Source organism: Epinephelus lanceolatus, chromosome 21 (genome assembly GCF_041903045.1).
Source record: "Epinephelus lanceolatus isolate andai-2023 chromosome 21, ASM4190304v1, whole genome shotgun sequence".
NCBI lineage: Eukaryota > Metazoa > Chordata > Actinopteri > Perciformes > Serranidae > Epinephelus > Epinephelus lanceolatus.
Window position 1 is genome coordinate 34683035 of NC_135754.1, and position 60948 is coordinate 34743982.

General features: G+C 42.5%; 4 protein-coding genes across 10 annotated transcripts; 3 read left to right on the plus strand and 1 right to left on the minus strand.

The window, feature by feature from the left end:
- The first annotated feature begins 6470 nt into the window (after window positions 1–6470).
- slc16a12b (solute carrier family 16 member 12b) lies at window positions 6471–26307 on the plus strand. Of its 2 annotated transcripts, XM_033610897.2 has the most exons (8): window positions 6471–6667; window positions 8917–9279; window positions 17213–17316; window positions 17504–17647; window positions 19130–19429; window positions 19527–19902; window positions 21978–22237; window positions 22966–26307. In XM_033610897.2, the coding sequence occupies exons 2-8, from the start codon at window positions 9167–9169 to the stop codon at window positions 23196–23198; spliced, it is 1530 nt and encodes a 509-aa protein (XP_033466788.2). In that variant the 5' UTR covers window positions 6471–6667; window positions 8917–9166; the 3' UTR covers window positions 23199–26307. The 2 variants fall into 2 exon arrangements, with proteins under 2 accessions (XP_033466788.2, XP_033466787.2); XM_033610896.2 differs by lacking the exon at window positions 6471–6667 and having other exon boundaries at window positions 8450–9279.
- Window positions 26308–32655: 6348 nt separating this feature from the next.
- On the plus strand, window positions 32656–37195 carry LOC117246694 (leukocyte cell-derived chemotaxin-2-like). The gene is made up of 4 exons (XM_033610619.2): window positions 32656–32814; window positions 33639–33756; window positions 35302–35453; window positions 36965–37195. Exons 1-4 carry the CDS (start codon window positions 32790–32792, stop codon window positions 37135–37137), a joined length of 468 nt encoding a protein of 155 aa, XP_033466510.1. The 5' UTR covers window positions 32656–32789; the 3' UTR covers window positions 37138–37195.
- LOC117246845 (monocarboxylate transporter 9-like) lies at window positions 37021–56709 on the minus strand. Of its 6 annotated transcripts, none has more exons than XM_078163588.1 (14): window positions 56253–56709; window positions 54622–54720; window positions 54207–54485; window positions 53853–54085; window positions 51144–51364; window positions 48277–48638; window positions 44986–45129; window positions 44586–44681; window positions 43393–43738; window positions 41801–41880; window positions 41114–41336; window positions 40641–40813; window positions 40027–40274; window positions 37021–39583 (listed from the first exon to the last, which is right to left on the minus strand). In XM_078163588.1, the coding sequence occupies exons 6-13, from the start codon at window positions 48575–48577 to the stop codon at window positions 40078–40080; spliced, it is 1560 nt and encodes a 519-aa protein (XP_078019714.1). In that variant the 5' UTR covers window positions 48578–48638; window positions 51144–51364; window positions 53853–54085; window positions 54207–54485; window positions 54622–54720; window positions 56253–56709; the 3' UTR covers window positions 37021–39583; window positions 40027–40077. The 6 variants fall into 6 exon arrangements, with proteins under 6 accessions (XP_078019714.1, XP_078019716.1, XP_078019713.1 ...); XM_078163590.1 differs by lacking the exon at window positions 56253–56709 and having other exon boundaries at window positions 53853–53983; window positions 54207–54252; window positions 54353–54485; window positions 54622–54759; XM_078163587.1 differs by lacking the exon at window positions 56253–56709 and having other exon boundaries at window positions 54207–54252; window positions 54353–54485; window positions 54622–54759.
- LOC117246846 (microfibril-associated glycoprotein 4-like) lies at window positions 54881–60343 on the plus strand. Its single transcript, XM_033610836.2, has 6 exons — window positions 54881–55012; window positions 55748–55903; window positions 57459–57497; window positions 58492–58588; window positions 58667–58834; window positions 59859–60343. Exons 1-6 carry the CDS (start codon window positions 55007–55009, stop codon window positions 60113–60115), a joined length of 723 nt encoding a protein of 240 aa, XP_033466727.1. The 5' UTR covers window positions 54881–55006; the 3' UTR covers window positions 60116–60343.
- Window positions 60344–60948: the final 605 nt, after the last annotated feature.

Genomic DNA, 60948 nt, shown 5'->3' on the forward strand with positions numbered 1-60948 from the left:
CGTCCGAAATCTTGAAATAATGCCATAGTATAGCATATTGTGTGAAATTATGAAAAAAGTCATAGTATAGCATGTCGTCTGAAATCATGAAAAAACCCTATAGAATAGCATGTCATGCTAAATCATGAAATAACGTCATAGTATAGTATGTCGTGCGAAATCATGAAACAACGTCATAGCATAGCATGTTGTCCGAAATCATGGACAAAAGCTATAGTATAGTATGTTGTCCGAAATCATTGAAATACGCCATAGTATAGCATGATGTCCAAAAACATTGAAATACGCCATAGTATAGCATGTCGTCCGACATCAGGAAAAAACGTTATAGTATAGCATGTCATCCGAAATCATGAAAAAAGCGTTATAGTATATCATGTCGTCCTTAATCATGAAAAAACATTATAGAATTGCATGTTGTGCTAAATCATGAAAAAACGTCATAGTATGGTATGTCGTCTGAAATCATGAAAAAATGCCATAGTATAGCATGCCGTGTGAAATCATTAAAAAAAGTCATAGTATAGCATGTCGTCCGAAATCATTGAAAAACGGTATAGTTCAGTATGTCATCCGAAATCATTGAAAAAAAATGCCATAGTACAGCATGTCATGCGAAATCATGAATAAATGTCCTATTATAGCATGTACTCCAAAATCATGGAAAAACGTCATAGTATACCATCTTGTCCAAAATCGGGAAAAAACACCCTAATATAGCATGTTGTTCCAAATCATCATAAAATATCAAAGTATAGCATGTCGTCCGAAATTATGAAAAAAACGTCATAGTAAAGTATGTCGTCTAAAAATCATTGAAAAATGCCACCGTACAGCATGTCATTCGAAATCATGAAAAAATGCCATTGTATAGCATGCAACCAAAATTACTGAAAAACACCATTGTATCGAATGTCGTCTGAAATATTGGAAAAAAAGTCATAGTATAGCATGTTGTACGAAATCATGAAAAAACGTTATAGTATAGCATGTCGTGCGAAATCATGATAAAGGTCATGGTACATATAGCATGTCGTCCAAAATCATGAAACAACGTCATAGTATAGCATGTCGTCCTTAATCATGAAAAAACATTATAGAATAGCATGTCGTGCTAAATCATGAAAAAACGTCATAGTATAGTATGTCGTCCGAAATCATGAAATGTCATAGTACAGCATGTCGTGCGAAATCATGAAAAAGATGTCATAGTATAGCATGTCGTGTGAAGTCATGAAAAAACGAAAATAGTATAACATGTTGTCCAAAATCATGAAAAAAGTAATACTATAGGATGTTGTGCGAAATCATGCAAAAATGTCATCGTGTAGGATTCCGCCCAAAATCATGAAAAAAGTTGCAAAATACAAAAAATATCGTAGTATAGAATGTTGTCAAAAATCATGAAAAAACATCATAGTATAACATGTCGTCCGAAATAATGAAAAAAATAACTACAGACTGCAAACTTTATCTCAAAACTTTTTTTTATTGCAGTTGTGTGAATAATTAGTTCAACAGAATTATCATACTGGTATGGTCATACAACAATCATATGTGTATAATAACAGTAGAAGTGTGACTAATAACAGCAGCAGCAGGAGGCATCTGGCAGGATCATGGCAGTAGCACAACCACACACGTCACACTATCCAGGCACCACTGTGATATGAGTTAACCTGCGAAATAGTGGAGCACAAAGGCTCCAGAGAAGAAGCCGAGTTAGTGACATGCAGTAGAGCCCAGATAGTGACATGCAGTAGAGCCCAGATAGAAACATGCAGTAGAGCCCAGATAGTGACATGCAGTAGAGCAGAGTTAGAAACATGCAGTAGAGCCCAGTTAGAAACATACAGTAGAGCCCAGATAGTGACATGCAGTAGAGCCCAGTTAGAAACATGCAGTAGAGCCCAGATAGAAACATGCAGTAGAGTCCAGATAGTGACATGCAGTAGAGCCCAGATAGTGACATGCAGTAGAGCCCAGATAGAAACATGCAGTAGAGCCCAGATAGTGACATGCAGTAGAGCAGAGTTAGAAACATGCAGTAGAGCCCAGTTAGAAACATGCAGTAGAGCCCAGATAGTGACATGCAGTAGAGCAGAATTAGAAACATGCAGTAGAGCCCAGTTAGAAACATGCAGTAGAGCCCAGAGAGTGACATGCAGTAGAGCCCAGATAGAAACATGCAGTAGAGCAGAGTTAGAAACATGCAGTAGAGCCCAGATAGTGACATGCAGTAGAGCAGAGTTAGAAACATGCAGTAGAGCCCAGTTAGAAACATGCAGTAGAGTCCAGATAGTGACATGCAGTAGAGCCCAGATAGTGACATGCAGTAGAGCAGAGTTAGAAACATGCAGTAGAGCCCAGATAGTGACATGCAGTAGAGCCCAGTTAGAAACATGCAGTAGAGCCCAGAGAGTGACATGCAGTAAAGCAGAGTTAGAAACATGCAGTAGAGCCCAGGTAGTGACATGCAGTAGAGCAGAGTTAGAAACATGCAGTAGAGCAGAGTTAGAAACATGCAGTAGAGCCCAGGTAGTGACATGCAGTAGAGCAGAGTTAGAAACATGCAGTAGAGCCCAGGTAGTGACATGCAGTAGAGCAGAGTTAGAAACATGCAGTAGAGCCCAGATAGTGGCATGCAGTAGAGCCCAGATAGTGACCTGCAGTAGAGCCCAGATAGTGACATGCAGTAGAGCAGAGTTAGAAACATGCAGTAGAGCAGAGTTAGAAACATGCAGTAGAGCCCAGGTAGTGACATGCAGTAGAGCAGAGTTAGAAACATGCAGTAGAGCCCAGATAGTGACATGCAGTAGAGCCCAGTTAGAAACATGCAGTAGAGCCCAGAGAGTGACATGCAGTAGAGCCCAGATAGTGACATGCAGTAGAGCAGAGTTAGAAACATGCAGTAGAGCCCAGTTAGAAACATGCAGTAGAGCCCAGTTAGAAACATGCAGTAGAGCCCAGAGAGTGACATGCAGTAGAGCCCAGATAGTGACATGCAGTAGAGCAGAGTTAGAAACATGAAGTAGAGCCCAGTTAGAAACATGCAGTAGAGCCCAGAGAGTGACATGCAGTAGAGCAGAGTTAGAAACATGCAGTAGAGCCCAGATAGTGACATGCAGTAGAGCCCAGTTAGAAACATGCAGTAGAGCCCAGATAGTGACATGCAGTAGAGCAGAATTAGAAACATGCAGTAGAGCCCAGATAGAAACATGCAGTAGAGCCCAGAGAGTGACATGCAGTAGAGCCCAGATAGTGACATGCAGTAGAGCAGAGTTAGAAACATGCAGTAGAGCCCAGATAGTGACATGCAGTAGAGCAGAGTTAGAAACATGCAGTAGAGCCCAGTTAGAAACATGCAGTAGAGTCCAGATAGTGACATGCAGTAGAGCCCAGATAGTGACATGCAGTAGAGCAGAGTTAGAAACATGCAGTAGAGCCCAGATAGTGACATGCAGTAGAGCCCAGTTAGAAACATGCAGTAGAGCCCAGTTAGAAACATGCAGTAGAGCCCAGTTAGAAACATGCAGTAGAGTCCAGATAGTGACATGCAGTAGAGCCCAGATAGTGACATGCAGTAGAGCAGAGTTAGAAACATGCAGTAGAGCCCAGATAGAAACATGCAGTAGAGCCCAGTTAGAAACATGCAGTAGAGCCCAGGTAGTGACATGCAGTAGAGCAGAGTTAGAAACATGCAGTAGAGCCCAGATAGAAACATGCAGTAGAGCCCAGTTAGAAACATGCAGTAGAGCCCAGTTAGAAACATGCAGTAGAGCCCAGAGAGTGACATGCAGTAGAGCCCAGATAGTGACATGCAGTAGAGCCCAGATAGTGACATGCAGTAGAGCAGAGTTAGAAACATGCAGTAGAGCCCAGTTAGAAACATGCAGTAGAGCCCAGTTAGAAACATGCAGTAGAGCCCAGAGAGTGACATGCAGTAGAGCCCAGATAGTGACATGCAGTAGAGCAGAGTTAGAAACATGCAGTAGAGCCCAGATAGAAACATGCAGTAGAGCCCAGAGAGTGACATGCAGTAGAGCAGAGTTAGAAACATGCAGTAGAGCCCAGATAGTGACATGCAGTAGAGCAGAGTTAGAAACATGCAGTAGAGCCCAGATAGTGACATGCAGTAGAGCCCAGTTAGAAACATGCAGTAGAGCCCAGATAGTGACATGCAGTAGAGCAGAGTTAGAAACATGCAGTAGAGCCCAGATAGTGACATGCAGTAGAGCCCAGTTAGAAACATGCAGTAGAGCCCAGATAGTGACATGCAGTAGAGCAGAGTTAGAAACATTCAGTAGAGCCCAGGTAGTGACATGCAGTAGAGCAGAGTTAGAAACATGCAGTAGAGCAGAGTTAGAAACATGCAGTAGAGCCCAGGTAGTGACATGCAGTAGAGCAGAGTTAGAAACATGCAGTAGAGCCCAGATAGTGGCATGCAGTAGAGCCCAGTTAGAAACATGCAGTAGAGCCCAGAGAGTGACATGCAGTAGAGCCCAGTTAGAAACATGCAGTAGAGCCCAGATAGTGACATGCAGTAGAGCAGAGTTAGAAACATGCAGTAGAGCCCAGTTAGAAACATGCAGTAGAGCCCAGTTAGAAACATGCAGTAGAGCCCAGAGAGTGACATGCAGTAGAGCCCAGATAGTGACATGCAGTAGAGCAGAGTTAGAAACATGCAGTAGAGCCCAGATAGAAACATACAGTAGAGCCCAGATAGAAACATACAGTAGAGCCCAGATAGTGACATGCAGTAGAGCCCAGGTAGTGACATGCAGTAGAGCCCAGATAGAAACATACAGTAGAGCCCAGATAGTGACATGCAGTAGAGCCCAGGTAGTGACATGCAGTAGAGCCCAGGTAGTGACATGCAGTAGAGCCCAGGTAGTGACATGCAGTAGAGCCCAGGTAGTGACATGCAGTAGAGCAGAGTTAGAAACATGCAGTAGAGCCCAGATAGTGACATGCATGAAGTGTGCGCTGCACATGTGAGCATTTGTGATGATGGCCTCCGTCCAGTCCTTTGGTCTTATCACATTTAACCATAGCTGTCTTTGTTTTTGTTGACGGGCAGTGGCGGCTGATTTTGAGACATGACGCTTTCTATTCTGGCTCCCAATAACACAACAAGACAAACACATTTTAAGACTCCTACATAGCCTACAGCCCTGTGGGGGAGAGGCAGCTTTACTTCCAGATGATAAAATGACGTAATTGTGACGTCGGCCCTAAAAGGGCCTATTGTTTTTCCTCTAGCTAAGCCCCACCCACCAAAAATATCATACTGTTTACTGACAGTAAAACTCTTCTTGGATGGCCCTTCTGGAATTCTCCCACTGTCTTCCCATAGTCCTGCCTCCATTACTGCTCCTACTACATTCATTCAATAATTTATTCGGATCTCCATTAGCTGTGACCAAAGCCACAGCTATTCTTCCTGGAGTCCACCCCAAACACTGTACTTTATACATTACAATCACATTAACAACAACCACAACAACAGTAACAATAACAACACAACACAACACTCAATGTAATGCACATTGTGCGCTGCTGCTTTGTAATTGTTTCCAGACTGCAGTGCTAAGTTGTAAGGCACAGCGTCTTTGTTAATGGCCTCTCAGATGGTTCTGGTAATCCACGGTTTCTGATTGTGGAGTGATTTAACTGTGGTTTGGGGCAGAATGTATTGTACATACATACATATATATATGTATATATATATATGTGGTAAACATCCCAAAATACCAAACAAACCACAAGAATGTATTACAGCAGCATTTGGCACAGCACCGCAGGAGCATGAGGCACTGGTACCACAGAAGTTAGATTGTATTTTACGACGGGAAATAGTTGTACCAGAATGCCCCTAGGAAACAGTCTGACACAGTTAATATCCTCCAAGATGTCCTGACCATCGTCTGTCACTGTGACCAGTCAGGGTGTGTCCTGCAGATAAACAGGATGTGGATAATCACAACAGCATGATTTACAGAAGTGTTGTTTTTCCTCTTTTCTTGAACATTTTCATATGCACACAGTTTCACTCATGGAGAAATGGTGTGAGTTAACGGGAACACTGGAACTACTTCACTAAAAGTAATGGATTACAGTTAAAATAGATAGCTGATGGATGAATGGCTGAAACACATCAGGGGCCAACTCTCAGCCAAAACACTGTCACAGCTTTATCGTTCTGTTATCATGTGTTGTAAACCTTTTATTCATTATTATTTTTGTTTGTTTTGAAAATTGGTGTATAAATAAAGCTTTTATTAGCACAGTTATTACTTCTTATTAAATGTTTATAATCAAAAACTAATTAGGGAGGCTCAAAATATGTCATTTTGCTTTATTCGATTCACGTGGGCATGCATCAACACCACTCAGTGTTTAAAGAGGAAGAGGAGGAGGAGGAGGAGGAGGAGGCTGGGTGAGTCACGTGTCTCTCAGAGGATGAAAAACTTCTCCGCGGCACGTGAAGCTGCAACAAACTGATCACATGGATCGATCGGGGATCGGTAGGACAGACAGATGAAGAGAGAAAGGAGCCGCGAGGAGCCTCAAAGTTACCGCGACACTTCGGCTGTCTCGATCATGAAAACATCTGCAGACTGAAGTTGTGTTTGTTTCCATCAGAGTGAAGAGTGACTGCGGCACGGTGAGAAAAGCGCACACACACACACACACACACACACACACACATTGTGTGGTGATGGGTAAAAGTACATCATAAAACAGATTTTGTGACAATAAACTGGAAAACAGAGAAAACAGAAAAGTAAATAGAAAGTAGAAAAGTCAAAGTGTGTAAACTAGAATACAACGTCAGTTCTGAGTAAAATGATCCTTCATACTTCAAAGAGAAAGGACGTCTGATGTTATATTTTGTCATATATATAAACACATAAATATATAGACTGATTTTTAATATAAATAGAATAAAATGACTGATTCACTTCAGCTGGACTAAATGCAGAGTTAGTAGTTTTATTGAGTGAGAAATCAATAATTCAAAGGCTATAATGTGAAGTTTGATTAAATGGAATGGAATTTAAATATATGGAGTGAATAATAATATAGAAGAAAAGTTTGAAAACATGGAATAAAACTTAAATACGTAAAATGAAAGTTTGAAAATACAGAACATATATGGATACATATGTTATATGACCCAATATATAGAGAGAAACTTGAATATATAGAATAAAAGTTAGGACATATGGATTGGATTGACTTTTGGATATTATCTTGGAGCTGGCACCGTCTTGTGTTAAACAGCGCCCACAAGGGGGCGCCACAGTTTCTTTTTATCTTTGTGACTGAACTTCCTGTCTGGTTCTGTCTGATGGTTACCTGGGTACGTGTTTTTCAAGTATTAAGATATTTTCAGTCTCAGAAATCAGAAATAAAAAAATCTCTGGTCCTGACCCTGCTTGGACCTGGTCCTGGTGTATCTGACCCCGTTTGACTCTGGCCCTGGTCCTGGTGTATCTGACCCCGTTTGACTCTGGCCCTGGTCCTGGTGTATCTGACCCTGCTTGATCCTGGCCCTGGCCCTGACCCTGTTTGGACCTAGTCCTGGTGTATCTGACCCTGCTTGACCACGGCCCTGGCCCTGTTTGGACCTAGTCCTGGTGTATCTGATCCTGCTTGACCCTGGCCCTGGCCATGGCCCTGACCCTGTTTGGACCTAGTCCTGGTGTATCTGACCCTGCTTGACCATGGCCCTGACCCTGTTCGGACCTAGTCCTGGTGTATCTGACCCTGCTTGGCCCTGGCCCTGACCCTGTTTGGACCCGGTCCTGGTGTATCTGACCTAGTTTGACTCTGGCACTGGTCCTGATGTTTCTGACCCTGCTTGGCCCTGGCCCTGGCCCTGTTGTATCTGACCCAGTTTGGCCCTGTGCTGACCCTGTTTGGACCTGGTCCTGGTGTATCTGACGCTGTTTGACTCTGGTCCTGGTCCTGGTGTATCTGACCCTGTTTGGCCCTGGCCCTGGTCCTGGTGTATCTGACCCTGTTTGGCCCTGGTCCTGGTGTATCTGACCCTGTTTGGACCTAGTCCTGGTGTATCTGACCTAGTTTGGATCTGGTCCTGGTGTATCTGACCCTGCGTGGTCCTGGTCCTGGTGTATCTGACCCTGTTTGACCCTGGCCCTGACCCTGTTTGGACCTAGTCCTGGTGTATCTGACCTAGTTTGGATCTGGTCCTGGTGTATCTGACCCTGCTTGGTCCTGGTCCTGGTGTATCTGACCCTGCTTGGTCCTGGTCCTGGTGTATCTGACCCTGGAGCTTTCAGGACAGAAATAAACCCTGAGGACTGTTTGACATAGATCCTGTCCTGTCAGACCTGCTCGTCTGGGTATGCGTCCTGTTGACACCTGATGCAGGCCTCTCAGACCCACCCCCACTCCTCCCTGTCCCGGGGGGAGGGTCGAGGGTTTCAGGTTCAGGGACTGAAGCGTCCTCCGTCACAGCTGCACATGTTGTTGATGCTCTGAAGGAGGGAGCGCTTGGTTGGAGGATGTCTGAGGATAAAGGGGTTTAAAAACCAAACGCTGCTGTGTCCTGTGGGGGGGTTGTCTGGGTGCGCTTGGTTAAAATATCATCACCTCTAGAGTTCACACAGAGAGGTCAGTTAATGATTGAGGGTCTGCTGGTCACTTATTGACTGAGGACACTTTTTAACTGGAGTGTCAGAGACAGACAGTCTCTACTGTCACTCTACTGTGTCTCTACTGGGTTTGATCTCACAGCCAGAGGACAGAGAGGACAGAGAGGACAGAGAGGACAGAGGGGACACAGGATGTTCTTCTACCAGTCTTTACTCTTTCTTCACTGCGACTGACTCCATCTTTTCTTTCTCATCCTAAACTTAAATAGTTTTTTACTTCTTCTTACCTCAGCTTCTCAGCTCTCCTGACTCCGCCTGGACACCTGACATGGAGGAGTCATACTGCAGAGACACAGAGCTTTAAGTCTGGTCCACACACAACAGACGCTTGACATACCATCAGCTTTTTCCTCTGCAGAGAATCAGAGCTGAGGCAGCAGACGAGGACAGAGGAGGACTGTTTTTTGGGACCTGAACTTTAAGATTAATATCAGAACCAGAGACCGGCTCAGGGGCATCTGCTTCAGCTGGAAGCTGCAGCAATGGTTGATGGGAAGCGGCGGAGCGGCACGGTGCCACCTCTGGATGGAGGATGGGGCTGGGTGATCGTCGGCTGCTGCTTCATGGTGACGGTCTGCACACGGGCTGTAACCAGGTAAAAAACACGGGTGCACACACACACACACACACACACACACACACACACACACACAGTCAGGATTGGTGATGTAATGAGACGTTCATGTTCCCCTCAGAATAAACTGTAAAAACCTTCTTGATCACAGTAAACTGATTATTTTGTGTTGGTGTGACAGAGCAGGGTGTTTACAGACTTGGACTCAGAGAGACTCAGATAAAGTTTCAGCTTTGTGTTTGGAGTGTAAAGAGTAAAGAGGTCAGACAGGTTTAAACACATCCCTGCGAGCTGAAACACAATCCTCCACTGAAGTGTAGGATAAAAAGTACAGCACATTCCTCTTCGATTACTGATCTGTCACCATCAACTACAACCACATCAAAAACAACAACCATGTTGTTTTGTTCCCCATGTTATTGTTTTTGTTCCCCATGTTGTTTTGTTCCCTATGTTGTTTTGTTCCCCATGTTGTTCTGTTCCCCATGTTATTGTTTTTGTTCCCCATGTTGTTTTGTTCCCTATGTTGTTTTTGTTCCCCATGTTATTGTTTTTGCTCCCCATGTCATTGTTTTTGTTCCCCATGTTGTTTTGTTCCCCATGTTTTTCTTTTTGCTCCCCATGTTACTGTTTCTGTTCCCCATGTTGTTTTGTTCCCCATGGTTTTCTTTTTGTTCCCCATGTTGTTTTGTTCCCCATGTTATTGTTTTTGTTCCCTATGTTATACTTTTTGTTCCCTATGTCATTGTTTTTGTTCCCTATGTTGTTTTGTTCCCCATGTTATTCTTTTTGTTCCCCATGTTGTTTTGTTCCCCATGTTATTCTTTTTGTTCCCCATGTTATTGTTTTGTTCCCCATGTTATTCTTTTTGTTCCCCAATGGTATTGTTTTTGTTCCCCATGTTATTGTTTTTGTTCCCCATGTTGTTTTGTTCCCCATGTTATTGTTTTTGTTCCCCATGTTGTTTTGTTCCCTATGTTGTTTTGTTCCCCATGTTGTTTTGTTCCCCATGTTATTGTTTCTGTTCCCCATGGTTTTCTTTTTGTTCCCCATGTTGTTTTGTTCCCCATGTTATTGTTTTTGTTCCCCATGCTATACTTTTTGTTCCCCATGTCATTGTTTTTGTTCCCTATGTTGTTTTGTTCCCCATGTTATTGTTTCTGTTTCCCATGTTGTTTCGTTCCCCATGGTTTTCTTTTTGTTCCCCATGTTGTTTCGTTCCCCATGGTTTTCTTTTTGTTCCCCATGTTGTTTTGTTCCCCATGTTATTGTTTTTGTTCCCCATGCTATACTTTTTGTTCCCCATGTCATTGTTTTTGTTCCCTATGTTTTGTTTTGTTCCCCATGTTATTCTTTTTGTTCCCCATGTTGTTTTGTTCCCCATGTTATTGTTTTTGTTCCCCAAATGGTATTGTTTTTGTTCCCCATGTTGTTTTGTTCCCCATGTTATTGTTCCCCATGTTGTTTTGTTCCCCATTTTATTGTTTTTGTTCCCCAATGGTATTGTTTTTGTTCCCCATGTCATTGTTTTTGTTCCCCATGGTTTTCTTTTTGTTCCCCATGTTGTTTTGTTCCCCATGTTATACTTTTTGTTCCCCAATGGTATTGTTTTTGTTCCCTATGTTGTTTTGTTCCCCATGTCATTGTTTTTGTTCCCCATGTTGTTTTGTTCCCCAATGGTATTGTTTTTGTTCCCCATGTTGTTGTTTTTGTTGTCTATGTTATTGTTTTTGTTTCCCATGTTGTTTTGTTCCCCATGTTATTGTTTTTGTTCCCCATGTTGTTTTGTTCCCCATGTTATTGTTTTTGTTCCCCATGTTGTTGTTTTTGTTGCCTATGTTATTGTTTTTGTTCCCCATGTTGTTTTGTTCCCCATGTTACTGTTTTTGTTTCCCATGTTATTGTTTTTGTTCCCCATGTTGTTTTGTTCCCCATGTTATTCTTTTTGTTGACCATGTTATTGTTTTGTTACCCATGTTGTTTTGTTTGTTCCCCATGTTTTTTTTTATTGATCTGAGATAACTGGTACGTGCAGAACAAAGAGTCAAAATATCACTAGTCTGCAGGGTAAAATTCTTTCTAAAAATATAACTGGGAACTATAACAACCTCTAAAAGTGACACTCGAGGAGGTTTATAGAGTTTCAGGTGGTTTTCTTGGTAACTTACCAAATAGTATCACACATTACCTGACATCACAGACCTGTGTACATATTAGCAGATTTGTTTACAGATTTAGACATTTACACATTTACAGATTTGGAACGTTTTCTGAACACACAGCAGATTCCTGAACACAGTCACTCATCCACACTCATTAACAGAAAGCATGAACCTCACACTGGTTCCTGAATTAACAGGAAACCTGTTGCTTTAGCAAAGCTCTTCTTCAAACTTCAAATGCCTTGTGGAATGGACTCATAATTTCAGGTAGCCAACAACCTGGTTTTATACATCCTAAGAACTTCTATATATATATGTAAAAAAAAGAACTGTTTGGCAACCAGACCAGGCCCCTAATTGAGACAAAATTGTAGCCACACCGGGCTGGTAAAAGGGACTGGGCGTTTAATTGAAGCTTTATGGTATATATATTTTAAGTTTTTTACACCCCTTAAAATCAAGAAGGCTTCATGACCCCCCTGTGAAGCTTTGGCGATGTCCCCACAGTGTTGTATGACGGGGCAGAATAATGTGTGAACTTGGATCATGAATTTGTTTTTCTATCTCTGTTAATATAGTTATGATTGTAGGACAGAAGAAGAACATCAGTATAACATCAGCTGGTGTCAAACCTCCAACAGGTCCAGTAACAGCTCAGTGGGTCAGTCTATGAATAGTTAAACTCAAAGTGTTGTTTGTGCCCCACCAATGTGAAGACGAGAGGGAGCTTCTGTTCCTGTCAACACACACACACACACACACACACACACACACACTCAGCTTGTCTTACAGCTGATGGTCAACAACAACAACATGTTCAACAAGGTCTACGTTCATTCAAAACTAGATCTCAGTAAAAGTACACGTGTTACTTCAATGATCTAAAGTAAAAGTACTTCCCAACACAGAGTAACCCATTATTGTATTTAGTTTTAAACTGAAACAATTAGTCGTTTAGTCAATCAACAATAAAAGTTGGAAACTATTTTAACAGTGAATAAACTGTTTTTTTAACTTCACTTTTAGCCTCTTAAAACTTGACCGCACTTTGATAATACTTAAATAGGACACTGAATATTTCTGGGTTTTAACTGTTGGCTGACTAAAAGCATTTAAAGACGTCACATCATGTTGGATTTCAGACATTTTATTTTAGACCAAATTATAAAATAAAATTAAGAAAATAATTGGCAGATTAATCAATAATAAAAAGAGATGAAGCTAATTTAACAGCTGCTGAATGTTTTTTTGTTGTTTACATTTTGTTCATCATTTCAAGTGTTCAGTTTGTTCTGAAGGAGGAGACACTGCCATGTTACCTGATATAGATTGATCTACCTACCTACCTACCTACCTACCTACCTATCTATCTATAACCCTAACCCTAACCCTCTGTATCTATATGTACATATACACTCACTACCCACTTTATTAGTTCAACTGCTCTTTAACGCTTACATTAAATCAGCCAATCAGGTGTCAGCAGCTCATTAACATTTAGTCATGTAGACATGGTGAAGACGAGCTGCTGAAGTTCAAACTGAGCATCTGAATGATGAAGAAAGGTGATTTAAGTGACTTTGAACGTGGCATGGTTGTTGGTGCCAGACGGGCTGGTCTGAGTATTTCCTGGGATTTTCAGCACAACCATCTCTAGGGTTTACAGAGGATGGTCCCAAAAAGAGAAAATATCCAGTGAGCCAAAATGCCTTGTTGATGCCAGAGGTCAGAGGAGAATGGCCAGACTGGTTCAAGATGATAGAAAGGCAACAGGAAGTCAAATAAGCACTGGTTCCAACCAAGGTCTGCAGAAGACCATCTCTGAAGCAACAACACCTTGTCCAACCTTGAAGCAGATGGGCTACAGCAGCAGAAGACCACACCAGGTGCCACTCCTGTCAGCTAACAACAGGAAACTGAGGCTACAATTCACACGGGTTTTCTCACCAAAACTGGACAATAGAAGATTGGAAAAACCACATTCAGATGGAAGCATGGATCCATCCTGCCTTGTATCAACGCTTCAGGCTGCTGCTGGTGGTGTAATGGTGTGGGGGAGATTTTCTTAGTACCAACTGAGCATGGTTTAAACACCACAGCCTACCTGAGTATTGTTGCTGAGCGTGTCCATCCCTTTATGACCACAGTGTACCCATCTTCTGATGGCTACTTCCAGCAGGATAACGCACCATGTCACAAAGCTCACATCATCTCAAACATGACAATGAGTTCACTGTACTCCAATGGCCTCCACAGTCACCAGATCTCAGTCCAATAGAGCACCTTTGGGATGTGGTGGAACGGGAGATTCTCATCATGGATGTGCAGCCGACAAATCTGCAGCAACTGTGTGATGTCATCATGTCAATATGGACCGAAGTCTCTGAGGAATGTTTCCAGCTCCTTGTTGTGACACCAAGAATTAAAAAGGGGTTCCAACCTGGTACTAGTAAGGTGTACCTAATAAAGTGGCCATGAGTGTCTATCTATATGTACGCATGAATCTATCTGTCTGTCTAATATTATGCAACTAACATTATCAGCTCTACTAAAATATAACTCTGTTGTAAAGGGAGAGTTCACACAAATAGAAATCATCCTTCTGCAAAAACACAACGAACTGACTGACCTCTGTGTGTGTGTGTGTGTGTGTGTGTGTGTGTGTTGACTAACCAGCTGTGATACATTAAGTGAAGCTCTGAAGGTTTCAGTGTGAGACTCTGACACCTGAATAAACAGCACTTTCTCAGTGAGATGTCACCTCGGGCAGACATTCTGCCGACATGTTCTTATCAGGCTCCCAGGAACGCCGCTCAGCCTTGCTTTCAATGTTTCCCAGTGGCAACTCACGAGACCACCAATATAAAAGAGACGTCTGTAGAACTGTGGACAGGACACAAGCTCAATGATGACTCTATTGTGAATTTTTCATTCATGGAGGATGTTAGAAAAAGATTTCCACACACTGACATCTGTACAGTGCTTAACTTTATTGTTGAGCGTTCAGTCTCTTTGATTTATAAGTGTACGTTTTATTTCTACCTGTTTGGACTTATTGATGTGTCCAGCACCTTGCTAAGACCAAGCCAGGTGGAGCGGTGCTTGCTCTGCAACATCTACATCATTCACGGAGGTTAAAATGTACAAATCCATGACATCATCACAACCCCGAAGCTACAAACTGCACCAGGCGAGCGACATCATTACAGAGTGGACTCCATCTTGGTTCCTGAGTCTAGTTGTTATCACACATCTGTGGTTCCTAAAGAAACAGTGTGTTCAGAAGCTCCTTCTTAAATCAGAAACATGCCGTACAAGTGTCTGCACACCTTTAATCTCATGTCACAGGTGTTTCTTAGGTAAACTCCACACTCACGTGCAGAGACGTCATTTATCACAAGGAAAACAGAAAACATGATGAGACGTTCATGTAGAAATGAAATTAAAGAAGAACCTCCAGTCAGCACATCATACCAGAAACAATGCAAGAATGAGAGTGGAAGTATCTCAACATCTGAACCTTCACAGATTCATATCATTAATACTAACCACAGTTAACTGAATTAAAATGAGTTCCACTTTAATCAGCTAATCCATCAATAATTATAGTTAAATAATATAATGTACATTATTCTGAAGTGGGACGTTCAGCATGATGAGTATTTTTACTGTTGGTACTTTAAATTTATAGGAATTACAAAAAATGTCGGAAGTGCTCGTCCAAACAATTTGTCTTCAGAAGTTATTAATTTAAAAACAGCGCTGTGTTACTTTTGTTCCCTCCCCCCCATGTTTTATGTTCCCTGTGTTTTGTGTTCCGCATCTTTTATGCTCACCATGTTTTATGTCCCCCATGTTTTATGTTCCCTGTGTTTTGTGTTCCACATCTTTTATGTTCTGCATGTTTTATGTTCCACATCTTTTATGTTCTCCATGTTTTATGTTCCCCATATTTTATGTTCTGCATGTTTTATGTTCCCTGTGTTTTGTGCTCCACATCTTGTATGTTCTGCATGTTTTATGTTCCCCATATTTTATGTTCTCCGTGTTTTATATTACCCATGTTTTATATTCCCTGTGTTTTGTGTTCCACATCTTGTATGTTCTGCATGTTTTATGTTCTCCATGTTTTATGTTCCCTGTGTTTTATGTTCCGCATGTTTTATGTTCTGCATGTTTTATGTTCCGCGTGTTTTATGTTCTGCATGTTTTATGTTCCGCATGTTTTATGTTCCCTGTGTTTTATGTTCCCCGTGTTTTATGTTCTGCATGTTTTATATTCCCTGTGTTTTGTGTTCCGCATCTTTTATGCTCACCATGTTTTATGTCCCCCATGTTTTATGTTCCCTGTGTTTTGTGTTCCACATCTTTTATGCTCCCCTTTATGTTCCCCATGTTTTATGTTCCCTGTGTTTTGTGTTCCGCATCTTTTATATTCTCTATGATTTATGTTCCTACGTTTTATGTTCCCCATATTTTATGTTCTCCATGTTTTATGTTGCCTGTGTTTTATGTTCCCTGTGTTTTGTGTTCCACATCTTGTATGTTCTGCCTGTTTTATGTTCCCCATATTTTATGTTCTCCGTGTCTTATGTTCCCCCAGTGTTTTATATTACCCATGTTTTATGTTCCCTGTGTTTTGTGTTCCACATCTTGTATGTTCTGCATGTTTTATGTTCCCCATGTTTTATGTTCCCTGTGTTTTATGTTCCGCATGTTTTATGTTCCCCATGTTTTATATTCCGCATGTTTTATGTTCCCCGTGTTTTATGTTCCCTGTGTTTTATGTTCCGCATGTTTTATGTTCCCCGTGTTTTATGTTCCCTGTGTTTTATGTTCCCTGTGTTTTATGTTTCCCGTGTTTTATGTTCCCTGTGTTTTATCTTCCCCATGTTTTATGTTCCCCGTGTTTTATGTTCTGCATGTTTTATGTTTCCCGTGTTTTATGTTCCCCGTGTTTTATGTTCCCTGTGTTTTATGTTCCCCATCTTTTATGTTCCGCATGTTTTATGTTTCCCGTGTTTTATGTTCCCTGTGTTTCATGTTCCCCATGTTTTATGTTCCGCATGTTTTATGTTCCCCATGTTTTATGTTCCCTGTGTTTTATGTTCTGCATGTTTTATGTTCCGCGTGTTTTATGTCCCCCATGTTTTATGTTCCGCATGTTTTATGTTCCCTGTGTTTTATGTTCCCCATGTTTTATGTTCCGCATGTTTTATGTTTCCCGTGTTTTATGTTCCCTGTGTTTTATGTTCCCCATGTTTTATGTTCCCTGTGTTTTGTGTTCCACATCGTTTATGTTCCGCATGTTTTACGTACCCATTTCTTATGTTCCACATCTTTTATGTTGTCCATGTTTTTGTTGTTTTTTTTTTTGTTCCCTGTGTTTTTTTTTTGTCACCCATATTTTTTTGTTACAGTTTGTTTGTTGTCTTTTTATAAATGTTTCCTTGGGGGAAACAATACAGGTTCATTAAGTTGAACTGAATGTCAGAAGTGTGGCTGAAGCTCCGCCTCAGTCACCATCAACACAACGAGTCTTTAAGACCTTTAAGACGACTGTCAATGTTTCTCCACACGTTCCCAGTTTATTCCCAGTCTAACCAGTGTGGACTGTGCCCAGAGTTTCCCCCTCAAACCAGTTACACAACACAGATAACATGTCACTGTCAGACTTTACATAACACACACCTGACACCTGGAACCTGCTGACTCAGTGCTGACAAGAGATTATTCTGTTTACATTCATAATCAATCACTGAGTGATCTGTGATGTCACTTCCTGTCTGCAGGTGTATCTCCGTCTTCTTTGTGGAGTTTCAGTCTCATTTTGAAGCCGACTATGCAGCGACAGCATGGATCCACAGCCTGGTGGACTGCACCACCATGCTCTGTGGTCAGTATTGCAGACCCACTGGTCAGGGTCGGGGTCAGGTTAGGGTCAGGGCGAGGCAGGTGGCAGTTATGGTTATGGTTATGGTTATGGTAAGTCTCCAGGACATTAATGTACATCCATTTAGTGTCCCAAAACATAAGTAAACATGTTTGTGTGTGTGTGTGTGTGTGTGTGTGTGTGTGTGTAGCTCCTGTGGGAAGCCTGGTTGGTAACCGTTGGTCCTGCCGGGTGGCTGTGATGCTCGGCGGGCTCCTCTCCTCCTGTGGGCTCCTCCTCAGCTCCTTCACCACAAGCCTGGAGCTCCTTTACTTCACCATGGGAATCCTGACAGGTCGTGACACGCAAACAATTTCCACGCTCTGCAAAAAAATGCCCGCACTTATCAGAGTGTTCTCAGTTTCCTAAAAATGTCCTTACTTTGTCAAAAATGTCCTCCACCTTTTCCACATGTCCGCCCTTCTCAATAATGTCCTCACTTTTGAACATTTGTCAGCCCTTTCTTTAAATGTCCTCACTTTCAAAAAAAAAAATCCCTTACTTAATATAGTAAATAGAGTATGTCCTCAGTTTAAATTGTTTTCCTTTAAAAATGTCCTGACTTTCTAAAATACAAACTCACTTTTTAAGTGTCTTTACTCTTTTGTTTTCATTAAAATGTCTCAGAAATGTCCTCGCTTTTGAACATTTGTCTGACCTTCCTGCAAGCATTCTCACTTTCTTACTTTCTAAAATATGTCCCCACTTTTGAAAGTGTCTTCACTATTGTTTTCATTGAAATGTCCTTACTTTGCCAAAAATGTCCTTAATTACCAGAATGTCCTCATTTTACAAAAAAAATCCTTACTGTCTAAAAATGTCTTCTGTTTGTAAAACATGTCCCAACTATATAAAAAACCATCCGCACTTTTTAAGTGTCCTCACTTTTCTAATTGTTTTCATTTAAATGTCCTAACTTTGCCAAAAATGTCATAACTTATCAAAGTGTCCTCATTTGAAAAAAAATGTCCTCGCTTTTGAAAAATGTTTTACTTTCCAAGTATGTCCCCAACCTCCTCCAAATGTCCAACCTTCTCAGCAATGTCTTCACTTTTGAAAATCTGTCCTTCCTTTCTACAAATATCCTTATTTGTAAAAATGTCCTCTCTTAAAAAAAAAATAAAATAAAAAATAAATCACTTTTTAATTGGTTTAACTTTAACTTCTTCAAAAAATATGCCCTTTCCCAAAAACAGCATCATTTTGAGAAATAAAAAATGTCCTTACTAAAAAAACATTTTCACCTGGCCTTGGCGCTGGGCATCGTCTACTTCCTCCATGCCATCCCCCACCTCCTCCAAATGTCCACACCTCTAAGAAATGTCCTTACTTTGGAAAATTGTCCTCCCTTTCTACAATTATCACTTTTTTAAAAAAAAAAATCCTTACTTTGTAATACATGTCTAATTCTTCACTAATTCTTCTAATTTTTTACTTTGAAAGATGTCCATACTTTGCCAAAAATGTCCTCACTAATGAAAATGTCCTCACTTTCTAATTGTTTTTATTTTTTTTAAAAAGTCCTTACTTAACATCAAAATGTTTTAACTTTGCAAAAAATATCCTTACTTTATAGAAATGTTGTTAATTTCCAACATTAGTCTCCACTTTGTACAAATGTCCTCACAATTCAAAGTGTCCTTATACTGTCCAGAAATGTCCTGCCTTCCTACAAAAGTCCATTCTCATAAAACATTTCTAGAAATGTTCTTACTTTCAAAAATTGTCTTCATGTTTGTAAAACGTCCTCACTTATCAAAATGTCCTCACTCACCAGGTCTGGGCTTCGCTCTCTGTTACACTCCCGCCATCTACATGGTGGGCTGTTATTTCCACCAACGGAAGGCACTGGCGTACGGCATTGCAATGTCGGGCAGTGGGATTGGCACCTTCGTTCTGGCGCCAGCGGTGCAGCTGCTCATCGAGCTGTACTCATGGAGGGGGGCGCTGCTCGTCCTCAGCGCCTTCGTAGCCAATCTCTGTGTCTGTGGGGCGCTGCTCCGACCAATCACATTGCAGGAGGGCGGGGAGGAGGTGGATGGAGAGGAGGGGGAGTCAGTGGGGGAGGAGAAACCTGGTGAGGAGCAGTGCTGTACCTGCGTCTCTGGCACACAAACATCTCACAGATTTTACAGGATATTTTATTTTTACTTGCAAACCTCTGTTGTCTGCAGGTAACATCTTGTCGCAGGACGCCGAGCTCGCTGTAAAACTTAAAGAATCAGACGACAGCCTCAACTCATCGTCGCCTTCATCTCTGCCCGTGCCCCTGCTGTCGGGAAACCCCGCCCCTAAGCTGCAGAGGAGGTGGTGCTTTAGCTTCTGCTTCTTGTCCAGTCAGGAGTACCGCTTTCTGCTGCTGCCGGACTTCCTGGGCCTGGCTGTGTCGTTCCTGTTCCTGGCCAGCGGCTGCAGCCTCCCCTTTGTCTACCTGGTGCCGTGCGCTCTGAACAGTGGCGTCAGCCACCATCAGGCCGCCTTCCTCATGTCCATCCTGGGAGTGATCGACATCATGGGGAACATAACCTTCGGCTGGTTGACGGACAGGAGGTATGAACGAGTCTGAGGGTCTGAGCTGAAACTTAAAGGGAGAGTTGTTGGAGGTTTTTATCCATAAACAGAATATTACACACAGTACATGTCAGATGGTGTGCCCCCAGTTTGGAGAAGCAGGCAGGAGTCTGACATGGAAGCTACTGCTGTGGAGGGGTCAGCATCAAAACGACATATTTTAGCCACCTAAAAAAAATCAGTATCAGTTTAAGTGTATGCTGTATTTAGAATATTTTCACTGCTTTACCCTAATGTCAGACTGTGATTTCTAGCAGGTAAATGAAGCCGTTATCTTGCTCTCTTCAGAGCCAGACTCCATTAAGAAAAACAGTGATTTAACGTCGCTGAACACAGGAGCTGCCGGTCTACCACTACCCCGAATGGTTAGTTTGTTTATGTTATTGTGTGACTTTGTGTGACACAATAACATAAACAAACTATCTGAGCAGAGACGATGAACCGAAACCTGTTGATCTGACGTTGCTGAGCCCTCCACAGCTGTACATAGTGCAGCTTCCATGTTGGACTCCAGCCTGCTTCTCCAAACCAGGGCCGTGCCAACTGATCCGAACTATCCCTTTAAATGTACCATAACGTCACAATATTACTGGAGATCTCACAATGTCCTTACAATTTTTAGTGTCCTCACTTTCTCCTGTTTTCCAAAATAGTCTTCATGTTGGTAAAATGACCTCACTTTTGAAAATTTTCCTTCACATTGTACAAACACCTTCGCTTTCCAGATATGTCCTCATAATTCAAAGTGTCCTCACTCTCCTGGTCAGGGCTCACTTTCTAAACTGTTTTCATCTGTGATACATTTCTCACTTTCCGAGTCATCCACCTCCTCCAAATGTCGGAGTGAGAGTTTAAACATTCACACACATTCTGCAAACTTATCACAGAGCTGAACTCTGTGCTGGAATGTGACAGAACAAGATAAAAACCTGTCAGCCATCAGGTTTAAAGATAAAGCCTGCAGCAGACAGACAGAAAAACCTGAGACTAAGACAAACAGGAAAACTCAGTCATCAGAAATAAATGAATCAATTAAACCAACATCAGAAGACGCCCACATCATGATAATCTTCGTTCAGATAGGATCCAAACAGTCTGCCTGATACAGAGCTGCAAGAAGTACTAAGACATTTTACTTATGTAAAAGTATCAATACCACAGCGTAGAAAGGATTAATTTAAAAGGACCGACACAGGAAGTGTCCACGCTCAGCAGTCAGACAGGAGTCAGGTTAATTTCCAGGGCTGGTACCTGCGGTTATTCCACAGGCTAGTTAATAACATGTCGGGCAGGAAATCCAAAGTGTGGGATCATTTTGAGAAGGTGAAGGACGAACCCAAGGTGATATGTAAACTCATCTTCATTGGTCGACTACAAACATGACGTATCATCTGAAACATGGAAGTAGCTACATGCCCATTAGCCCACAGCGTCATTAACAGGCGGCTCGCTCAGTGTGTGACGTGCACTTGTAGATAAAATATAGGCCTATATTAATGAAGGTTCATTAGTACAGTTTTGTATTTCTCTGTAATGTAGCACAGTGTTAACAATGTTACTGATACTATTCTTTCTCACACCTTCAACTCAAACCACCAGAATATATCATTTAATTCATATTGTAAACATGCAGACAAATAGTCGACTAATGGCCCTAAATGATGACTGTTGGTCCACCAGGAGAATTCTTAGTCGGGGGCAGCCCTAATTAGTTGATTATATTTTGTATCAATAATCTGAATCTGTAAAGTATCTAAAGCTGTCAGACAAATGTAGTACAGGAACAATATATCCTTCAGAGATGTGGTGGAGTAGAAGTAGAAAGTAGCAGAAGATGGAAATACTCAAGTAAAGTACAAGTACCTTTGATTTCTTACTAATATTTCCACAACACACTTTTTCTTTTGACCATTTTCTGAAAGTTCAGTTTAAATTTGTGCTAAATGTAGATGGGAAGAATTCAGATTGTCATTTTCAAAGTGTTTTACAGTCTGAAGAAACAACAAAAGTTGGCGTCAGCACAAAGTATAAGTACTTCTGTGTCCATCTCTCAGGTGTTTGAAGCCGCACCGTCTGGCGTGTTACATCTTTGCGGTGGGGATGGAGGGTCTCTGCTGCCTCTTCATGCCGTTGCTCCGGTCCTTCCCGCTCCTTGTGCCCTTTGCCGTCCTCTATGGTTACTTTGATGGCGCCTACGTGGCACTGATCCCTGTGGTGACATCGGACGTGGTGGGATCTCAGTACCTGTCCTCAGCACTGGGCGTCGTCTACTTCCTCCATGCTATCCCCTACCTCATCAGCCCGCCAGTTGGAGGTGAGGAGCCAGAACACCCCTAATTTACACATGACTGATCATTCACAATCTGCTGCTGCCAGGTTTTGTCCAGAAAGTAACTTTAAGAGTCACACATGAGCGAATGCAGCTAAGTGACCATTGCCTGCGGAGGCAATATTTGTGCTCAATGTGGGCAGTTCCGGATGTGACACACTCGTAAAACTAGCTCGCCAATACATAAAGAAAAGTCCCACTCTGGAAACCCAGCACAGGGTTAGAGTACTTTAAGCCCTGTTCATGTGCTGGCAGTCAATGAGAAGAGCTGGAGCACCCTCTGCTGGACAAACTACATGATGACACCATTTCTAAATCACCCCAAGCATGGTTTTCAGCATTATAGCCCAGTATCCACCAAAACCTTTTGGTATAGTACCTTTAGAACCAAAAGTAACCCTTACGGATATGTACCTAGACCCTGGACCCCTTTAACATTTCCACCAAGATCTGGTACTAAAAGGTGGAGCTGTGAACCCTGCAGTCTGATTGGTCAGTAGAGGACGGTCACTCTGGTTTTATGTAACCTCTGTTCATACATCAGTAAACTACAGCTATAAAATGAAAGAGAAAAAATAACTTCATTCACTGGGCCGACTGCCGGCAACTTTTAAGGTGGAAGAACAGCTGCATGGTACAGACATCTGAGATAAATATGATCACTAATAAATAATATCACTTACTTTTTGTTGAATCTTCTTCTCGTCCTGCAGGTTGGCTGGTTGACATAACAGGAAGTTACACTGCCACCTTCTTCCTCAGCGGCACCGCCCTGCTGGCCAGCGCGATCGTTCTTTTCACAGTTGCTGGAATCCGCCGCTGCCACTCCACTGCTGCTGTAGTCATCACCAAGGACATGAAGCATGAGCCCCTCCCTCTCCCCGACCCATCAGACTGCTTCGTCGCCTTTGACAAGGAAGCGGTCAATCAGGCTGTCATCTCATAACCTCAGAGGAAACAACCAATCTGATTCATCGACACCACAGATTGTGGTCTGGCCGAGGCAGGCTTCAATCAAATGCTTTACAGAAAGTGGATTTATTTAGAGTCTGCTGAAGGACAGATTTCAAGTCAAGAATCAACACTGACAAATTTTATAGGTGCTTCTTAAAGTCAAGGAACAATCCTTACATTTTATGGATGCCGCCGAAGGACTTTTCCGATGTCTAAGATCCTTTGAATTCTACCGAATCGAGTCCTTCTTTCAGACATTTCTCAGGGATGCCTGTATCTATCCTCAGGCTCTTAAAGTACCCACAATCCTCTGTGCACAATGAGTCAGTCCTATCGTCCGAATTGAAAACAAGGAAAACATGCTATAAACTTTCAGTTAAATCTGCTTAGCAGTCCCACAGAATCTGTCTCTGAACAAATCAGAGGCGAGTAATCTTCGTTCATTAGATCTAGAAGGCCAGGTTCAAAACTTTGTTCTGACTTTCGTACAGCGAAGAATGAGAGCAAAGTGTCGGTGCTGCTGACAGTTCTGTATGCAGTTATTAGTACCTTCGGTAAGGATGGGCATTTTAAGTAACTTCCATACTAGAGTACCTGCATTACATTATGATAGAGTACTTGATTACTTGCAAAGATAAAAAAAAATCTAACGCAAGAAATATGAATGTTAATTGACCAACAATGTAGTGCAATCTGAAATTCATTTATCGAGTGACCAGGCGCTAATTTGCCTGTTAAGCCATAAATTAAAGTAAAAAAAAAAATCAACAAACTCTCCAGAGTCCAGAGCTGCTCTCTTCCTGGCAACTTCAACAGCTGTCCGGTTAGCACAAGCTAACATCCGACATCGAGCTGTTTAATGTCACCAATCTCGAAACATTACTTAATGTTACGGCCCAGACACGCCAAACCCACTTGAGAGAATCAACATGGACAAAGGCCCCCTGCTGTGTCGCCTGACATTGCTGCGTCTTGGACAAACAAGTTGTGCTTGAACACAACACAAGGACACAGCTGACGGCCAACCTGCATGCACGTTCGGCGCCTGCATGAGAGGAAATAACTCTCCACAGCAGCAGACAGTGGTCGTCTGTATTCATCATTCAAAAAGGGAAACAGGACGACTGTCTTGATGCTAGTTAGCCAGTTAGCACGTGTGCCAGTGAACAATAACACAAACTGCAAGGAAAGGTTTCTGCTTAAGAGAAAAATAATCTGACCTCATGGAACAAGTTGGTTTTGGTCTCACTCCCTCTGGACTTTAGCTCCTCCTTTACTCACTTCCTGTCTGTTCTCCTGTGCTGCGCTGAACTGCCAGTCAGAGTTGTTTCACTCACAGATGGGCTCCACCGACACTGATTCTTTAACCCCTGAGCCAGCAAGGGCCGATGAGGGCCAACGGTGTTAAACACACCACACTCATGTTAAACAAAGAGAGAGCGCCAGCGGGGCAAAAAGGTGCCGCAGCTCTACAGTGAAATAAGATCTTACCTTTTAAATATTAAAAAAAAAAAAGTCATGTTCACACGTGGGAGGTTGGGCAAGGATTACGTTGAATGATGTCCAAATTAAGTACTCATGCCCATCCCTAATTTTCAGCGTCCTAAATTTGTCACCTTAAATGCGTCCAAAACAAAACATGTTAACGCCATCATAAATTGCTATTAATTAGCGAGACAACGTAGGCTAACTGAAGCTCTCATTGTATAAGCCAAATTTGTTAGTTGAAATACTGTCACCATCTTCAGACTATTCAACAAAACAGTTCAAGGGCAGAATTAGCAATATGGCGTCTAGTTCTTCTGCTGATTCTGAAATGAAAGCACAGGACTTTTTTGGTGATGCTCACCTGCACACTCAGTAAACTGTTCTCTGAATATTAGGAGAGAGGACCTGATATCGAAAGACGTCCTACCAAAGAAGCCTCCTTGACTTTGAGAAGCACCTTTTGTTTTTAAAGAGAAACCCAAAACTCCAACTTCCTGTCTGGAAGAAGTGCCTTCCATTGTTTATTTTTGTTTATTTTTATGCCTCGTCCTCAGAAAGAAGGTTTAACAGACTGAGTTTAACCCTGAACTCTGATACGACGAATCCTGGGATGATGTATTCTGATCTGAGGGCGACTTGATGCTGCTTTTTAATGTGAGGGCGAAAAAATGCTATTCACAGAAATGACTGATGCACAAACTTTAGATAATTCTGAGCAGTACCTTGATTCTGACACACAACAAACCTCTACTAATTAATGGGACGCAAACATTAGCCGGCGAGGGAACAGGCAACTCAAAGCGAGAGGACTCGGTTTGCGCACAGATATGAAGTTAAATATGTTTGAGCCTGAGAGCTGAAACCCTTTAAAGAAACATCTTTGTTTTCGAGTCGCTCACTGGTTGAATGATTGAGCAGAAGCTCCACCAAACTCCAAAGATAAAAAATGGATTTAGCGTTAAGTTATTGTTTCAAGCAGCTTTATTCAGGGAAAACAAAACACAGCAATAACAGATGTTTGTGTTTGATGGCTGACTGAAATGTGTTCACATCAATAAATATCAAAGACTGTCACGTAATATTACAGAGCTGAAACCATTAGCCGATTAATCAGCTGACAGTCACCATCTACTGTCATATTTTTGATTAATCGTTTTTCATTGTTTGCATGTTAACACTGTGAGGTCATCGACAAAACAGAAGTTTGAATCTTTTCATTCTTCTTTTGGGGCCAAAACTGTTTCAGATGTAAATATTACATTTGATGTCTGAATTATTCTGTTTTTACCTCTGTATAAATGGTCAGTATTGAAGGAAACATCACAAACATTTTAACAGTATATTAATTTTTTTGTAATTAATTTCTGTTTTTTTGAACTGTAGCTGGACTTTTGGAAATACGCCATGTTTCAGATGTGCTATTTAGCTTAGATATTCCAACACTGCCCTCTGTGTTGACTCAGGTTTGTTGGACTATTTTCAGGTTTTTTTGTTTAGTTTGAAAATGACGCTTTAACATATCACATGTTCTGGACTCAGGGCTGAAGAAGTGTCGTGTGGTCTGGTTTAGGTTTGTCTCATGGAGTCACACTAATGTAATGATTAAGAAATCACTAGTAATGCTGTGGAGTATTTCTCATGTGCCTCTGAAAATGGCTGCATGCCAACGCCATCACCATCCATCCATCCATCCATCCATCCGCTTATCCGAAGCCGGGTCTCGGGGGCAGCAGGCTGAGCAAAGTACTCCAGACGTCCCTCTCCCCAGCAACGCTTCCCAACTCCTCCAGGAGGACCCCGAGGCGTTCCCAAACCAGATGAGATATATAATCCCTCTAGTGTGTTCTAGGTCTGCCCCGGGGCCTCCGACCAGCTGGACCAGGAGGATCCTGATCAGATGTTGAACCACCTCAACACGAAGGGGCAGCGGCTCTACTCTGAGCTCCCTCCAGATGTCTGACTCCGCCCCCTATCTCTAAGGCTGAGCCCAGACACCCTACAGAGGAAACTCATTTCAGACGCTTGTATCTGTGATCTCATTCTTTCAGTCACTACCCAGAGCTCATGACCATAGGTGAGAGTTGGGACGGAGAATGACCAGTATATCAGCTCCCTCTGAACCACGACGGTCCCCGATCCATCTCACACTCCATTCTACCCTCACTCATGAACAAGACCCAGAGGTACATGAACTCCTCCCCTTGGAGCAGTACCTCACTCCCAACCCGGGTGTTTGAAATGTTTCCGCCCCTTGACATACAGAAACTACAGAGACTAAAAGACCAGGTCCATGCAGGGATGGGATGGGACTAGTCGGTCGGCATAAGACAAAAACCTGATGCAGCGGAATAATCATCAAATATACAAGAAATAAAACGATGTCTCCACGTGTCAGACGTCAACGCGAGTCTCAACAGTTCCAGACTTGTTTCCATGAGTTTGTTATGACAGCACCTAACCTGGTTTATCCTCTCAGCGCACAAAAGCCACAGAGCAGCGACAGAAGCTGCTGCTCTTCAGTAGGATAATAACATTTTACCTTAAAGTTCTTACAAACATAATTTCATTAAAAAAATGAAGACTTTTGTTTTCATCTTTGTTGTTAATGTTGATGGATTAAAGGGATGTTCAGTCAAACCACGTTTGTTCCCTGATGTTTTTATTATGTCTACTTGATGTATAAACCTGTATATTTTGGGAGTGTCCTGTAATAAGACAGTTCAGGCTCTAGGCACAGTGAACCATCAGCACATCAGTGATGCCGACAAAGAGTCGGGACACTTCGGTCAGATTCCCCTCCCGTGTCTGTATCCCAAGACGAGGCCAGTCGTCCCTTTAAATGACCTTGTCAAGCTGTAAAGGTGCAGACACACCAAACTGACATCAAAGAACTAGCGGCAACAAAAGCCAACTTTTGCGTCGTCTACGTCGCCTCACGTCGCCCTGTTTCACTACAGGCAGATTCACTCACTACAGGGGCGAGGAAATAAAACCTGAACAGCCAATCAGAGTGATCTCTCTCACCGACAAGCTCCACCGCCGATTCAACATGCTCAATTGACCGAAAAGCCGCCAATGACGAAGTGCCAATGGTGCGGGACACACCACAAAAACTAGGGCGACAGACGCTCACCGACGGCCCGACTTTGGTCGACGGCTGACTGTCGGCTTGGTGTGTCAGGGCCTTAGGCGTCGCACTGGGCCTGGAAACATATTGACAAGACTATTCAAGAGAAGGCTGGGACACGGGGTCAAACATGGGGGGATTGCACATGTGCAGTGTAACTTGAAATGCGATGCTGGAGGGTGACAGCAGGGGCTCTAGATAAAAAGCGCAGGATCCGTTCAGGCGATCAAGGAGTGCGCTTGGTGCGGTCTGCTTGGACTTTTGAACGGCGGCTGCCTGAAGTTGTCGGAATTGCATCTCTGTCATTCTCACCCACAACGCAGGCCACCAGTGACAGTCCAGTAATAAGCTGTGAAAATGACATACATGCACATATCCCAGAACCAACAAAATGGAGCCAGCACCTCAGTGACATGAAACAAGCACCCCCCTTATTCCGCGGTCTCACTCCATCTACTGAGCCTTTGAGGAAGTGCAGACCAGATTTTACTGCGCATGTGCAATCCCCCCATGTTTGACCCCGTGTCTCAGCCTTCTCTTGAATAGCCTTGCATATTGAGTGTTTGTTTAGAGCCTGAAGAAGAGGGGCGGGGCTTAGACAGGAAGTTGATGACCACCTTAGTGGCGCATCCCTCTGATGTTACTCTACGTTTCTGATAGTGGACACATGCAGAGGAAAATAACGCCACACTGTGACATTATCACTGTCTGATATTCACACTTCATAAAAAATTCTAACATAGGATTATATTTTATTCTTTTATTTTGAAGACCCAGACACAAGTTGTATCTGGTGTTTCCTGTTTGCTGTACCTGCAGGCTGTGTTTGGACCTTCTCAGCCACCGTAGATACTGAAGCAGACAGACGAGCGTTTGATCAGACGAAGAAGGTGGCGAATGATTTGCATTTTCCATGAAGTGAGAATGTTGTTCTGTTTATCATTCACCCCCAGAAACAAACGAAAAATAAAACTAAAATAAAAAACTGTACAGGTATTTAAAATCAAACTCCTCAGAGTCCCCACAGGTTTAAATACCACCTGTGTAGTGTTGTCACATGGTGATGATGTCACTTCCTGCAGGTCTTAGATCACAGCTTCTCCTTCACTCCTCCTGACACCTGAAACACAGAGCAACAACACTGGACGTTAAAAACACATCTGTGTATTCTACTTTACAATAATGTCCTCATAACGTAAAACGTCCTCACTTCTTTAAAAATGTCCTCATAGTGTAAAACGTCCTCACTTCTTTAAAAATGTCCTCATAACGTAAAACGTCCTCACTTCACACTTGAGGTCTGAAACTATACTTGGTCCTCACAAAGACAAGTCTACAAACAAACACACACTCTTCCTCACCATGTCTTAAAAAGCTTCTTCGTCCTCGTTTCGTATTGGTAGCTGTGTTAACCGACTCCTTCTCCACTGAATGTCCACTGACCAGACGATGATGGTTTTAGCTGCAGAGACACAGAGAGGATAAAAAAAGATGAAGACAGATATTAAAAACAGTTTGATGGAGAAATAAATATTAAATAAAGCTCACAGATCAAACATGGATTCACACAGAGCTTCTGCTGTCATGGAGCAACAGTCCACACTGACTGACAGAGGAGCAGCGCCCCCTGCTGTCTGATGTTGTTAATGCAACAAAAACCAACCACAGCACTGTACACAGTATAATGCATTCACCCCACTATAAAAAACAGACCAGTACAGACCAGTTTGATATGAGTTAAAAGTCACACTGACCTTTGCTGCCCAGGATGGAGGGAGAGTTTTCTGAAGAGCCCCGTCTCTCTTCTCCTTCACCACACAGAGACAGGATGAGAGACAGGTAGACAGAAAGGATGAGAGACAGGGTGAGAGACGGGCAGACAGAAAGGATGAGAGACAGGTAGACAGAAAGGATGAGAGACAGGGTGAGAGACGGGCAGACAGAAAGGATGAGAGACGGGCAGACAAAAAGGGTGAGAGACAGGTAGACAGAAAGGATGAGAGACAGGTCAACAGAAAGGATGAGAGACGGGCAGACAAAAAGGGTGAGAGACAGGTAGACATAAAGGATGAGAGACAGGGTGAGAGACGAGCAGACAGAAAGGATGAGAGACAGGTAGACAGAAAGGATGAGAGACAGGTAGACATAAAGGATGAGAGACAGGGACAGGGTGAGAGACGGGCAGACATAAAGGATGAGAGACAGGTAGACATACAGGATGAGAGACAGGTAGACAGAAAGGATGAGAGACAGGGTGAGAGACAGGTAGACATACAGGATGAGAGACAGGTAGACAGAAAGAATGAGAGACAGGTAGACAGAAAGGATGAGAGACAGGGACAGGGTGAGAGACAGGCAGACATAAAGGATGAGAGACAGGTAGACAGAAAGGATGAGAGACAGGTAGACAGAAAGGATGAGAGACAGGGACAGGGTGAGAGACAGGTCGACAGAAAGGATGAGAGACAGGGACAGGGTGAGAGACAGGTCGACAGAAAGGATGAGAGACAGGGACAGGGTGAGAGACGGGCAGACATATAGGATGACAGACAGGTAGACATACAGGATGAGAGACAGGTAGACAGAAAGGATGAGAGACAGGTAGACAGAAAGGATGAGAGACAGGGTGAGAGACAGGTCGACATAAAGGATGAGAGACAGGTAGACAGAAAGGATGAGAGACAGGATGAAAGACAGGTAGACAGAAAGGATGAGAGACAGGTAGACAGAAAGGATGAGAGACAGGTAGACATAAAGGATGAGAGACAGGATGAAAGACAGGTAGACAGAAAGGATGAGAGACAGGTAGACAGAAAGGATGAGGGACAGGGTGAGAGACAGGTAGACAGAAAGGATGAGAGACAGGTAGACAGAAAGGATGACAGACAGGGTGAGAGACAGGTCAACAGAAAGGATGACAGACAGGTAGACAGAAAGGATGACAGACAGGTAGACAGAAAGGATGACAGACAGGCAGACATAAAGGATGAGAGACAGGTCGACAGAAAGGATGAGAGACAGGTAGACAGAAAGGATGAGAGACAGGTAGACAGAAAGGGTGAGAGACAGGTAGACAGAAAGGATGAGGGACAGGTAGACAGAAAGGATGAGAGACAGGTAGACAGAAAGGATGAGGGACAGGTAGACAGAAAGGATGAGAGACAGGTAGACAGAAAGGATGAGAGACAGGTCGACATAAAGGATGACAGACAGGTAGACAGAAAGGATGAGAGACAGGTCGACAGAAAGGATGACAGACAGGTAGACAGAAAGGATGACAGACAGGGTGAGAGACAGGTCGACAGAAAGGATGAGAGACAGGTAGACAGAAAGGATGACAGACAGGGTGAGAGACAGGTCGACAGACAGGGTGAGAGACAGGTAGACAGAAAGGATGAGAGACAGGTAGACAGAAAGGATGAGGGACAGGTAGACAGAAAGGATGAGAGACAGGTAGACAGAAAGGATGAGAGACAGGTCGACATAAAGGATGACAGACAGGTAGACAGAAAGGATGAGAGACAGGTCGACAGAAAGGATGAGAGACAGGTCGACATAAAGGATGACAGACAGGTAGACAGAAAGGATGAGAGACAGGTCGACAGAAAGGATGAGAGACAGGTAGACAGAAAGGATGACAGACAGGGTGAGAGACAGGTCGACAGACAGGGTGAGAGACAGGTAGACAGAAAGGATGAGAGACAGGGTGAGAGACAGGTAGACATAAAGGATGAGAGACAGGTCGACAGAAAGGATGACAGACAGGGTGAGAGACAGGTCGACAGACAGGTCGACAGACAGGTCGACAGACAGGGTGTGTGATGAGACTGATACAAGACGTTTGCTGATTTCAAACTAATGAAATGTCACTTTGATAACTTACGGCGTTGATTCGACGCAGACGTATAAATCCCACTTAAACTGGCGAATCAGCGTAACATTAGCTAACGCTGGCTGCAGCTGTTTCATTAGAATGAAATGACAACATGAATACATGTGAATAAACATAATGTGAATAAACATAATTAAACATTTCTTCATCCATGAACATGATTTCACTTTAAAACATGAATTTCACCAGCAACGATATTTGTTTAACAATAACCCGGAGCTGAGTTAGCATTTTAGCGCTCCCAGTTCCCTCGTCTGAAGCTCAGTGGGTTTTTGGTTAGATGTCTGAAATATGGTCTGTGGTTCACACACACTGAATAGACTTTCATGTTTTGTTCCACAACATAAAATACGTCAGTAAAAAAAATTAAAGCTTTTTCATGTCCTGAAAAATACGGCTGCTGACAAGAGGCTGAATGAGACTACAGAGCGTCATTACGACCGACGTTAAATTCATGCGACTGTGCTGCAGTTGACGCCCTTGTTGGCCTACAAATACATGTCACTCTATGAGGACAACAACTCCCATGATCCCATGCTACTTCATGTCTTAATAAAAAGGACCTTCTTGCATATTTTTTTCTTAATTTCCTATTTTAGACAAATAGGGGAAAAGGAAAATATATCAGTATTTTAAAACACCTCATAACTAACATCACATAACAAGATGACACAATGGGGCCATTCCAGGTCAACAGGATTCCTCTGTTTGGAAAATCAACTAAAGGTAAGGACAGGTAAACAGTTTGTATTTGTTGTTGGTCAGCGCTGACAGTGGGTCTCTTACTGCAGGTCATTAAACATCAAAACATGTACCTGATAGTTTGAGTCAACACAGACAATGTTTGTTTCTGCTCGTCTCTGCAGCATGACGTCCTTGTCATTGTGAAATAATCAAACTTCCTGAGACAAACAGTTGGCAGTGTGCTGCAGTGCGTCCCCACAGTTGAACTGTGTAAACTGTGGACTTTCCGGTCTGCTGAAAGAGGAACATCAGCCACTGTATAAAACTCGTGTGAAGCCTGACTGAAGCCACAGAAGAAACTTTTCATCTGGAACAAGAGCTGAGATTTGAAGATGAGACCTGTCACCGTTTTGCTGGGTAAGATGATGAATCAGCTGCTGCTGATAATCCTGATTATAACTGACAAATCAGAAGATTAAAACTCAGACGTGTGAACTGTAGAGCACTGACAAAGGTGACAAGGTACGAAATCTAAAATCAGATATGGGGGTCCAGGGGTACAAGCCTATGACATTTTACACTGTTTTAATAGGGCAACACACGGTCAATCATTGTGTATCACTGAAGAAGGCTTAGGCTGAAACGCGTCTGTCATTTTGTGAGTACTGTTGCCTATTAGTTTCTTTGGAATCCCTCTGCAACTTGCACCCATCACAATTGGAAATGTTGGAGTTGTGCGTCCTCCTTCCTTCAATTTTACGTTGTATAAATTAGCCTAGTGACAAGCGGAGATTTCCTCTGCTCATATTTCAGCCAGGATAAATCACACACAGTGTGTGGAGGCTTTACTGTCTTCACAATTTATTGTTTCTTATCTGTGAAATTAAAGTAAATAAAAGCTTTGTGTCCACTGAGGGAAATGGTTTCAGCTTACAGAGACAGACAGGAGGTCTGCGTCACTGCGACGTGTAGTTACATTTCTGTGGAGGTGCACGTCAGGCTGCAGTGAAGGCTCTATGTCGACGCAGAGCCTTCACTGCAGCTGCAGCGTTGACTGAACGCAGAAGTATAAATCCCACATTGTGGGGACAAAGACCAACTAAAGATCAGGATTAGTGCTTAATATTTTGTAAAGGTTTCGATAAGTCACCAGGGAATTAATGTAAGTATATTCAATGTTAATCTGTTAATGTTAATGTGTGTGTGTGTGTGTGTGTGTGTGTGTGTGTGTGTCTCTCCAGCTGTGATGTGTGTGTGTGTGTGTGATGGCGTAAAGTTCGGACAGCTCTGTGAGGGAAACCCCAGCAACACCAGGAGGACGTCTGACACATGGGGACAGGGACACTACGGAGCCAGCCGGTAACCATAACAGCTGCACCATAACACTACACTACTGTTCAGGTGCATTTTGGGACATGTAGGCTCCAATGTTTGTGGCCTAGAAGTCTATCCACCTTATTTTCAAACACAGAAGTAAATAGTGATCAACTTCTGTTTTTTTGCACGTGACTTCCGGTCAGCCGCTTTCCCTCATGCTTTCCCTTACCGGAGCTAACGGTGCAAGCTCTTTTTTTTTTTTCAATTTTCAGTTGTTTATGTTAGTCAATCAGTTAGTTAGTTAGTCTGTGTATTTTGTATAATGTTAGATAACTGTGCCCACGTTTCCGTTATAACGGAAATTTATTCCCTCTAAATGCGAATAAATCGCACGTCAATCATAAACTATGAACCAAAAAAGCACAATCTATCCCGAGTGAGACAAACTGCTTGATCCCCGTCTCCAGTGCACCAGCAGAGAACCTGCAGAACCGAATCAGCGAAAAAACACACCGGGCTACACAGCCTCTCTACCTGAGCAGCTGAAGCTGCGGCTCACACCCTCGACACACAGACACACAGACACACAGACGGTGCTTCTGCATGCCAGCCACACGTGTGCGCAACTGTGAGAAATAAATATGTGAGGTGTACACTGCTTTTCTATCTTTTTTTCCTTTTCTTTCTCTCTGTCAGCGACATACACTCCTAACACAGGACGGGTTGTTTTAATTGACTGAGTTGATCATTAAGCCATAGTGATGCGCGGATCGGCTCTGATAGCACCTGAATCAGCATGTTCGCATCAACCATCCAGCCATTACAGCATGATTGAGCTAGCAAAGCAGTTTTGTGTTGCTATGTGTGGTATTTATTCAGTTTTGGGAAATCACGATGTCTAGAAAGCATCAGTGGCTGCAGCTGACAGGGACAGCTAACGTTAACACTAGCAGCAAAGCTAACATCAGGATCGTCATCCGTTAAAAGCCTCCCGTTGTCGGATACGACATGAAACTACTCCAACTAGCTCAATCATGTTGTAACTAAGACATCCGCTGGAGAAAATATTTTTTTCACGGGCCACTTCGTGAGTTTAGTGAGTTATTACAGACACGACTAACGGCTAACAGCTAACAGTTAGCCCAGCTAATCTACGATAACCATGTTATTAATTACACACAGAGAAAATACTAATGTTTGTTCAGTCATTGTGTTTATAGACTTTACAAACATCAGATTAGTCTAAACGGTGATATAGTGACGTGAAAAATGTGATATATACATATATATAGCTAAACTCGATTCCCATTTACACAGTGGTAAGAGTGCTGGACTGGAAGTGTCGCACAAAAAAACGGAAACTGGCTGCGTTCTGATTTGCCTCCATGTTTCCGTGAAAAATAAGGTGGATAAGTCAGGATATCTCAGATTTGATCCGTTCCGTCATTGATCTGCTCCTCAGAACATATAAATCAACCAGTCAACTGAGGCACACAGTGGAGACGATGTTGAGCAACTAATCAGAAAAAGAAATGAGCAGAGGCAACTGTTGTGTGGTTCATCATCTGGATGTCTGCTGTGTTTCAGGGAGACCAGGCAACACAAAGGTCTGGACATTGTGTGCCAGGACGGCTCAGTCGTCTACGCTCCGTTTGACGTGACTCTTCACGGAAAGGTCATTGTCTACAACAACCCCGCGAAGGCGGCCATCGACAGCGGCATCAACCTGAGAGGAGAAAGTCAGTCCATCAAACATTTATTACATTAAAACATGTTGCTCACGTACTGTGGGCTACTGAAAGAGATAGTTTGGAGTTTTGCAAGTGGGGTTGTGTTAAGTATTTATCTATAGTCAGTAAATTATACCTGCAGTAGATGTCAGATGGCACGGAGAAGGAGAAGCAGGCAGGAGTCTGACATAGAAGCTAAGCAATGTACTGCTGTGTGCTGTCAGCAACAAAATGTATTTTAGCAACAAAAAAAATCAGTGTACGCTTTATTAAGAATTATAAAATTAGCGATTACCAACATGAAAATGAAGCCATTACATCATTCTCGTCAATGCCAGACTCCACTGAAAAAAATGATGATTTAAGCTCACTGAACACAGGAGCTGCTGGTCTACTGCTGCCGGCCTCCATCAGTTAGTGTGTTTGTGTCTTTGTGTGACTTCAACTGAGGCTGTTAATAGCTTCCCTGTCTGACGGAAGGCAAAGCAGTAAAAATACTCTCAGTATAGCATACACTTAAAATGATATTGATGTTTTAAGGTGGGACCGTTTTACAGGTGGCTAAAGTATGTTTTGTTGCTGCCCTCGATTCACACCAACACAAAGTTATCCTTACATACTTTACTAAGGGAAGTTTTTCACTGCAGGACTTTTACTGTAACAGAGTATTTTTACAGTGTGCTATCAGTACTTGTACTTCTGTAAAGTACCCTAAAACCTCATTTAAAAGCCTTGTCCCATTTACTAGCCTGAAGTGGCTTCACGTTTTGACAAATAAAGGTCTGTCTCAATTAGAGGCCTGGTGTGGTTGTCAAGCAGCTCATTTTTATAGAAGTTCTTTGGATGTATAAATCCGGATTGTTGACCACCCACTTGAGCTAACGTTGGTTAGCTGTTTAGATCATGCATACAGATATAAATGTTGTAACATTCGTCAATCTAGAGATGCTACACATCGTTAGCTCGGTTGATTTCATTCTACTGAAACTATGAGCACCAGAGAAGACTGTATTTCATTCGGATTCACCGATATGACAAAAAAACAAGTGGTGACTAGTGGTAGGTGGACCCACTTGACGCTGACGCTGCGATCACCAGCTAATTGGATCGGCTTAATGAGACAACTATGCAGGGAGGCGTATCCCATAGTGAGACATTTCACTCATGCTAATCTGAGAACTGGAGTTACACAAGTAACCTAAAGTTATGTATATTTCTTTAGTCTGTGAGGGTCCTCAGATCAAATGAATCAAGTGTTTTTATAAAAATCAATCCAAGTTATGAATATTGTTTTAAGTGGTGTTGTCTGTGTTGATTTGATTTGAGGCCTAATTTTATCCAAGTAATGTTAACACTGATTCAAATAAAACATTTAATTGTATCTTCTGATCTTTGCTGAGCAACAGCTTTGTGTAAAAAGAATTAAAGGCCCGTCCCAAATAAAGGCCTGTCCAGTTCAGTGACTTAAGAAAATAATAGCCCGGCCAACTATTTAAGTTTTACGGTATCTTCTCCTGCAGATCTGTGTTTCAAGCTGTTCTACGTTCAGCCGGACCGAACCTCTGGCACAGTGAGGAAGGGGGAGAGACTCGGCGTCATGCTGCCCATGCAGAGTGTTTACCCAGGTATCACCTCACACATCCACGTCCAGATGTGCAACAAGGAGACCAACCCCACGCAGTACTTCGATTAACTCACAGAGGACTTCTGTAAACTTTCTGTGTGTCAATATTAAAACCTTTAAATTCAAACAGCCGGTTTGCTGTGTTTCTTTGATCAGCAGAAACAACACAAACATCACTTTGTGTAATGTTTGAGATCTTAAAAGCTCTAGAAATAACATTGATCACTAAGAACCAATAAATCTCATGTTTTTTCACAGTTTATTTTTTATTGAGGAGAATTTTGTCCCCTCAGTCAGTCTCCTTATTTTAACCCTCTGGACACCAGTTTTGTTTTTGTTATTTTCTCTCTTTGATATGAACTGAGGTGAAACAAGGAAGAACAATAAATACACAGCAATCATAAAAACAACCCATATAAAACTTTCTTCAGTGAAATGAATTCAAACTACAAATACAGAGGTGAAAGAAATACAATATCAAAACAACAATCAGTCTAAAGCTTCAAATTAAAGACAACCTGGATATCAGAATCAGTTTCCTTATTGTTATCACCTAGTGACATCATTCTTTACAGGACGATGACCTGTTCAACATGATCTGAGCACCGTTTGAAGCTGCTGAGAATAAATCTCTGCTGGAGAAATACTTCATTGAAAAAATAAAGTAGAATTAAAATGTCCCATTTAAAGGGCCGGTCTATCTGCGTTCTTTTCCATGTTTTTTATATCTTAGCTGTTAGCAAAATGCAGTGACGTAGGAGGGACTACATGTCTTGTCTGGCCTGGGAACGCCTTGCTGGGGAGAGGGACATCTGGAATACTTTGCTCAGCCTGCCACCCCGCCAATGGATGGATGGATGGATGGATGGAGAGAGGTAGGTTACAGCACTGGTGCCACATCCCCAACCCCTGGACGCTCTTCGCTTACAGTAGCCATTTTTTTGTGTGACGTTTGACAGCATGTTCAGCCACTAGTGTGACATATAACAAACGTGTCTGCAGCTCTTAATAAACAAACAATAACAATCGTTTACCATCACTGTTAAATAGCAGTCGATCTCATCCTCTGCTCGGAGAGTAAGGAACTCCTGGATCTCATCGTCTCCCTGATTTGTGGACATTTTCGGCTGTTTTTCTTCTTCGAGTTAGCTGCTAACTGCTTTATAAATCTCCCAGTGGTGAGTCACACCTGTCCAATCCTGCCGGCTCACACTTTTACAGAGGTGTCAATTTGGCACTGTTAGTACCTCCGCTGCTGGCTGAAAGGCGAGATGACTCTGTCTCTCCATTTCATGATCGTACCATTGACACAGAACAGCGAGGCGGAACAGGGCACTACATTCCCACTTTACAGAGGCAGTGTAAAAAAGGCTACTGACAGTGTAAGCATGGAGAGAGGGGAAAGTTTTGCCCTGGAAGACGTAACTTTTTTATTGTTATTAAACCTTAATCTAACGGTGAAGACACTCAGATTCAATATGATATAATACCACATTTATGCTGTATAAACAGATGCATACATCCAGTCAGTGTATTACCTGCAGTAGATGGCGGTTTAAGTGGCTTGGGAAAATGGCATTTTGACACTAAAGCATACGCATTTAAACCAAAATATCTGGATTTGCACACATAATGAGGACGACTGGGAGGCTACAAAATGATTGAAACACCTAAAAAAACCTTGACCCTGCTGTACCACCAAACAACATAATATTTTTCGCTCTGAGTTTGTCTGATCTCAGTCCTGACTGTTGGTCAGCACCAGAGACTGTACAAAAAATTAAAGGTGTGAAACTTAAAAACTTGAGAACTTAAATCAACAGTTTAAATCATTTTCAGTCACTCTTGTTTCTTCTCATGTGGCACTTTTTTGTGTCCGTGCAATAGAGTTTAATCACGATGACATCATGTTATTACCTGGAGGTGCAGCTGCCTCTCCCCCACAGGGCTGTAGGCTACACAGGAGTGTTAAAATGTGTTTGTCTTGTTGTGTTATTGGAGCCAGAATAGAAGGAGTCATGGCTCAAAACCAGCCACCACTGCCCGTCAACAAAAACAAAGACAAAGATGGTTAAATGTGATAAGACCAAAGGACTGGACGGAGGCCATCATCAAAAATGCTCACATGTGCAGTGCACACTTCATATCAGGTTAGGGAAAAAGTATTTCCTGTTGTAGGGATGAATAAGGTTATGTGTATTAAGGGTTATCATGTCCACCTCATCAGAAACTGGGGAGGGATTAAGAGGAAGATTGGATTTCTCTGGAACGCTAACTTTTTAGCACATTAGCTAACGTTAGCTTCCATAGCAAAACAAACAAGTGTGGTCCTCCTTTGTAAGATTGGCTTCCTGTGACATCATCCATCCACTGAGTGAGAGCATACGGGTCGGCCAGTCTGGTCCCGTTGGTCAGTGTTTACTTATTCAAGTAACACTGGCGGTCCCGGAGAGTGAGTGACCTGACATGGTGCGTTGGTAAATTCAGTCTGACGCTCTACACTAAAATGAGAGCCCTGTTGGTGGAAGAAACAGAGCGTTATATTTCTACATGAATGAACCAACGGTTAAGTTAATCACACATTCACTCCGCTCGGCGCTCTGCTGCTCCGTCTCCACAGACAGAGTGTCCAGAGTGCGCTCTGCCACTCTGAGAGTGCGCTGCTCTGGATAACCCAACGCTACATTCAGACAGCGCTCCCAATTTGTGAACAGTCCAGTTTGTGTCAGAGTGCACTCCCACACTCAGTTTGTGATATCTGAACCTTATTTGGGAATTTTTATTTATTAAAAACTGCTTTGAAAATGTTTTAAAAAACATTTCAGGTTGTAATAAACAGTAAATATATTTTCAACAAATCTGTCTCAGTGTTTCAGTATCTTCAGTTTCAGCATCAAATAAAAAAAGTTCAGAAAAAAAATCATTTAAAAAATACAGTTTTACTCGTTAGACGCTAACCTTCTCAGACACGTCTTCATACAGATCCAGGATCCGGATTTGCTTGCTGTGTCAGGTGACAGTTGAGGTAGCGTCTGTTGCCATGGTGACCGTGCAGTTGATGAGCTCGGTCTCAGGCGGAGGAAGAGGAGGGGTTTCTTTTTGCGGCAGGATGGCGGTGAGGAAGAGGAGGAGGCTGCCGGCCATCATGCAGCCGCCGCTGAGGTAGAAGGCGAGGTCGTACGACTGACTGAAGTCGTAGAAAGAACCTGAAGAAGACACAAGATCATCTGCTGTAGATAAGAACATAAACACGAGGCTGATGTAAATCCAAATAAATATGTAATACTGCCCCCACATGGAAACAGGAACTCTGTGTTTATGGTGCTCACAGGAAGTGTAATAAAGTTAGAGTAGCAACGTCCCTACAAGTAGAAAAGTTCTTGTTACATGATGAAACATCACCGTAACAAGAAGAGACTTCATTACTACAAGTACAACTGTCACTGCTACACATACAAACATCATCGCTACTAGGAATGAACTAAAACCAACATCTGTCAGTCTGGAGGGAAGGAAACCATTACTGACGCAGAATCTCTTGTAGAGTTTGTAGACCTCTTGTCACGTCTTACCTACGACAGGAGGGCCTAGTGTGATGCCAACACCTCCGAAAAACATCAGGATCCCATGAGCCTCAGGGAGCTTCTCCACGCCTACTACCTTACTGGTGACGTACGGCGTCAGAGTCCAGTTCCCGATCGAAAAGCCCAGGACCGCCATCAGCACCTGCAGCTCCATGTACGAGCTGAAACCAGACAAAAAGATAAAACAAAAACTATGTATGAATTACAGACGCTGAGAATGATGGTGCATCAATAATTCTAATCCAATAATATATTGGTTATTATTCGGCACCGTGAGTGAAAAGCTGATGCTGATGCTTTTGTTCTTTTACTCTTAAATGCAGGACCTGTAGGTGTACTTGTATTTCTACTTTTGCGGCAGTAAAAGATCAGAGTACTTCCTCAAGCTCTGATAACAGCTAACAGACAGTTATATCATCTTCTGTCCCTCCTGTCTGTCCCAGTGTCCTCTGTGGTCTTACCTGGCGAAGGGAATGAGCAGCACCCCCAGCCCGCTCACCGCCACCGTCAGAGCATACAGGAGGACGCTGTTGACACACGACATGTCAGCTATGACACCCAGCCCCAGTTTACCCACACCAGTCGCGATAGAGTTGAGGGACACCAGGGAGATGGAGGTGACGCCCTTCGACAGCCCGGAGCTCCGAGCCAGGTCCTCCATGAACATCTGAGGGGGGAAACTACCTGCAGGAGGATGAGGAGCTTCAGGTGAGGAGGTCAACTCTCCACTGACACGTTTGGTTTTTATGGCCTTTACTTGAGGAGAGAAGTACCAGGACAAAAAAAGGAAATACTCCAAACGTGGTGCAAGTTCAAGAGTACAAAACTACTTTACGAACAACAGAACAGACTGACTGAGGGCTGCGACAAACGGTTAATCTATACATAATTTTCTCCATTAATTATTTGGTCTAATAAAACATTGAGCATCGAGAGAGAGGCCTGTCATAATATCCTAAAGTGACTTCATCAAATTTCTCATATGTCCGACCAACATTTCCAAACCCCAAATATCAAATTTACTATCATGTAAAGCCAAAAGAAAGCAGAACATCCTCACATCTAAGAACCAGGAAATATCTTTAACAATAAATCATAAATTTGAATAATTGATGAATTGACTGATGGTTGAAGATCTAGAAACTGACCGAGGCAGAAGAGGAGGAAAGTGACACAGAACGCCATGAGGACTCTGTCCTGAAGGAGAGACAGCATGGAGGACAAACATCTGAGGAGAGAGAAGACGAATTCTAATGTAAGTCAGAGTAAACGTTTCAACTTAAAATCAGAGACATACAGCGTCCATTTTCTTCTACAAACCGATTATTGTTGGTCATTTCACCATCTGGTACGCTGCTGCCACTGCCAAGGACAAAAGCAGACTGCAGCGTATCATCCGCTCTGCCGAGACGGTGATTGGCTGCAATCAATCTCTGAGGCGTGCAGGAAAAATTATGGCTGATCCCTCCCAACCTGGACACAAACTCTTTGGGACTCTCCCCTCTGGCAGGAGGCTGCGGTCCATCAGGACCAAAACCTCACGCCACAAAAATAATTTCTTTCCATCTGCAGCAAGACCAGAGACCCTCACCTACTCTGCCTATTACTATTGTTATTGTTATTTGCATTCAGATTTTAAATTTAATTGTTTATAGTATTTCCTTTTTATACTTATGCTTCTAATTACTTCTAATATTTTTTTTATATATTTTATATTCTTTGTTATGCACCAATACACCAAGCCAAATTCCTTGTATGTGAAAACCTACTTAATAAAAACCGATTCTAATTCTGATTCTGATTCTTAATTATTTCACCTTACTTTCAGGCAGAAGATCTATACAATCAGCACAATTTCAAGATAAGAGTCACTAATTCAGTATCTGACCAAATGTCTCCCCTTCTATTCCTGAGATATGACGTTAGAACATGGTGATGTCACAGTTAAGCTGACCTTTGACCTTTTGGATATAAAATGTCATCACTTCATTATTTCATCCTGTTGGACATTTTGTTTAACATTTTGTTGTAATTAGCATTATATGTTTTTGGCCAAAATCATATTTTGTGATGACACAGTGACCTTTGACCAACAAATTCTCATCAGTTCATCGTTGGGTCCAAGTGGACGTTTGTGCCAAATTTGAGGAAATTCCCTTAAGGTGATCTTGAGATATCTAGTTCATGAGAATGAGATGAACGCAAGGTCACAGTGACCTTGACCTTTGCGTTACGACCAGCAAAATATGTCAAGTTCATCCCAAGTGGATGTTTGTGCCAAATTCGAAGAAATTCCCTTAAGGTGATCTTGAGATATAGAATAAGATGAACAAGGTTACAATGACCTTTGACTTTTAACCAAATTCAAAATTCATTGTTGAGTCCATATGATGTTTGTGCCATATTTGAGGAAAATTCCTCAAGGCACTCTTGAGATACAATGTTCACAAAAATGGGACGGACAAGGTCACAGTGACCTCGACGTTCCACCACCAAATTCTCATCAGTTCATCGTAGAGTCCAAGGGGACGTTTGTGACAAATTCCAGGAAATTCCCTTAAGTTGATCTTGAGACATCCCGTTCACGAGAATGAGCTGGATGCAAGGTCACAGAGACCTTGACCTTTTGACTTACGACCAGCAAAATATAATCAGTTCATTCCTGAGTCCAAGTGGACGCTTGTGCCATCTGCAGGAGATGAAATCTGGGAGTAAATTTATTACATATTATCACACTCACTGGGAATAATGTTTCATCTTTTTGACGAAGGTCGAGAAGCTGAAAAAGCTCCTCCTCCTCACAAGTGGCTCCTTGGTTTCCATGACAACAACAGGATCTTTGGCTGAAGGCTCCTGATTGGACAACTCCTCTTCTTTCTCTTTCACCTCTTCCTGAAGATGCTGCTCCAGGATGGCGGCGCGCTGTTTGAGGTAGTACCTCGGCGCGGTTAAAGGTCGCATGAGGCCGCCACATGGCACCACATTGAGTGCCAGTGCTCCAATGATGAGGAGGCAGCCCTCCAGACCGAACACCTCAATGAGCTCACTCTGCAGCGTGGCAAACAGGGCACCGCCCACGCCCGTACCTGAGGACAGACAGACAGACAGACAGACAGACGTGTGGTGACCAGTTACTCAGGTAAACATGTGAGGCAGTTTCAATAAAGTGAAACGTAGATGTGCGTAGACAGCGTAGAGTGGCTAACTAACCAGAGGACGGCAGAGGGCGCCACGTTTCTGCTTGTTAATTCAGCTAACTGGCTGTTTGTCAGCAAAGCCAACAGAAATTAGAATAAATGTCAAGACATTTTTACATCACAATATTCCACCACCTCTAAATGGAAAGTGTTTTGAAATGCAGCGCTAAACCTCACTGAGTCAATGGAGGGCCGGACGAAAAGGAAAGGCCTCTTGTATTTTACGTCAGTTTGTGTTTGTTTCTGAAAAATGTATCTGTTAGTCACTGGTTAGTCAGCACTTTGTCCGCACTAACGAAAGCTCTGGAATCACAGATTGTGTTCATGCAATAGGAAAAAAAAATGCTCTGACTTGTTTGTATTTCTTTAAACCAATTACAGTCGTCCTGGGCAGAGCTAAGCCAAGGATGCAGCGACAGTGCTCCGGCAAAGTAGTGTCGGGGGGTCACCAATTAACCTGCATGTCTTTGGGCTGTGGGAGGAAGCTGGAGCACCTGGAGGAAACCCATGCTGACACAGGGAGAACATGCAAACTCCACACAGAAGGACTCCCTCCTGGGATCAACCAGGAACCCACTTGCTGTGAGGCGACAGTGCTAACCACTACACCACCGTGTCACCTAGTCCTCACACACTGCTTCATATTATATTTTAATACTAAACACACATTTAGGAAGTTACCAGTGGATCATCTCTGCAGACTGGTTCTAATAAAGGGATCATTTGACAGACGTACCTGTGCTCACTATTCCCAGCGCCAGGCCTCTCTTCTTGTCAAAGTATAGACAGGTGATGATGACAACGGCAGCATACAAGAGACCTAAACCAACACCTGAGATGAACACAGAGGACATTGTTATAACATCTCATCACTACAACAGACTGGAACAACAACTTTAACTCATTGTTGGTTTGGATCTGAACACCAACAGTAAGAAAAATGAGATTGTTTACAGTATCAGCAGAGGTGGTACCAGAAGACGAGTTGAGTCAAGTCATACCATGCAGTGGAAACAAGGCATTAATGACCAAAAGTATGTGGACGACAGTGATCTGGCCCTCAGGTTACAGCCTGGGCAAAATATGACAATATAAAATATCAGTGTATGCTGAGAGGCCCAAAGCCTCCATCTTACCGACCACGATGCCGTAAGAGAAGATGAGGAAAGGGACGTTGGGGGCGAAGGCGCTGAGCATAAACCCCCCCGCCACCATCACACCACTGAAGATGGTGACGGGCCGAACTCCAAAGTTCACCACACAAACACTGCAGACAGGACCTGAAGGAGAGGGAGGAGTTAATGTCTGATCTAGCTCGGACCTCTGGGTTCGCTGCTAAATGCTTTGTGTTGAGGTGATATTTCAGACAGAAGTTCTCTGATGGTACAAAAATTCCTTCCTGCAGAACCTGCAGAAAACAATGCTCCTATCAAAAGCTCCATCTGGGCGTTTTTTAAATGTAAATGTTCCATTCACGGGGCCGAGCAGCGTTGTCTCGTCTGCCTCCACCATGTGACAAAGATGCTGTGGCCTTTAATGACACACCGGGTCAAAGGGCAACATGAAATGTGATAAACCAGCTTTAATTTTTTTAACATGTTTTACATTTTTGTGATTAAGTCATTGAAATAGACACATTATCCTGACAGCCCTGATATATACGTTTGGTTATTTATAACATCACACTGTCGGAGTACGAGCGCACTAAGGCAGAGACAGAGCAGCGGAACACCAGGCTTATTTAAAGTGAGACTTCACTGTTCATTCTGCTGGGTCTGGAAGTTTGCATTCACTTGCAGCAGCTGCTCCTCTCTGATCTGATCAGCTCTGAACGGCTCAACAGATCAATTCCACCCCGCGAGTCACAAACTGCTGCTGAGGACAAAAGAACTCATGGAAAGCTCCGTCTGCGCTGTGTTTACGGACCTGCAGAGAGTTCCAACTTTAGAGGAAAAAAAATGATTGAAATGTTTTATCGGTTAAAAAAAATAGCGGCCGATTAATTTTCTGTACATCTGCTCTGTGGAGTACTTCTTTGGCCACAGGGATTTTTTTCGGTTGCAATACTGCGAGTGGCCACTGGGATAAATTTGTTGCAAGACTTAACCGTGTTCCTGGACGCCTGGTGGAACATAGCTACAGTAGGTTAGCTGGCTAGCTAGCTGGTGGTGTTGGTGATGTGTATTGTGTGAGACCAGAGATGTAGTTCACTGAGCAGTTTCACACAAAACTAAATGGCACTATGACATACCTTCAACAAACTGCGACTTTCTTGACTTGCAAAATGATCTTTAGAATGAGAGACCTCATATAATAATAATTTATTTGTAGAGCACCTTTCAAAACAAGGTTACAAGGTGCTTAACAATAAAATGATTAGTGCAAATAAAATACATAACAGTAAAAAAACATTAAAATACAGGAATACAGAATAAAAAAAACTAAAAGAGTCACAACAATAATAAAACAGAATCAGTTTAAGAAGGCCAGATGATAAAAGTGGGTTTTAAGAAGTGATATAAAAGAGGACACTGAGTTTGCCTGCCTGACATCTCCAGGCAGGGTGTTCCACAGCCGAGGGGCCCGGGCAGCAAAGGCCCGGTCCCCTTTAGTGACCAGCCGTGTTTTGGGTACCTGTAAGAGGGCCCCGCCGGAAGATCTCAGGCTCCGGTCAGGTTCATAAGAGTTCAGCATGTCACTGATGTAGGCAGGAGCCTGACCATGTAAGGCTTTAAAAACGAGCAGTAAAATCTTAAAACCAATTCTAAAACTCACAGGTAACCAGCGAAGGGCAGCAAGGATTGGCGTAATGTGGTCACTTCTCTTGGTACCTGTTAAAACCTGGCAGCAGCATTCTGAATCAACTGCATTCTTTGAATATTTAGTTTACTAATGCCAGAGTAGAGTGCATTACAATAATCTAGCCTGGATGTGATGAAGGCGTGGATAACCTTTTCTAAATCAACACGAGAGAGGAAGGATTTAATTTTTGTTAACTGTCTTAGTTTGGAAAAGCAGGACTGCAGCACCTTGGTAACCTGAGCATCAAAAGAAAGTTCTGAATCAAAGATGACGCTGGACAGGACACCCAGACTAGAAGATAGAAAATCTATGTTGTTTGTGCTGGAGCCAGCAGGAGTAACGATGAGCACTTCTGACTTTGAGTCATTTAACTGCAAAAAATTGTTGGACATCCATTTTTTGATGTCAGCAAGACAGGACATTATGCGGGAGACATCAGAGCAACCAGGTTTTAAAGGGACATACAGTTGGGAGTCATCTGCATAAAAATGAAAGTTGACGTCATACTTCTGAATGATTTTCCCAAGGAGTAGTATGTAGATTGTAAATAAAAGGGGTCCTAGAATGGATCCCTGCGGGACCCCGCAAACAAGAGGAGCACTGGAGGAGGAGTTACTGAGCATTACCGAGAAGGACCTATTAGACAGGTATGAAACAAGCCAATCGAGAGCCACATCACTGATACCAACAAAGTTTTTCAGACGGCTAATCAGGATACCATGATCCACGGTATCGAAAGCTGAGCTGAGGTCAAGGAGAATTAAAATCGAGTACTAGCCTGAGTCACTTGTAAGCAATAGGTCGTTTGAGACCTTGACCAAAGCAGTCTTGGTATTGTGTAGAGAGCGGAAGCCAGATTGGAATTTTTCAAAGAGCTGATTGTTGTTCATAAAAGAAATTAGTTGCATAAAAACAATTTTTTCTAAAATCTTGGATAAAAAGGAAGCTTTAAGATAGGTCTAAAATGACTTAAGACAGAAGGATAGAGGGACAGCTTCTTTAAAAGGGGGTGGACGATAGCATGTTTAAAATTTGATGGGAAGATACCTGAAGTGAGAGAAGAATTAATAATAGCTAAAATATCCGGACCAACTGCCTGAAAAACTGATTTTAAAAACTAGTTGGGAATGCAGTCAGAGGAGCAAGTGGGATTCATGGGACTCAGTGGGATATGTGTGATTCATGGCATAATTCGAACAAGATCATTTGTCTCAGTGCTGACTACTGTACATACGTTTTTAAGTAAGGTCCCACGGGAGACACTGGAAGGGGAGGGACTCTCTATGTGGCCTGCAGTATTTATTTCCCCTCCATTATTGTTGATGTGACCCTTCCTCCACTCTGATTGGACATTGGGTTAAAAAATAACAGTTCCCGAAGTTGAACATTTTAACTCACACGACCAGAAAAAAATACGCCAATCGTGCAGTGCTCAGCGCAAAGTAGAAGCTTGGCGCATCATCAGGCTGAAAGCAGTTGCGGAGTGATCAGGGTGCAAAGTGTAGTGGACCCAAAACACCACCAGGCAGTGGTTTAGTTCATCTAATCAATCAATCAATTGGTTGAAGTTGACAAACATTTTCTTTGGTTGATTACAGATCTACAGATCACACTACTCCACTCACCCACTATGAGTCCAACTCCAGCCACCGCTGAGCCCACCCAGGCTGTCATGGCCTTCCCCTCCCCGTAGGCGAGCAGCCACTCAGGGTAGAGGACGCCCACCGACTGAGAAGAGCCATACCCCAGCAGCAGAGCCAGGAAGCTGGACACTACAATCACCCAGCCCCAACCCCCGTCAGGGGCCGGGGGCTGGGCAGCTGGAGGGCTAGGGAATGGGGGCTGGGCTGTTGGAGCAGCTGGAGGGCCAGGGGCCGGGGGCTGGGCAGTCTGGGCAGTTGTAGGGTTGGGGGCTTGAGGCGACATGGTGAGATGAGGGGTGATCTGCAGGGACACTTCAGGATGAGGAAACAAGCTGAGCAGTCTTCTGTGGAGGAGAGAGGAAGGGTGCAGGTGAAGAGTTCTGTATGTAGTATGACAGTCGTTCAGTGTAGTGCAGTACTACTACATGTTTTACATAACAAGTATTATCAGCTAAATGTAGTCGAGGTATCAAAGTTTAACTCAGGAGCACTTCAGTCCTTACTTAAAGATAAGATAAGATACACCTTTATTGATCCCACAATTGAGAAATTCCAGAAAGGAACACTTCACCTGTAAAATAACCATTTGTGAATCACTTACTCACCTCATGTTACATTTCATTTACTAAGAAAACTTTGTTTCTGTATGAATTGAGGAAACCGGGACCACGTTTAACAACAACGAAACTCTGTCAAAACATCAGTTTATTAACTGTTTTAATTGAGTGAAAATATTCATCTACACTTCAGCATGTTTATCACCCTGTATTTCTACTTTTATTGTTATTGTTGTTTGTTGTTTTGTATGATTCCATTTCTGTTTTAAATGATATTCATGATGATTTCCCGAGTCTTAATAAAGGTATGAATGAATGAATGAATGAATGAATGAATGAATGAATGAATTTGATCACAGTGTTAACGTGTTGATCTGGTACACATCAGCCTGCAGCATCATCTGATATGATTCATACATGTTTGTTGTAATTCAGGATGAAAAAGCGTGAAGTCCGTCAGCAGCCACAGAGCTGCAGCCTGTTTACACTGCAACTACCAAATGTTGAATAAAGGCTGGCTGTATGTTCACCCCTTAGGTTTGTTTGCTTGTGAGTCAGGCAAACAACACTATCATGTAATAGAAAGTCACACTTTGAAGGAGGAGACAGCAGTGTGCTCCAGGACCGTCATTATCATGTGAAACTCTAAGGACGAGGACCACAGAGTCAAAACCTGTCAGTGTTTTAATGTTAGCAGCCATGTTTTGGAATAAAGGCTTTTTAACTTGACTCAGATGCATCTGTTCCTGCTCCACGCACAAGTGCCTGAGTTCATCCTTTCTTTCCATGTGCTGACTATGATATAATACTTTCACTTCTGTAGGATTTTAAATGAATTCTATTGGTTATTAAGTATGTTTACGTTGATTTTTTGGTACTTCTGATACTTTTGAATACTTCAACCCCCAAATGACCATTTGTGTATTAATTACTCAGCCCAGGTTAGGGTGTATTAGTCGCTTGTTTCGACGGAGAACTAAGAATCCAAAAAGGCGAACATTCTTTATGATTAGAAGAAAACGGGACCGTGTTTAACAACAGCAAAACTATATCAAAACATCAGTTTACAACCTGTCACACAGCTCAAACAGTATAATCCAAGTCTCCTTTATCCAGTTGTATGATCAGTTCTACACAAAGACGTGCATTTTTGCTAAAAGAAAAACATCACTATTTAAAACACACCTGGCACAATTTTCCGCCCTGAGCGTTCCTGAGCATGCGTCTGCGTATGAGCTTCCCTTAACCCTCTGAAACCTGACAGTAAATTGGTATATCTTCTAAAAAAAGGGAAGGAGGCAACGAGCCACAAAAGAAGAAGTGACCCGAAAAATTGGCAAGAAATTTGTAAAAAAAATATATATATATAAATAAATAAAATTAAAAACAAGAAAATTAGTTAAACTCAAAAGAAAGAAAGCTGAAAACAAATGAACAAGTAAAGTGTGATTAAAAATCATAATTTTTAAACGTGATAATAAGAACAATAACAATAATTCTAAATTATTATAAATCTAAATTGCCCGAGCTTTGTCCTTATTTTCTCTAGTTAAAAAAAAAAAATCTAAATCTTTTATTTTTCTTGCAATTTCTTTGACATTTCTCACCAAGTTGCTTATTGCTTTTTTTTTTTTTTTTTTGGCCATGTTTTCGATAGAAATTGCACCAATTTGCTCAGGGTTCATAGGTGATGTCACTGCTTTATTAAATATGCAAGTGATGCATTATGTAATATTATATACTTTCTCATAAATTTCCAAAACAGAATTCTGAACTAAAATAAACACCTAAATGTGTATTTTTTTATGTGATATTGAAGCAAAATCGCCCAAAATTTCAAAATTGATCAGTGCATGAAAAACTATGTCTTCATCCGGGGGTCTGGCCTGAAGTAAAAGTACATGGTCGTATTATCAGCGGTGAGGGGAGTATTCAGATCCTTTATTTAAGTAAAAACATTTGTGTTGTCACTGTGTAATTTTGTGTTTAAACACAACATTTGATGAAGTTTCAGGACTTTTAGTTTAATAAAGGATCTAAACACTTCCTCCACCTCTGATAACACTACCATGTTCTGTAACTTAATTTAAATGAAGTTACAAACAGTCAGATTCAGCCCAGCTCTCCACCACAGTGACTTCATGCTGTCAGCGGGGGGGGGGGGGATCATCTGGACCGGCACACTGTCGGTCACACTGTCCCGTCAGCCTCACGAGTGTCCGGTCCTCTCCTTGCCACCAAACAAACACGGCGACGCACAAACCAACGTGGTGACGATGAATAAAAGTTTACCTGGTTCATAGGGCTCCTTCCTCCTGCGGCCCCACAGGCTGTCTCCATCTCCCTCGGCTGCTCTCGGTGTGTTTTCACGGCTCCAGCTCCTCCATCCTCCCGCTGCAGGAGGCGGGGTCCGTTTAACAGACACACAAACCGGTTTGATGCTGTTCCTGCCTGCGTGCGTCCTCCTGCTGCCATGATTGACATGTTGGGGGGGGGCGTCTCTGTCTGCAGGGCTGGAAGAAGAACTCAGTACTTCAGTAAAAGCACCTACACAATCTAAAATACAAATAACAATAACATGTACAAGTAAGAGTAGGGGCAGTGGCGTAAGGTAGTGACAATGGGCCCCAGTGCACGCTATTATGAGGGGCCCTATTACGCCCAAGTTACAAGTTATGAAGCACACACACACACACACACACACACACACACACAGTTTTAGGAGTATATTTTAGCAACAGTGTGTCTTACTGCCGCGTTTACGTTACATCCACTTGCAGATACTTGATACTGGACACATTAACACACATATTACACAGCAATCATCATTACATATCTGTATAAGACAAATCTACAAAAGAAAATAGGAAATTATTAGTTTAACTTGATAGTTTTTTATTGGTAAATTATAGGTTTTTTAAATAGTTTATATAGAATAAGTTTATAATTTGTTATAGACTGACACTGTTTTACTGAACCAGAAAACCATGATGGAGATGGGTTTCCCTTATTTAGAGCACGTATGGACAATAGCAGCATTTTTGTTTTAATGTGAGCTCTTCTTTGAACACGGGCGCATTTCCATGTAGCAGTCAGGCCCCTCCACCCCATGGGCCCCAGTGCATTGTCTATATTTACGCCCCTGAGTAGGGGGCAGTCATTAGATCTGTGCTCCCAGAGGGCACCCTCAAATTTTCAGAATTTGAGGTCAGAGGTCATCAAAGGGACATTTCAGGAATAAAGTGGGATTTATAGTTGTGTGTCAGCTCTATGAGGAGTCTACACCTCTGTGAGCATTTGTACTTGTGTGGTGGTGTGTCTGTGTCACTCTGCAGTTACACCTCCAAAACACTAGTGGGTGGTGGAGTTTCTGTGAAGTGCTGTAAAGTTTAGTTCATTGAAACTAAATCACACATTAAACACACGTTAAACACATTAAACACATGTTAAACACATTAAACACATATTAAACACACATTAAACACATGTTAAACACATTAAACACACATTAAACACACATTAAACGCATTAAACACACATTAAACACATGTTAAACACATTAAACACACATTAAACACATATTAAACACACATTAAACACATTAAACACACATTAAACACACATTAAACACATTAAACACACATTAAACACATTAAACACACATTAAACACATGTTAAACACGTTAAACACACATTAAACACATGTTAAACACATTAAACACATATTAAACACACATTAAACACATATTAAACACATGTTAAACACATATTAAACACATGTTAAACACATTAAACACACATTAAACACATTAAACACACATTAAACACATTAAACACACATTAAACACATGTTAAACACATTAAACACATTAAACACACATTAAACACATGTTAAACACATTAAACACACATTAAACACATTAAACACATTAAACACATGTTAAACACATTAAACACACATTAAACACACGTTAAACACATATTAAACACACATTGAACACACATTGAACACACATTAAACACACAGTAAACACGCATTAAAAATGGTTTAATAGAGACAGTTTCAAACACAAGAACACAAATCAGCGTCACTATAACTCGCAGCATTCACAGACAAACACTTGTCTTTATCTAGACACATTTTCCTCACAAATACAACATGCTAACGTTATTAGCACAAGCCTATGGCATTTTACATTGTATAAATTAGCCTAGCAGCTAGCAGACTTTTCCTCTGCTCATATGAAGCCAGGGACAACAGCAGCATTTAACAAAGGTAACGTTACAAAGTTCGTCTCCATTACAACTCACAAGGTTCACCGACAAAACAACTGACTGACTTGGAGACGAGGATCAGGCAGTGCTAACATGCTAACTCATTTCCAGATTTTAGCACTCCCTCCTGGAGTACTGTAGGCCTATAGACAGACAGTGCAACTAAGCTTACTGCGATCTCTGATATCTCACTGGAAGTTGCACCCATAATCACCTCTACAGTCGAGCCATCAGGAATAAAGTGGATGAAATTTAATGGTGATATTTTTATTTTGACATGTAAAAATACTAAAAGTCACTTAAGGTGTCTTAAGCAGGTTTTATACTTCTGCGTCAAATCGACGCTGCACCTCCAACGTAGCCTGACGTGCACCTCCCCAGAAATGTAACTACACGTTGCAGTGACGCAGACCTCCTGTCTGTCTCTGTAAGCTGAAACCATTTCCCTCAGTGGACGCAAAGCTTTTATTTACTTTAATTTCACAGATAAGAAACAACAAATTGTGAAGACAGTAAAGCCTCCACACACTGTGTGTGATTTATCCTGGCTGAAATATGAGCAGAGGAAATCTTTGCTAGCTGCTAGGCTAATTTATACAATGTTAAATGCCATAGACGTGCCTGTGCAAGCTCAAGAGGGCGGATATCTGTCAGTCATTTTTTTGATGTGGCCAATCAGAGGCCCACAGTTCCCTGTCAGTTAACCAGTGAGATGCTATGACATACCGCAACAAAATACCGTCCGTCTCTGCAACCCGGTCTCACTCTGAGTTGTCAAAATCCGGCGCTTGGGCAGTGACTTGCTGCGTCAGAGACTGACGAAAAAAGCTGCCCGTTCCTGACGACATGATACAAGGCTGGAAACGTGGTGGGACAAGAACGAAAGTTAAGGTGGCAGAAGTCTGGGTACAGTGGAGGGGAGGGGTTGTGGATGGGTCCAACAACCTCAGACTTTCACCCTAAAGAGAGCAGTGTTTACGTCCCGTAAGATTATTAAGTCAGACCACGTTCTTTTTTTAATAAACCCATGTGTGTGTGTTGCTGAGGGAACAAAAACTCAGTTGGCAGTGTTATACTTACATAGTGCTTTTATTTTGAAAGGGACTGTATGCAAACTGTGCATTTCCTGTGAAAACAGAAGTGTATTTTGAAAACAGACAATGCATGTAACAGGCTGAAGTTGACACGGCGTTCCAGAACGTCAACAACCAACACACCCAGGGTACCTTGGACGTCATATGTGGACGTGGAAAGTCCATGACCAAACGTGGACGTGTGACGAGGTCGCAGTGAGGATGGGTTGGTCTCTGCTCAGGCAGAACTCAAACATCGGTCCAAATCAGTCTGGTTGGCCGTCACCTGGAATGTGACACACCAGTAAAAATACAAACAAACAAACAAACAAACAAACAAACAAAAAAACAGGCATTACTTACTTACGTGTACACAGCCCTATCCCACTATCAAGTGTCCTCTGTTTAAAAAACCCACGTACATGCGCTAATTTCGGAGGTCAAACAGTCATTCTTCATCACCCAAGTCGACGTTATGTCACAACAGTAAGACTGGACTGCATTAGACTATACAGGTGTACCTAATAAAAAGGACATTGAATGGAATTAAAGCCAGTCTTTAAAGTCAAAGGTTAAATGGAATGGTAATGGAAGCAAGTCATGTCAAGTTTGGGTGCCAACAATGTTACATAATCCAAATGCACACACAGACTCAAGGACATAAGTTTCCACCTGTTGGCACAACGTTTAACCTGTGAGAAACAGCAGCTGTTCAGGAATATTTGGAATATAAATACATGTCAATAAGAGCGTCCAAACAGACTGACGTCTGGATTTTCATCTGGTCACTTCATCAGAAATCTGACCATGAAGGTAAGTCTCACTATGATTATTTAAAATAATAATTCTATTACAGTGATTTATTTCTTGTTTCTGTATTTAGCACTTATATTTACACAGGTGACCAAACATTTTCTTGGGAAAAAATTTCAAAAGTTTTCCATGACTTTTCAAGGACTCATAAGAAAATTTTTCGAGATCATTCATAACGTATAAATCAAACAGAATTGTTCAGTGTACTTTACTCCTAATGTTAGTTATTGTATGAAAATTAATCAGCAACCTTTTGCAATCTCTAGTGTTGTGTTCATATTCACTTTAATAATAATAATAAATTCTATTTATATAGCACCTTTCAAGACACAAAGTGCTTTACAAAACCGAACAAAAGACAAGGTAAAAGCAATAAAAAAAGAATACACAAAAAGTAAAACGTGCAATCATAAATCAGATAAAATCAACGGTCATTGAGTTTGCAGCTCTGATCTCCTCAGACAGGTCACACCAAAGTCGAGGCACTGTCGCCTCTGTGAATTAATCCAGACCTCAGAACAACAAGAGAAGATTCATCTGAGGATCTGATCTGAGCATGCACATCAGAATTAGGATGATGATGAGGATATGGTTTATAACTGCAGAGTAGTAGAAGTAGAATCCTGATCAGAGGCCTGAACCACCTCAACTGGACCCTTTTGACGTGACGCAGCAGCTTCACTCTACAGAGAAACTGTGGTTTTAATAAAACTGAATTTCAATCTTCTGTTCCAGCTGGTATCCGTCATCGTCCTCCTCCTGGCTCCGGTGTTTACCAGCGGCTACAAGCTCGTCCTCCCAGTGGACTGCGGTGACATCTATAACAATGACAACACCCAACCCAGTGGAGTGTACACCATCTATCCCATCGGAGCCACGTCTGCTGTCCAGGTACACTTCATCCTCTCTGGGACACAGAGTGACCTTTAGCCTACCATACACTAGTAGACTTTTAAAAGACTTTGAGAAGACAGTCTGACACCCTCTCACATCTAAAGACAACGTGGGTCACACACACTAGAAGATTTTACAAAGACTGGGGATCCTGCAGGGTCACTGTTTACAGGACTACAACTGGGCTTCTTTTGAGATTATTTCACATCCTGCTCCTGGTGAAATATTACGCCAAACTCCCTTTAAGAAACACGACAGATTAACAAGTCCTTACATGTCAGCAAAAACACATATTATTATATTATCATCATTATTATACTTCTGCATTGAATTGACGCTGTAGTACCTCTTCCCTTGTGCCGTGATCCCGGGACCGAATTTCCCTCTTAAAACTCCTTTGTTCTCCTCCATGAGCTGCGCCGACAGCAGGCAGTGCTCTTCTGTCCAGTTCGGCTTTCTCGTTCTTTTTTTCTCCATTTCATTCGTTGTTTTGGTCATTCTGCCAAATCAAATGCTTTTTACAAGGAGGCCAGCAATCACAGTAACTGCTGACAGCTGAGTCTGCCTCCACCATTAATATCAAATAGATTAAGTAGTAAAATTACCAGCATGGCGAGTAAACATAACAATAAGCAAATCAATATAATAATCTGCATGTGAATGAGGTACGTTCAAACATTTTGAAGCTGTGTAACAATTAATTTAATTTTGCTGAGTTTCATCATCATGACATAAAATTGTTTTCACGATTACACATTTCTTAATAGCCTACAGTCTAAGTTCTATGATCGGTTCATTTCACTGTCCATTCATTACTAGGAGTGCTTTTTTTTTCTTTTTGTAACAACCAATCACAGCTTTTAGAAGACTGCGTCATACCTAGCAACGGGGTCAACCACACCTCCTCACTAAGATAAAAGTTTCTGTCCCCTCCTTGCTCAGAGTTGCTCTCAGAAACTTCCTGAATCACTCTTAAGCTAAGATTCCTTGCTAGGAATTTTTAGGCTAAGTTACGAGCTCTCTGACAGGACTCTGAGAATCTTTGTGAATATGGGCCCTGGTTTACTGTGTCATATTTGGTGCTGGAGAGAGTGCAACGATTGTTGTTGGCCACGTTCGTGTCATTTAACTTCAATATATCAACCAAAACTAAAGACTAAATTTTATCAGAGAGTCAAGATGAGGAAACGACTGACTTACGACAGCTCGGACTGAGTTTTGTGACCATTTTACACCAAACAATCAAGATCACGGGAACGCGCCACAACTAAGGTAAAACTCTTAGGATTTTATGACAAAAGTTTTCAACGTGTAAAGACAGTGAGATCATCTCTTACAGAAACATAGTAAGTTCTGACTGATGCTTCTGACTCGACAGATACAAGCAGTCGTAGTTGTAGCAGCAACAGTAGTAGTTGTGGTGCTAGAAGGCACTAGTAGTCGTAGTACTGCTGGTTGTGGCACATATGGATATATTTACTAGTTTCAAATGGATCAGGTTTATTAATGAGTGTGTGTGTGTGTGTGTGTGTGTGTGTGTGTTTGTGTGTAGGTGTACTGTGACATGGACTCACTAGATGGACGGTGGACGGTGAGTATTTCAACTCTAGTTATGAATTCCAGGACCTGTTTAGACTGATCGGAGGCCGTCATTGATTCTACCAAGTGCGCTCTGCTAACTATCTGATCTCTTACCAACAAGTCCTCTTTAGTTAATGTTCCTAGTGCCAGAGGTGCGACCGAGTCATTGTTTTGCAAGTCCTGTTTCCACACTGCAGTCTGACTGGTCAGTAGAGGACGGTCCCTCTGCTCAGGGCTGAGTTGTGTCTGGTTTTGAGGCTCATGTAACCACTGTTCACACTGTGGCAAGTCTTATGGTGGGTTCATATTACACGATATCAGCCCGATGAAGCGTTGTTCGGTGTCAGCTCAGATTGTGAACGACAACAAGTGTCGTACGCAATACTCCATCCTTTCATCTTGTGTACTGTCATAGCAGATGACAACCGACGCCACATCTGGGGCGCCTCACGACGTCCCGATAGAAAGTCTAGCATGTTTGATTTTCTTTTTGTCGTTCACGACTTCTCTTGTCACAGACGTCACTTTGACCAATAGGAACACAGAGCGATCTGCTGCCGTGGAAACTGTAATACAACAGCCCAGCCTTTTTCCCTCTATGGATGTTACCATGACAGAGTATAAAAGGAGAAAATTAAGTAATAAAATTAATCTTATTAATCTTCATCTGAAACAGACTACATTATAAACAGGACATTTTTTTTATTAATTCCTCTGTATTTTTATATCTTTACTTTTGATCTGCTCCCGTTTGCCTTGGTAAAGTTAATGCATTGCGCCGTCATTTCAAATTTACCAAGTGCAGAAATAGAAACGTGACATTGTGGTTTAAAAAGCCGCCTCCTTATAGTTTGAACTAGCTTAGCCCTGGGGCCTGAACAGGGTTCACACAGCCTGATTCCTGACTACAGGCCTACCACTGGTACAAACTTTGTTGTGTTGAAACATGAGGTGTCTGATACTTTGTGTGTTTCACTAGTTAACCCTCCATCCTGTTCCTCCAGGTGTTCCAGAGGAGGATGGACGGCTCGGTGAACTTCTACAGGCCCTGGGATCACTACAAGATGGGCTTTGGTGTCGCTGCGGGAGAGTACTGGCTCGGTGAGACATGAAACCAAACTAACAGTCACGACTTCATCAGACTGTTTCTATAATGTTTATGTCTGTGTTTGTGTTCAGGTCTTGAGAATCTCTTCCACCTGACTCTGAGGAAAAAGTACGAGCTGCTGGTCAACATGGAGGACTTTGGTGGAAACAAAGTGTTTGCTCGTTACTCCTCGTTCTCCATCGATCCAGAGTCCTACGGATACATGCTGCATGTGTCTGGATTCACTGATGGAGGTGCAGGTCAGTAAGAGTTTTGTATCCACAATGTCTTTATTGAAGTAGCCCCTCTTCTAATTTTGAAAACATAACTTGGTTAAGGTCCAAAGGGTTCTGACTGCTGGTAGCTGTAATTAGTTAAACATGCTGAACTGTAATTTTATGGCTTATTTGTTGTTTCAGAGTTTAAGCTAAGATAATATGAGCTGATTTGCCAGGAAGGGGTCCGGTTTCAGGGCCTCAGAATTGCATCTCTGCTTTTTGTAGACGATGTGGTTTTGTTGGCTACATCACACCATGACCTCCTGCCTGACCTGGGGCGGTGTGCAGACAAGTGTGAAGCTGTCAGGATGATTCAGCACCTCCAAATCTGAGGTCATGGTTCTCTGCTGGAAAATGGCGGATTGCCCTCTCCGGGTTAGGGGAGAGTTAGTGCTCCAAGAGAAGGACTTCAAGTACCTCAGAGTCTTGTTCACGAGTGAGGGTAGAATGGAACGTGAGATGAATCGGCAGTTTGGTGCAGCTTCTGCAGTGATGCAGGCGTCACCGTTGTGGTGAAGAGGGAGCTAAGACAGAAGTCAAAGCTTTTGATTTACCAGTCCATCTACGTCCCAACCCTCACCTATGGTCATGAGCTCTGGGTAGTGACCGAAAGAACGAGATCGCGGCAGGCAGCAGAAATGAGTTTCCTCCGTGGGGTGTCTGGGCTCAGCCTTAGAGATAGGGGGAGGAGTCAGACATCCAGAGGGAGCTCAGAGTAGAGCTGCTGCTCCTTCATATTAAAGGGGTCAGTTGAGGTAGTCCTGGGTGCCTCCTGTTAGAGGTGTTCTGGGCACGTCCAACTGGTAGGAGGCTCCAGGGCAGAAACAGAAAACACTGGAGGGATTAAATATCTCATCTGGCCTGGGAACACCTCGGGATCCTCTAGGAGAAGCTGGAAAGTGTTGCTGGGAAGAGGGATGTCTGGGGTGCTTTGTTCGGCCTGCTGCCCTATGTGAATGTTAGCTGTATCATAATGTTCTGATTATACACTGTTGTGTTTCTGTAGGAGACTCCCTGAGTTATCACAATGGACGTCAGTTCTCCACCTTCGACAGAGACCAGGACACCTGGGGGGACGGGAACTGTGCCAAATTCCACCTGGGGGCGTTCTGGTATGGACACTGTCAGCTTGCAAATCCAAACGGGGTTTATCGATGGGGGGCTGACAGCACACTTTCTCGTGTTGGAGTGGAGTGGCACTACTGGAAGGGTAATGACTACTCCCTGAAGACCATCAGCATGAAGATCCGTCCTGTGCAGTAGTTCTCCAGGACCGACGTACAGCAGACTATCAGATGACTTTTTTATTTTTTAACTAAAAAACAAAAATGATTCACTGCTGGTTAAGATGTGACCTTCAGTCTGCTGGCTGCAAACACTCAGCTGTAAAGTCAAACTAACTCGCTTCAACAATGTTTGTTGGAGGTTTGAAACATTGATGTGAATCATTATCTGCTGTATGGTGACAATAAATGAGAAGCTGAGCAGAAATCTGATGTGAGCTGATGTCTTCACTTTGTCTCCTGTGTCTCTATGTCTTAACTGACCCTTTCACTAAGCCCCGCCCCTTTGTGATGGTCTGACAAGCTGTCAGAGTAATCATGGATCCCACAGTGGAGAAATATTCCCTGAAGAAATATTAACATATTTTTTGTGAAAATGAAAGAGTGATTCCAGAGAGAAGCAGACAGAGGGGTCTACAGTCTGTGTTTGAAGGATATATCCAGGATGTCAAACTGACTCAGCAGCAACAACAGGTTAAAAAGACAAAGATAGTTAGAAGCAAAAGCCGAACTATAGGCTACAGATCACAGTGTAAAAGTGAACCACTACATCACTGCTGATCGCCACACAAGACATGTTTGGCTTCGCCGTCGTGCTGCTGCCAGCACAGGCAGGGATCTCTGGGGGACTACTACTGGAAAGATAAGGCATTAGAGGAGTAGCTCACAAATGGCTCAGTAACTCATTTTAAAATAGACATCAATATGTGCAAATAAACAATAATTAGTCTGACTTGCCAAGGGTTATATGTGGGGTCCCACAAGGGTCGGTGCTGGGTCCACAACTGTTTATATTGTACATAAATTTGTCAT

What these genes read in the sequence shown, in the direction of transcription:
- LOC117246694 (XM_033610619.2), top strand. Translation starts at nt 32,790, where the DNA reads ATGAGACCTGTCACCGTTTTGCTGG. An exon ending in GGACACTACGGAGCCAGCCG is followed by an intron (nt 33,757 to 35,301) that starts GTAACCATAACA and finishes GCTGTGTTTCAG; the next exon opens with GGAGACCAGGCAACACAAAG. An exon ending in CATCAACCTGAGAGGAGAAA is followed by an intron (nt 35,454 to 36,964) that starts GTCAGTCCATCA and finishes CTTCTCCTGCAG; the next exon opens with ATCTGTGTTTCAAGCTGTTC.
- LOC117246845 (XM_078163588.1), bottom strand. Translation starts at nt 48,577, where the DNA reads ATGTCGCCTCAAGCCCCCAACCCTACAACTGCCCAGACTGCCCAGCCC. An exon ending in TGGAGTTGGACTCATAGTGG is followed by an intron (nt 45,130 to 48,276) that starts GTGAGTGGAGTA and finishes CCTCTCCTTCAG; the next exon opens with GTCCTGTCTGCAGTGTTTGT. An exon ending in GCTGGGAATAGTGAGCACAG is followed by an intron (nt 43,739 to 44,585) that starts GTACGTCTGTCA and finishes GTCTGTCCTCAG; the next exon opens with GTACGGGCGTGGGCGGTGCC.
- slc16a12b (XM_033610897.2), top strand. Translation starts at nt 9,167, where the DNA reads ATGGTTGATGGGAAGCGGCGGAGCGGCACGGTGCCACCTCTGGATGGA. An exon ending in TGCACACGGGCTGTAACCAG is followed by an intron (nt 9,280 to 17,212) that starts GTAAAAAACACG and finishes TCCTGTCTGCAG; the next exon opens with GTGTATCTCCGTCTTCTTTG. An exon ending in AGTGGGGGAGGAGAAACCTG is followed by an intron (nt 19,430 to 19,526) that starts GTGAGGAGCAGT and finishes TGTTGTCTGCAG; the next exon opens with GTAACATCTTGTCGCAGGAC.
- LOC117246846 (XM_033610836.2), top strand. An exon ending in CACTAGATGGACGGTGGACG is followed by an intron (nt 57,498 to 58,491) that starts GTGAGTATTTCA and finishes CTGTTCCTCCAG; the next exon opens with GTGTTCCAGAGGAGGATGGA. An exon ending in ATTCACTGATGGAGGTGCAG is followed by an intron (nt 58,835 to 59,858) that starts GTCAGTAAGAGT and finishes GTGTTTCTGTAG; the next exon opens with GAGACTCCCTGAGTTATCAC.